Below are 72,089 nucleotides of genomic sequence, written 5' to 3'. Positions count from 1 at the left end.
AAGTGGGTCAAAATTCAACAATTCAGCCACCGTCATCGACTCTACTCCCGGAACGTCTGAATTCACTTTTCTCAAGTGATCGTGCAGTTCCATATCATCGTACTCGGCCGGATTAAAAGTTAGAAGCCAGGTGGAAGGACCAAATTCCCGAATCATCGCTCAAACGTTTCTAAGAACTTTATACCAGTAGTCCTTCGTTACTCGAATATGACCCAAAAAAGTACCTAAATTACTCTCAAGTTCTTTATCGCCAGATTCAACGCGACTGAGCAAGTTTTCAACCCCAATTGCTTTGGATTTTTTAACACGAAGAACGTACTTGAAACTGCTAGAGATCGCATTCATTTCGCACTCTTGATAAGAATGGAACAAATATGCGTTATCTCGTCTAAAAATTGGACTTTAGTTCAAAACACGGGATAAACGATTCTCGGTTTCCGTTATTTTCCCAAATGGTCTATCATCGTGCTTGCCAAAGCGACCCCTAGGGAACAAATGAACGAAACTCATGTATTCCAGCTATTTGTCCCAAGTACTAACCGGCTCGGCCTCGACGCGCTTCATTTGGTAAGCACCCAACAAATCCTTTGGTGGTTGGACGTTCACCGGATGAATTGAGTAATGCTCGTACAGATCATTGGATTCGCCTTCAGAAAGCTTTCGCAACAAAGCCTCGGGTTGCGTTATAATTGCGAAGTAATCTGCTGCATAGGTCAACTGAATTTCACCCTGAACGCTCATATTTGAAGCGTTTTGGTCAACTTGCATGTCATGACTGCAATCCACTGGAAGCGCAGCGGAACCACGTGGCACAGCATCACAGCCGTCGTTGATCAGCGCAAGTGGATCTTCTACGCTCAGTAATTCATTGGGAATCAATGAATTTTCCCCGCCATCGATATGCAGCGTCCCACAAATATAATCCTCGTTCATTGTCGAAATATCAATGTGTTTGTAAAAAGGATTGATTTTTTCAGCACACTGAAAGCTTTTAACACTTTTTCGAGGCAAACAACCTGCTGCCAAACCTTTTTGTTCGCAGTGGGAACGCCATTCACCAAGATATGCAGTTTGTGATTTTTCAATATTTTACCATTATTTCCAATCAGATAATAGGACGTTTCATGAAAATAGGCCTCTTTCATGCTTGTGTGAAGCCTTTTCCCACCCACAACTTCTGCCGAATTGCCAAAATCAATGGATCCAAAATTTTTGATTTTCTCAACAAAATCCTTAAATTCACTAACAACCCCCGTTAGTTGGGCGTGGTAAGCCGAATATAATTGCCTTTTTAAATGCAATATTCTACCAGCTAGCACTTGGCATTTTAGCTTGTGAGAGATAGACTTCCTGCGTCTATTTTTGGTCTCGGTGTCAAAAGACTTTGACGCCGCCAGTCTTTCAGTGAGACGTTTGACTTGAAACCTTTTATAGCTTTCGGCTATAATTTTTTGGTTTTTCGTTTTGAAAATCCCCGCATTGAAGAACTTTTTCGCAAAACAAAATTTATCTACTTTAGTTGGTGAATGTTTGGGTTTTAATTTTTTTGAGCAAAAAGCAACATAAGTGGTGCCACCTGGTGCCATAGCCCTTTTACAACCTTTTGTTGTACCAAGCGCAAGTTTACGCTGAACATAGTTATTTGCATTTCTTCTCTGAAAATTGTCTTGGTTTTTCAGATATAATTTCTTATTCTTAACTCGCTTAGCTTGCTTTTTTTGCAAAGCTTTACTGTTAACTAACAGTTCCAATTTATTTTGGGCTCTTTCTTTTTGCTTTGCTAAGCATCTATTTTTTCTCTTTATTTTCTCCCGACAAAACATTATGAAAATTTGAATCGCACAAAAGAGCAAATCTTTTTCAACCTCTGCAGAGTTCTAATCAGTTCAAGCAGTATTTGACACAGATTGCAATAGGTCACAAGGAAACCTCAATCCCACACTGGAACAGTGAATTTGCAATTTGGATACACGAAAATCCAATTAACGGCAACACAAAGAAACCCAATTAACGGGAACACAAAGAAATCCAATTAATGGGAACACAAAGAAATCCAATTAATGTGAAATTAATGGGAGCACAGAGAATTCAATTAATGTGAGCACAGAGAATTCAATTAATGGGAGCACAGAGAACCTAATTAATGAGAGCACAGAGAACCCACTTGCCAAACACAAAGAATTGGCTGAATAATAGGTACACAGGGAACCTTTTAGGCGCACAGAAAGAACCCAGTGTCAAAAAAAAAAAACTTCTGACAGAATTGCAAATTGTAAAAAGAAAAAAATACAATATAAATTAATGAAGATAATATAATTACAAGGGAAAGTGAAACCTATTAAGAGTTAGAGTAAAAAAGACAATTTCACAATCTGAAATGAGAACAATAATAGGAACATAAAAAAAACCAAAAATACTTAGTTTATAGATCATATAAAACCTTAAAAATTAAGATTCGTGGCAATTAATATTCTTTTACAAGTCTTCGGAATTGTAAGAGAACGGAACGACGTGGAAATTGTAACAATTCCCGCCAAAATAGAAGCCAAGAGAATAAGCTTTTTTAATTTATTGCCCTCTAGAGTCTGGAGTCTGGAACAGTTGCAAGGAGCAATTATACCTGGGCGCGTTTCTGTAAAATCATGCTCTTCACTCCAGTTTAATTGATCTATGGTACTTCTCCTAGCCCGGGGAATATTTTTGGCTGGAAAGTAGTAATTCTTGTTAAAGCCAGGGTTGGCAAAAATTAAGTTTTTTTTAAAAAAAAACAAAAGTTGTGTTTTTTATTGTTTAAAACACGATTTTTTGTTTTAAACTGTTTTTTAAACAAGTAGAAAAAAACAGTAAAAAAACACAAAAAAACTAGTTTTAAACATGTTTAAATCACTCTTCCAGATCTAATAGTCTATATCGTGGCTCTCCATTTAAGCCACTACTCCCGCTGGCGCAAGGCGCTTATTTTCACAACCTACTTGATTAAAAAGGGTCTTGGTTTGGACCCAGACAGAAAAAACAAACGATAAGAGTGACGTTTATCAATTGACTGAAGTCCCGATATTGCAATTTTTCTTTATTTATATTAATTTAATCCTTAATCAATATTTAATTCAATCAACTGATTTAACAGTTGGTCGATTTATTCCCTCCAAATTGATTGAAAAAACTACAAATTTACGCATTTTCAAGAACAAATTAGATTTTCCGAAATTATTTTATGATATTAATTATTTTGAGCGTTCAATATTGAATAAATTTAGAATTTCAAGGTGTAAGAAATTGTCCGTGTGGAATTAGAACCAGGGACCTCTTGAACCCAAAGCAAGTATTATACACCTAGACCAACGGTACACGAAACGTACTGAGAAGTAAAACACGAAAATAAAAATACTCCTAAATTTATTATATGAAGCTCTAAGACGCGACCTTCCGGGATTTAACCTGGTACCACTCGCAACCAGCGCGAGTATCATACCCCTAGACCAACGTACAACGAACATGTACTGCAAAGTCAAACAGGAAAATCAAGAGCTCCTAAAATTTAGAATTTGAAGGTGTAAGAAAGGGTCCTTGTCAGGGTTTGCAAAAACTTAGTTAAAAAAATTTGTGTTTTTATTGTTTATAACACGATTTAAAGTTAGATTTTCGGAAAACATTTTATCATGAAATTAATTATTTAAAAGGGAGTACGTGTTGAGGGTACAATATTGAATATTTTAAAAATTCTACTGACTTTAAAAAAGAGCAAACGATCTTTTCATAAGGAAAATATAATTTTTTTAATAGCGGATACAAATTGAGTGTGATGCGTAAATTTGTACATTTAACCCCTAATGTCTAAATGCCTGATTTCTTTTGTGGCCACTATTCAGTCATTTCCGCTTCCGTACTTCCGAGTTTCTTGGTCAGAACTCATCATACATTTGAAACTTCACCACCCCTTACTTATTTGTAGGCGCTCATGTTTTCCGTTTTCGGATTAGGCGTATTAATTTTAGCACTGTCAAAGGCCTGGCTTTATAGACTACGCGTAATCTTTTTAGAACAGTAAAATGTACCAAAAGTGTAGAGAAACCACACAGGAAAAATGTTATTGCTTTGCTTTAAGTAGATGACAAAATAAGTTATCCTTAATCATATTTTTGAATATCAGTCTTCAATACAGATTGGTAATGGATAAAACAACTGGTAGGGTCTCCAAACAATTAAACACACATTTGAAACAGTCGAATTGGAAGGTTTTGACTGGAGCTTATTATTTCTATTATTTAATCTTTTCGCTCATTTTCAAATAAAAAAGAGTTAAAAATATTCGAAATTTTTCTCCATAAAAAAACCAAAGTTTAAAACAATTTGTTTAAAACTTGCCAACCCTGGTTAAAGCCAGCCGTTTATCAACCTCGTAAGTATGTATAAAACACAATTTTTAATAGTTAAAATTATAATTAACGGGTTTTGAAGCGAAGTCACAAAATTTGAAGTTATAATGTTTAAGTTTATTTTCAAACTTTAAACTAGATAGAAAGTAATTGATTGTAAACTATTCAATGAAATTTCTTGTTTGTCGGTTTGGGCTTAGTAATGTAAGGCAAAAACATAAAAGTCGTGAACGAGGACGCGGTGTCGGACAAGGTGGAGGTAGCGGGCGAGGCGGCGGTCGCGGACGGTGGCAATGGGTGCAAACCTGTTACAGGTGTAAGAAGGCGGAGCACATAATGCGGGACTGCCCGCAAAACCGAGGTACTTATAGCGATTTCCACTGACTGCTCCAAAGAGTGCTCTCAGGGTTAGGATGACGTAACTGCCCTCAGCGAGTTTTGGAGAGAATAGTTTCGTCAGTGGAACACGATCGAGAGGTCCGAGCGCGCTCTGAATAATCAAAATTGGCGCCGGAGACGAAATTGTAATAAAGTGTGTATATCTTGACGCAAATGGGCTGAAACCAATTAATAGATTTAACATTCCAATTAATTTACAAAAAAAAAATCTATTTTGAGTAATGATCGGCAACGTCTCTGATATAATTATTGGTTTTAGGATGAGGCGTAATATCTTTAAAGTAATGATAAAACCTCGTATTCTTCATCTTCAGAACTTTCAGAAGATGATTCCAGAAATAAATAAGCATAAGCGAGAGCCTGTCTTCTATGAGATACCGCGTGGTTCGCCATTTTAATTTTATTACGTCATACTCGAGCACCGTCGCTCCGTCGAATTTTTCAGAGCACCAAAGAGCAATTCTCGGGCAGTTTTTGGGGTCAGTGGAAAACGCGATTCTGGGCGAGTGTTGCACTCGTGTTCCCAGTGGCGGACGAAAACGCGCCGAGAGTGCACTTAGAGTGCTCTAGTGCAGTCAGTGGAAATCGCTATTAGTATTTTAAATTTATTAAAATGTTATAGAGAGCTTTCAGTTGGAGCTGAGTCTCGAGACATAATTTACCCTACCATATTGGTGGGTTTAAAGCAGGAATGAAGCCGAGACCACCCAATATGGCTCGCAGAAGACATGGGTGGGTGTGACGTACTACTATCCCATCTGAAAGCTCCCTACTGAATTTAAAAAAGACGGTGAAGTTCTCAGCTTTCCCTAGGTAGCTCTAATGCAAGCAATCTTAGTTAGAGCCTTTTATCGCCATGGCTTTCATAGCACAATTTTGTTCTAATATTGGCAATGGGGTAGAAAGATATTCAATGGTATAAAAGTATCTAGATAAAAGGGGATATTAGACTGAAATTGTTGGACAGAGAATCTCTGCATGTAAGACCAAAATGAATTATAAAAAAATATATCGCACACAAACCAGCCAAAGGTGTTAAAGGCTCAAGCATATAGGTTTAAAGCTACAAATATATTTCATAAAGACATTTTCTTAACCCTTTAACTCCTATTAACACAAATAAACAATTTATACTAATATGAATGTATCATTAATTGTTGTAAACAAATATTAATAAATTAAACAATTTCTTTATCAACTCGCTTTAATCAATTTCTTCAATCTTCATAACTCAATGAAATTTCGTCGAATTTTAAAGCAAATAAATGGTGTGGTTTCGATTAAACAAACGCCACTTGATGCTCCCAGGGTCGAAAAGGTGTAGCTAACTGGTCTGCTAAGCTCAGTAAAATTAAATTTCCTAAATTATCATGTTTTTCGTAAAAAATCCTAAACTTATAATTTCCTGATTTTAAAAAAATATCTACCTTTCTTTATTTAAAACAAACACCACTACATGCTCCCGTAGTCCAAGAGTGGAGTTGACAGGGTTTATTTGTTTATCAGTGTGTAAAGGGATTTAATTAGCCTCTATGCCTAATTGCTAATTAAGTCATAATTGTCCAATTGCTAATTCCAAATCAATTAGTTGCCAGTTAATTAGCACAGCTCTGGTTTGTTTGGTGACAGGGTTTTGTGATCGTGTGATTTAATCAATCATTTATTCTACCAGCAATTTGACAAACAATTTATCTTCGTAGCAGTTTTCATTGGCACCTGGTGAGAATTAAAAACCGGCTATTGCTTATTGTTTTCTTGGGCAATGTTAAAATAATCATTATATAAATAAACTGGTCATCGTTTAATTTTTTCTTAGGTAACTTAAAAATAAGCACTAAAAAATAAATAATTAAAAATTTAATAGTTACAAACAAAAATGATTGGAAGAGTCTGAATAAAAAATATTAATTGGTTTGTTGACAGGATTTAGTGAGCGTGTGATCTATCGATTTACCAGCAATTTAAACGAAGAAAATGATCAACGTAGTGGTTAACATTGGCCGATGAACCCTTATGCGTAGAGTTTGCATTAATTTACTTTAAACAACAAAAATTTATCTAATTTAACCAAAACATTAATACTAATCAGCGGTTATCGTTGGCCGATGGTGGTCTTCTAACTACAACCAGCTGACACTGACATCTGTCTTGAACTTTTGACCGATGCTTCCTAAAAATCAATGAATTTATAAATTATCGGCTAAAACCTAACTTTAAATTCTTTTGAAATAAATTATAATTAAGTTTTACTTACGAAAAAATAAAATTAGACCTAATTAGCCCCTTCTTTTACATGAAAAGTGAAAATATTTCCCTTAAGGCTTAAGCTCAGCGTGGGAAATAAGGCGGTGGCACAGGGCAAATGACCAGTTTAAAAATTGCCTGGACCAGTTTAAAAATTAAATCGGAGGGGGGTCAGTGGTCCACGGGACCACTAAGAAAATTGAAGGGTAACCAGAGCCCAGACATTAGCTAATATATTTTAATTATCCACTGCTTCAATTTAGCAGACGACGCGCCCTGGTCAGTGCTCATGGACCAGTTTATTTATTCCAGTCCAGAGGGGTCGCTGGCCCAAAGTCCAGTTTAAAAAAATCCTTATTTCCCACCCTGCTTAAGCTCGAGCGATGGGCAGAGCGGACCATGGAGCGGACGACGTATTGTCTATACAAAAAAATGTCTATAGCTGTATATCTCCTACTTAGCGTACTACCTACAGCCGAAAACTACTATTGCTAAGACCGAGGCTTAGCTATAATAAATGAAATTCATTTCATAAATTATTGACTAAATCGTACCCTTAAATTTTTTTGTATTGAATCAATATAAAGTATTACTTACGAAAAATATTAAAATCAGATCTTTTAAAGCTCAACAACTTTCTCAAAGTTTAAAAATAATCTTTAAGGTGACAAAGCGCGGCCATTGCGCAAAACATATGGTTTCTCCCTCTTTTTTTTTTCCCACCTACGAGCACTAGTGCGTAGCCGTTAGGCCTTGAGCACCAGGAAGAATGGAGCGGGAGACCCTACGCGGCCCAGCACAGACGGGGGCCGCTAGGTCGTATGTGGATAAGCAGGGAAGGAAATGAGGTTTACTTGGGAGGTGACGGAAGGTGGAGTTTGGGTTAGTCACCTCCGGCGGACACGGGACAGTCGGCACCTATAGGGTAGGATCGCCGACATGTGTCGTATTCCCTCAAACTTTGCCGCCCAGAAGCTGGGCTTACAGGAGCGCGCCACACTCCCGGCGTTTCTACCTCTATACATAGCTTTCATACCTACGTCATAAATGACGTAGCCTGCACAACGTAAGTCAAAGCATGATTAAACAAGTTGGGAAAACGAAAATAATACCTTGCAACGGCCTACCGTTGCAGACGACCCATTGCAGACGACAGTGGATGGAAGCCTCACATTTTAAACCGCCGGTTTATGCTCAGTCCACTGCCGTCGCTTAACTACCTCAACCCCAAACATCCTGATCTTTGCGGTTGCCACCCTTCCCCCTTTCGCGGATAGGAGTTAGCATCCACATGGAATTATATATAAAGAGAATTTATCTTAGGCATACACATTCGCATTCACACCCGGGTAGAATGTAGTCGTTATTATTTCCCTGAACCTCATGGTTCAGTCTCTTTAGTTATGTTTAATTATTTAGTTTAAGTTTATGTGAATAAAATCAAAAGTTTTGATTAACCGCTTGCGATGCCTTCTAATTTAAAAGTTAAAGGATTGGAAAGCCCTTGTCAACGGGACAAAAGCTTCTTTTCCGTTGCAAATGGTGCCCGTGCCCATGCGATTCCGAACCTTCGGTTATTGCGGTGTTCTTTTCGCCGTCACCGGGTCCAGGCTTCGTTCCCCTCCGCGTTCGACCGGATTTCGCGACCCCTTTCTCGCGTTGGACGCTAAGCCTCGGGCCTCGGCCTTTCTTTTTGACCCTCGTGTTGCCGCGTTGTCTGCCTTGCCGTGCCGTCTCTTTTGCCGTGCCTCGCCGCCGTCTCGTCTTTTTTCCCGGGGTGGTCGGACCCGATCCGGTTTCCGAGATTGCCCGCATTTCACAATCCCGCCGTAAATTATCCGAGACGGAATTCGACAATTCGCGTACTCATGGGATCGCTAAGCCTAATTGCCTCGTGGTGCCTGTTGTTAGTCTTCAGATATGCAACTTTCTTAAATTTAATCGGAACATCAACAATCGGATTTAACCTTATTAAATGTCATTGAACTTTCCCCTCGCCTTAAACCATGAAAATTGTAATTGAAACGCGGAATCATGACCCTTTACCAACATTCGCAGACACAAGATGTCGAACTTAATGAACGTGCCCCACCATAACTTGTTAATAACCCAGTCTCGCGTAATCACGGAGTATTCCACTACCCAGACTATATATTATAACAAAATGGTCCACAACATTAACTTCCGGCGTAATAGTGCTGCGAGTAGTAAAGATATGTACGCAACCGACCAAAATCGCGCGCCTGCGGATATGACAATCCCCGGCTAAGACGTGAAAAACTGAACCAGAGAACCCAAAGGAATTCACCACCGCCGATCAGACGATCCCGGAAAGGACATCACCGCCGCTGATCAAAAGATCCCGGAACGGAAGTCCACACAACTAAGTACCCCCAACTGACATCTAATCCAGAACCTTCACATCCCAAGACCGACGAACACTTCGAATCTCCAACGCCACGGACAACAAACCACCATCTCCAAGGCGGCATCCCTCATCAACACAAGAAGGCGCCAAATGAAGACTAGCTTACACACCCTTAATTTTATAACAATGTATAAAATTTTTCTTTGGGGGGTAGGATGCAACGGTTTAGGCCTACCGTTGCAGACGACCCATTGCAGAAGACAGTGGATGGAAGCCTCACATTTTAAACCGCCGGTTTATGCTCAGTCCACTGCCGTCGCTTAACTACCTCAACCCCAAACATCCTGATCTTTCCGGTTGCCACCCTTCCCCCTTTCGCGGATAGGAGTTAGCATCCACATGGAATTATATATAAAGAGAATTTATCTTGCAGCATACACATTCGCATTCACACCCGGGTAGAATGTAGTCGTTATTATTTCCCTGAACCTCATGGTTCAGTCTCTTTAGTTATGTTTAATTATTTAGTTTAAGTTTATGTGAATAAAATCAAAAGTTTTGATTAACCGCTTGCGATGCCTTCTAATTTAAAAGTTAAAGGATTGGAAAGCCCTTGTCAACGGGACAAAAGCTTCTTTACCGTTACAACCTCTCCGAGTCAAGAGAAGGCCTACTTACAAACTTATTTACCCAGATATGGAAATGTTTCATTTTTTATGAACAAATACTGAAGTTAATTTTATGAAATATTAAAGAGGTATAGAAAGCATAGCGATTATACTGTAAATCAGACGACATTTTACATCCAATAAGGATATACTTGTACACATTAAAATCATCCGATGGGGGAAAAACGGGAAATGAAGAGATAAAACTTTGGAAGGATATTACCTTTACGTGTTTGTAAAGGCCCAATTTTCTACTCCTCAACTGTATACCCTCTATGTTCAAAGCCAGATTCACAACAGGGTTGCCGTGTAAACACTATCCTCTCGTTTCACCTCAACGATTTTCTTAGTTTGTCAACATGACTGTTAACGTTACATAACACCAAAGCTTATATGTGGCTACACGCACTGAAAGTAAATGCGCACCATATAACGCATGAAAACCCGAAGCTATAATCCGATTACGATCAGACCTTTCACTGATCGGGCTGCCTTCAGCAGAGCTCACCAAAAAAAGGTCAGCGGATTTTGGAAAACGTTAACCGGTGAGCTCTGTCGTCATAGCTTTGCTGAACGCTTTTCTCCGGTCATCGGTGTTTTAAAAATTACGCTAGCGCAATAAAGTGTGCAAGGTACCAAGGCTTAACAAAATTGTATGATAACAAATTTATAGAGATAGATAAAAAACTTTTATAATTAAAATTAGAAAGACTAACATGTCTTTTAAAATTCTCGAGTGATCAACTGATTTCACGCCAATTGAATAGGTATAGTCCCATCAGAATCAGCAAGAGCTATTTGTAATAATAGCTCCATGTTTTTACCGCCAAGCTGAGAACTACGCGTTTTACGTCACGTTATCCAAAACCCCGACTATTTTCTTTGGTGACCGCGCTGGCTCAGCGCTGAGCACCGTGACGTCAAAATTCAAAAACAAAATCCCCTTCTGTACGACACTGCTAACAGCGCTGAGCTCTGCTGAACGCGGCCTAGATTTTCACCATGATGCTTTATTCAATTATAAAATCTAAGCCTTATTATTTAAGAGTGTATTTAACTTTCGGCCCACACTGAACCGTTATTGTCTCTGCATTACAGAAACGAAAACGAAGCCTAAAAGTTTACTTTTGGGTTCACTAGGCCTCTTGACAAATGAAAGTTCATTTGACCGACATAGTAGCGTTCATGTTGTTATCAATAACGAAAGGATTATGCTATAAACAGATGTGGTATAGCTTAAGTAATATATAAACATCCATTTCAAATAATAATATTAAAAAATATTCTTGGGATATCAAAATGAAACTGAGCTTTAAAGCTACAAAACAACTAAAGGCATCGAAATTACGAAAAATATTTCCATATATTAATTTTACATTTTGAGAAAACCAAATATTTAGGTTTTGTAGAATTTCTTTCCACAACAACACAAGGCGAACTGCTAACGCGAAGCACTAATGTAACAACGGACGGACACACACAGACAAACACATAGACTGCTGTTTTACCCTTTCCATATTAATTTTGTTTTGAGAGACAAGATTACCTTAAATACTAAAATAAATATAATTATTATTATATATTTTCTTCCTTAGTTATTCACCATATTCATCGTTACATCCTTTTTAAAAAGAACAATTAAAAATTCTTAAGAGACTTGACTAATATTGGCGTTTGAAATGAAGCATACGCCGGTTGCTTCGCCTTACTCAAATAGGTAGTAAATAAGGGTGTCGAACTACAGTTAAAAGCAAGAACAACCGCAAATGCGAAAACCTTTGGTAGCCGATCCTACCTTAGGGAGGCTAGACGTTTCTCGTAACCCTAGCTGAACGCCGCGAATGTCTTAAACCAAACGATGGCGATGGAGTAGAAGCCAGGTGTACAGACTGGTGTCCATGTGGGATGGACAAAAACAAAGACCAGAAGATGGTGGTGTTAGAAGCCAGGTGTACAGACTGATTTCCATGTGGGATGGACAAAAACAAAGACCAGAAGATGGTGGTGTTAGAAGCCAGGTGTGTACAGACTGGTGTCCATGTGGGATGGACAAAAACAAAGACCAGAAGATGGTGGTGATTAGAAGCCCGTAAGTACAGACTTGTGTCCGTGTGGAATGGACAAAGACCAGAAGATGGTGGTGTGAGAACTCAAGTAGAGGAGCCATTTGCGTGACTGTGAATGCAGTTCGGCAATGGCGAACACGTTTGCTCCGATTTGGAAACTGCGAACACGTTTGCTCCGATTTGGAAACTGCGAACGTGGTCACGTGGGTGTAACAACAGACACACACACACCCAGACACATACGTCGAAATTAGAACCTCTCCGTGACATACGTCACTCGGAGAGGTAAAAACATGAAATTTAGCACTTAAACTTAATTTTTCTCAAAAACCTTAAAAATGGTCCTAGAAAAAGGTTGAAATTTTTATATAAAACCGTTCCCAAACGTAACAAACGAATATTTCATTTCAAAAGGGTGGCCACAAAATGGCTAAATTTGAGAAAAACTCCATGTTATTTCTAAGGGAAAATTTAACTTTTTCACCAAAAGGGCTGAATCATTTTAAGCAAATGAAAACCACCCTTAGCAACTTTATTTTTTATAAAATAAACTAATGAGTGGATCTTTTTGAAATTTTAACCACATATTGAGGGCCCGAATTGTAGTTCTGTGGAATTTTTCGAAACAATTAATACAATACAAAAAAAACTACATCCAAACAAAAACCCTCCTTATACATTAAGAGCAGTATGAAGTCTTATCTAAAAAAGCTATCGCTCTCCTAGAATAGCATAATTATACATAATATTATGGACTTTAAATTCAGGTAATAGGAACGGAGCTACCATAGCTTATCCGAACGGAGTGAGACTAACTGTTCGGGGAGATCATTCCAGAGAGAAATCGTTTTGCGGAAGAAGGAATAGCATAAGACGTTGGTACGCGAAGGGGGAAGAAAGAGTTTTCGACTATGACCCCTAGTGCCCCGGGAATGCGATTCAAATTCGAAATACCGGATATTGACAATTCTTCTGCTACCAGATTCCCGGTATTTTCAGCTTCGTCTCTATTTCTTTGTCCTTTATGAAATTTATTCCAAATAACGTTTATTGTTGTAAGTAATTCAATAAATTTCTCCTTTATTCGACATCTTTCGCTCTTTCGCTTTTAAAGCCTTTTCGACTTCTTTTTTTTAATTTAGAGACATGTTATTAATCGCTCAAGCAAGAAAAGTTGACTTCTGTGCGTTTTAGCAGACGACAAGAAATAACGCCGATCAGCTATATATCTAGCAGCGATAGATCGAGGCTGACTCCGACAAACACCCTCCGCTACCAGCGTACGCCCGTAAGAAACCCGCCTAAGCTCATTTGAGAACAGTCATGGAAGACGCCAAGAGCAAACTCCGCCTCCTCTCTCAGCAATCAGCTTGAGCTAAAAGCGGCTTTGCGAACGGGCCTTAACAAAAAATGGTAAACACCTGCGCCGAAATCGGATACATCTGAGGCCAACCATAGTCCCTAAAATTGACCGGCCTGGCAGTAAAACGAGACAGCAAAAACAAGCAATATAACTATGGCACAGATAATTGAGCCATCGATACGAGTGCAGTGGACCACTCTCCAAATAGAAAATCCTAATGGCAGAGAAACAGGACTGATATCGCAGACAAGTGAAGAAGTACAGACAATAAATGGATTACAAACACAGGACAAAACACAAGGTTCACAACCATACCGTTAAAACCATCACACGAACCAAACCTAAGGAAGACCTATCCAACAGTCCCAGGAAACTTACCACGACCTTCACCACATTGATGTCCCAAATGGCATGCAAAGGACCTCCTAAACAACCCGCGTTCACACCACATCTAGCAATAAATACCGCAGCCGACATAATTATAAGGACAAAGAAGCGGACGGATAACTCAGCCGCAGGTACATTTTAAATAATATAGAAAAAAATTTAAATGTACAATATTAATTGTAAATTAGTGGATTCAGAAATAAAATACTGGACTAGAAGTATCGAGGTAACCAAATTCTTCACTTGGCGAAAGTGAATATTCTTGATAAGACACCAACGGTTGGCCCTCTATTAGCCGTTTCTGAATTTCTTCTCCAAAACGTGAGACGCTCGTGGCGGTAGACGGCCGAATTAGATTCAAGCACCCACGTCCGTGTTTCGCGGCTTTAGGATGAGGGGAACGTGGGTTGGAAATGTTTTTGGAAATTTTTTTCTCTCTAGTTTAGGCGCGATGGAAGCGGCGTAAAATGCTCAAATTTGTTCAATAGTGCCAGGATCTACTACCAATGCTAGAGCTCTTAACTAATAGTCTCATCTTACTTCTGGTGGATTGTATATTGCTAAAATATTAATGGTGGAACAGTTTTGGAGATTCATAAAAGCGATTTTAAAATGTATTGTAAAATATTGGAAGAGAAAGATGTTGCGCAATAGCTTTAGTTTTAAAGATTCAGAAAAAGATTTGAAAATGTATTTGTAAAATATTGGAAAAGAAAGATGTTACGTAATACCTTATCGTGAGGTTTAATATATGGCGCTGGTGGATAGTCACGTGGTACTGGCGAGTGAGCCCGAGTAGGAAAGAGCTAGGTTTATTCATTGCACAATGTGCTTGTGACTGGTTAACATTAAGCTAATTTAGACTGTACAAAGAGTTTATTTATCACACACTGTAAAAAATTACTGTTGAAATTACGGCAATTTTACTGGCAGAAAATTACCAGGAAAGTTACCGTTAAATTACAGGTTTTTCTTACCGTTAACATCAACATTAATTGTATCATGAAACTTGAAATTAAAAACCTGATATATGTACAAGTATAGTTTAGTTAGTTTAACAGAAACGATACTGTGGTGTCAACAGTAAGCTGTACCTGATTTCTACTATTATTTTAAAATAAAATGACGGTAAAAAACCCCGACGTTATTTTACACGTAAATCTTGCAATTAAGATCTTGCTCCATGCAGAAGTGAAGTAAAGTTACTTTTACTGGAACGTTACTGTTGTTCCAACGTTAAATTCTGCCTTCCTTCCTACTAGTTTTTCAAATAAAATTACAGTTAACCGTAGTAATTACTGGTAACATCCCATTATTTTAAAATTAAATGACGGCAGCCCATCGTAACTACAGCAAATTTTATGTGTTTTTACGGTTTATTTTCAAGGTTTTCAATCATAATTTTCAAGTCTAAATAGATGGTAACAATATCCCTCAAATTAAGTTGGGAAACCAAAATAAACCTCTCCGAGTCGAGAGCTAACATTTCCTAAAAAGAATTATACTTTTCAAACAAAGCACAATCCGCCAATGAGATAACAGGAAATAAAAAGTACAAATTTGCCTAGTTCATTTGTAAAGGTTAAAGTGTCGATTTCTTTACTATATATCCTCCTTAATTCTATTTAAGGACCTAATATATATCATTTAGATGTGTATTTAACTTTCGGCTCACTCTGAACCGTTAAGACCTCCGCAAGGAGAACATGAATCAAGGCTTATTTTGCTTTAGCCCAAGGAATTCTTAACTCATGGATCCACTCAGAGCAACTGTTACTAAAGTATTAAGCGTTATCATCCATTGAAACTATGAAAGATAAATTTTACTTTTACGCTATATATAAATGTAGTAAAGCTGAATTAAATAGTAAACACAAAATTTGAAATATTATTATGAAGAGATGTTCTTGGAATATTGAAATGAATCAGAGCTTTATAGCTACACAACTACTAAAAGAATCGTAATACCGAAATATATTTAATTGATTTTCATTTAATATTCTGCAAAAAGAAAATGTTTATGGTTTTGTAAAAGATCTTTTCATCCAACTCGCTTTATATTAACTTTGATACGCGTATAGTGTTTCGATTCAGATGCAATCTTCATTACTCGTTCTATATAAACTTTCAATCGTGTCGTTCTGAAGAAAGAAGTTTATCTTAAATAATTAAATTTATATATCTTATATTAATTATTTTAGTCGTCTGTATTTTAGATTAATTATAGTTAAGTCGATGCAAGAAACTTCATTATTAAAATTATTTTAAACATAGCTATTGTTAACGTTTGACTTCCAGCGAACACCTTTTTCCGAATTTTCGTGAATTTAGGGTATATAAGGTGATCGATTCACAGTGAGGTATAAGAAAATTAGCATATGCGTGAACCTGCGGTGGAAGCCCTGCCATTGGGAGGCTAGACGTTTCTCGTAACCCTAGCCGCTCGCCGCGTACATCTTAAACCTAAAGATGTAGATGCAGTAGAAGCTTATGTTGCAGATTGGTGTCTATGTTGTATAGACGAAAGACTAGTGCATGGTGTTGTTGTTAGAATCCTTTAAATACCGATTGTTATTGGGTGAAAGAGTTCGCGGTTAGCCAGCTGATGAAGTTATAACGGCTAGTTAATGATTGACGTTAAGTAAGATAAATATAGCAATGAAGTATAGTTTTCCGAATTTCTGTATACTGCGAATGCGGTCCGGAAATTGCGAACACGTTTGCTCCTATTTGCCAACTGCTAACGCTTTGACAGACAGACGGACACACAGATGCGTTCAGTATAATACCTCTCCGTGACGTCATCGTCACTCGGAGAGGTAAAAATAAATTTCTAGATAAAATGTTTTAGGAAATTGTAATTGTTGTTGAAAAATCTGAGATAAGTAATTTTTAATTCAATTAATTTATAGGAAATAAATCCAATACCATTAAAATAAATTTCCCTAGATATGGGAAATTTCCCTCAATCTGGCATCCTTGAATTACGTGGAAGAATGCTGGTTAATCCGATTTGTCACGCTAAGTTGTTGTCCAATGTCGTAAATTGTAATAATAAATAAATAATAGTAAATAATATCCTAACAGAGAAAAAAGGTGAAATTATTTGAATTTATTTCATTTGGGGTAGTACAAAACGCAATGCAAAGAATACCATTGTTGATATGTTATTCCTAACCTAACAGCATCCTCACAGTTGATCACCGAGTATTTATTGTTGATGTTACGATATTTCTAAACGACTATGTTTCTACTATTACTTAGTGTTGATTTCACAGTATTTTTCATCGACAGTATTTTTACCATTACTTTATTGTTGATGGTACGGTATATTAAGATAACAGTAACTTTCTTGTTATTTATTGAACATTTACTGCTAAATGTACAGTTGATAAAATTATTACATTTTTACTGTTGCTTATAGTAAATATCCTGTTAATTCAACGGTAATATCTAGTATTGGATATTACTTGTTGAAATTTTACGGTAATTCAACAGGAAGAAACGGTTATTTTTAACAGTGCAACAGTTTCTAAATTCATGATTGTCTAAGGTTCCTTAAGGTGAGATTTAACTGTTCCCATCAAGTGGTTTCTCTATTGATGAATTTACTCTGTTTAATTATTGTTGAGCACATATAGTTGTCAGCGAATGGGTTTAAGCACCCCTTACATGTGCCTTCTAGCTACCTTCAACCAAGAATTAGGCTATGTGCATTTAAAGATGTTTACACAATGAAGAAATGATATTAACTTCTCGTTCTACTTAAATGTTTGGGGCTGATTCCGCCATTTGGTTTCTTGTTAGGAATGTCGATACCTTTGCCTAAGTACACTGTTAGAAAAAGGCGTTCAAAATAGATAGTCGCGTTCTAGATTGAACAAAACTCAAAATTTGTTCAGTGCACTGAATGGTTTGTTCAATGACTATGAGTTTGTTCAATTTAGAACCAAAACCAGAAAATGGCGTCAAAGACGATAATCGTGCTAATTACTCGTTCAATTTAGAACGAAAACAATAAATGACGTCAAGGACTAGAATCGTTCTAAATTGTTCGTTCAATATAGAACCAAAACAATAATAAATGATGTCATGGACTAGAATCGTTCTAAATTGTTCGTTCAATATAGAACCAGAACAATAAATGACGTCAAGGACTAGAATCGTTCTATATTGTTCGTTCAATATAGAACTAAAACAATAAATGACGTCATGGACTAGAATCGTTCTAAATTGTTCGTTCAATATAGAACCAAAACAATAAATGACGTCAAGGACTAGAATCGTTCTAAATTTTTCGTTCAATTTAGAACTAAAACAATAAATGACGTCATGGACTAGAATCGTTCTAAATTGTTCGTTCAATATAGAACTAAAACAATAAATGACGTCATGGACTAGAGTCGTTCAAAGTGTGTCGTTCGATTTCGATTACAAAATTTCGCTTTAAACTAATATTGTTGAACATGAAACGGTATTGCATTTTGTTCTGTGATCAAAGATTCCACCGAAGATTATACGTTTGTTTAATTTGGAACCAAGTAACCAAGACAGGAAAGTGACGTCACAGAGTATATACGACCAAAAAAAACTATTTTGAATTTTATATCGGTATGTTTAAAAGCGTCGTTTTGGGGTTCTATGGTGCGTTCAAATACCTTATTTCGTTCAATTTTTAGTCATTTAGGTTAGTATTATGACGTCATGTACGCCCCAAAGGCAGGATAACTTTTGCTATGTGTAAATTGCACATTTCCTTTATACTTACTCTTATACGCGTGTTAGTAAGTATCAAAATCATGACACGTCGTTTAGTTTATTTAAAAGTTTGGGAAGAAAAATAAACCTCTAAGAGTCGAAACGCAATAAAGAAGGTTTTCTTAAATAATAAAATAAATATAATAAATATAATTGATTTTAATTATTTTAATCGTCATTAATTTACCTTATTTCAAGATAAACCGTTTTAAGAAACATTATTTCTAAAACAGTTTTTAACATAGCTATTGTTGACGTTTGAATTCAAGCCTATGCCCCCAACAATGTTTGCAAATTTTGGATATATAAGGCGATTGATTCACAACTAATGATCAGGAAACCCGCAATAGCATAAACCTTTTGTGGAAGCCTTGATATTGGGAGGCTAGACGTTTCTCGTTGCCCTACACAAACGCCGCGTACTTCTTAATCATAACGGTGAGAATAGAAGCCAAAAATTCCCTTCTGCGTAAGCATTTGCTCCTATTTGCCAACTGCGAACGCGGTGACAGACACACACACGTCCAGTATAATACCTCTCCGTGACGTCATCGTCAGTCGATGAGGTAAAATATGTTTAGCTATGACTAGGTCAGGTTTTTAATTCAAAAGGCGTAATCTGACATGCGAGCCCTAAAACTGAACTACTCAAACTCATAAACCTTACGTCCGAGAAGACCTCTTATCAGTAGGCTCATGTATTTTAATACGTTAATCTTGCTTGACCTATTATTTCATTTTTTACATGTCTAATTATCTATTTGTTTTTTAACACGAGTTCTTTCAAAAACGAAACCCTGAAAGTCATCGAACAAACACGAATTCTTTTATGAACGAATGCCCGCGCGCCATAGATCAAACACGAGTTCTTTATTGAACAACTTAACGTGCGGCTTAGAACTGAGAACATTTTCAGTTTTGAACATTCTTTTTGCGTTCAGTTATGAACAGTCGTTTTGCGTTCAGTTATGAACAGTCGTTTTGCGTTCAGTTTTGAACACTCGTTTTGGGTTCAGTTTTGAACACTCTTTTTGAGTTCAGTTTTGAACACTCTTTTTGCGTTCATTTTTGAACACTCTTTTTGCGTTCAGTTTTGAACACTCTTTTTGCGTTCAGTTTTGAACACTCTTTTGCGTTCAGTTTTGAACACTCTTTTTGCGTTCAGTTTTGAACACTCTTTTTGCGTTCAGTTTTGAACACTCTTTTTGCGTTCAGTTTTGAACACTCGTTTAGTGTTCTGTATAGAACAAAACGCTGTGCTCGTACGGGGACACTCCAATGAACGCCACTTTGTTCAATATAGAGCATGTTTTTCTAACAGTGTATCTCTCCGCCTTCATAATTATACTACCCAAGAGACGATATTTTTCATCAAATGTTTTGTTTAGAAGGCATTCAGCCAATGCGCAAAAACCTGATATGAAATGCTATAAATTTTTGTGCAATAATCCCTTGTGCATGGGTAAAAGCTAAAAATATCTGGTCCTCTACTATAATGGTGAACTCTCTCAATTATTAGGCACGTACTAGGGATAAGGAAGATATTTTCCAGTCTGCGACCTTCCTGGAAAATCGCGGCCAAAAAAGAAATATAAACCTTCTTTATGGCAAACTGTCCGCGTTTCACCCGAATTCAGAAAGCTTTAGTATTATAAAGGCAGACTAGAATATAGTCTGGCTTTTATGACTTTTGGGGTTAATGAAATCATTTAAAAATTGTGGCTCAAAAAGTTATAAAATATATTTCGACGGACTGATGGGTGACGCCGGGTGCCCTTGTTGCTACTTTTGAAATAAAAGTGTTCCTAAAGAACAGGCTTAGTTTATATAAGCAAATTTTGAAGTTGGAATTTGAAGTGCATCTCTCTTATCGATTTGAAGCTTTTAGCAGTTACATATATCGGTAGGGTGAAAGAGTGTGAGATTATTTGCAGCCTGTACTTCCATTTGCACACACCATAAGTAACATAACAGCAAGAAGTAAGCTCCCCTAAACTTCTTCGATTCACTCATCAATACATCTTTTCAACCAAAATTTACAAAGAAAAAAGTAGATAGAAAGTGTTGCTTTGGGGTCATGGCGTCAGCCAGTGCCAGATGGCACATGATCTGGCACCAGTAAATATGGCGTCAATGGACGCCCACGGAATTTTTCTTCTTATGGCGCCAGTGAATCAAATATTTTTTCTCACAATCCTGCTATGACGTCAGTGAATCAATCATGGCGTCAATGTTAGGCTTAAGCGTCATATTCGACAACGTGGTAAATAACCTTTGTCATACACGTGGTTTAACTATAAGAACGTGATTGGTCTAAAAAGAGCGCCATGTTTACATGGTCAGAAAGTCACGTGACATTAAAGTATAAAAGACGAGGACGGTTTAAAGATAAGGCATTCTACAACCCTCCTTGAAGTACCGATCCAGGTCCGAAAAATGTAAGTATAAATTTCTTTAAATATAAGTTTACGATAGTTAATTCCTCCCGCATTTATCGATATGGATTTAAGTATGCAACACCCCTTTACCGGACTAGTGGCTGGAGTCACCGGCTGTGGGAAAAGTGTTTTCGTAGGAGAATTAATTAAGCATAAGGATATATGTATTTCGCCCACCCCCGAAAGAATAATTTGGTGTTACACGGAGTATCAGTCGAAACTATACGGTGCTATACTATCCCATACTCCGAGTGTAGAATTTCACGAGGGTTTATTAGATGTTAACACCCTAGATGCTAGTGTGAGGAACTTCGTTATATTAGACGACTTACTATGTGAAATAGCGAATAATAAGGACGTGACGAATCTTTTCATTAGGGGCTCGCACCATAGGAATACCTCAGTTTTAATTTTAATGCAGAATATTTATTATCCTGGGAAGGAAATCCGTACCTTAAACTTAAATGCCCATTACTTGGTTATATTTAAAACACCACGTGATAAGTCTGCCATTATCCATCTTGCGAAACAAATTTCGCCGGGAAATAGTAAATACGTGGTAGACTCCTTTAGACAGGCGACTTTGGAACCTTACGGATATCTATTTGTAGACCTTAAGGCTAACACCCTAGATAACCACCGTCTAAGAACAGGTATACTTCCAGGTCAACAAGCAGCACTGTTCATACCGAAATGACGGCCATCCTTGAAGCGAATTTTTTCCGGATTAAGGGGCAATGGATAATCAAGGAGCTGACGATGTACGTGAAGGAGACCGACGTCCACGAAGTCTGGATCTTCCAATCCCCATGCAAGTTCTCAGAGTTATCCGTCAGGGATAAAAGGCAATGCAGGTGGCTCTCAAGGAACACTTGCGATCTAGCATTCGAGGAGGGAGACTACCCATACGAGACGACACAGGAGGCCGCCGACTATATTCGAGCTAGAGCATCGTCATACGTGACGAAAGGAGCGGAGAAGGCCGAAACCCTATCAAGGTTCTTAGGGTGCGAAGTTATCAACGCCGAAGACTACGGTTGCCCGAGATTATCAAGTATCGAGTGCGATACCCCCAGAGCCTGCACTTTTCATAGGGACAGCAACAACTGTACTTTGGTGAAGGCGTCCAAACTAGCGGAATGGCTCCGTCAAAACGAGTCGACGATAATTTAAATTTTTTAAAATATATTGCAAATTGTAACTCATGTCAAAGAAATGCCGCAATTAAATTTGCCAATAAAGAAGCGATTAAATCTATTGTCGAGTGTTGTATAAATATCCTACGGGGCAATGTCCCTCTTTCAGTGGAGGAGAAGGAGCGGTTGAAGAAACATCGACACGTTATAAGAAAGGTTACGTCCAACATCCTCCCTTCAAAGAAAAGGAAACTATTAATTCAAAACGGAGGTTTCATCCCTTTACTTCTCGGACCGTTACTATCTATCATTAGTTCAGTAGCAGGTTCGGCTATAAGTCGAGCTATAAAGTAAAAATGGCGCGAAAAATGTTATTAATTTCCGAAGAAACGTATAATAGGTTAAATTCAAATAGCGGTTTAAAAGTCGACACTTCAATGGAGTTGGATAAGGAGGATAAGTTGAAATCCATCATAAACGATACTAAATTAAACGATACTGATAAACTATTAAGATATAACCACGTACTTTCGAGGGAAATTAGTAAAACTGTGAAAAAGGCGAAAGTAAAACCAGCAAAAAACCGGAATTGGGGTCCTGAAATCGTCTCTTCGGTTCCTTCCTATAGCGCAGCTGATTGTTTGAACTTGTACAAATGGATTGACCGTATATCAAAAATAAGATGGACACACGCCGGAGAGTTAATATATGAGAACCGTAAAATCATCGGTTCAAATATAATTGATTTATTAGCTTATACCGCGAAGAGTTCTAAAAAACAGTCGTCCGTCATTGGTGCCCCACAGTTTTACCAACTTTTGTATACGGTTAATGTACCAAGAACATTAATTAAAATTAGAAAAACAGACCCACCCCCGCCTGAAAAAAGTGAAGCGAAGAAAGAAAAAGTGGAGAAAGAAGAAGTGAATGAGGAGGATTATTATTTGCCCGCTCAGACTGGTGAAGGTTTCGGAAATTGGATAAACTTGTAGCACTTGTTTTTAATAAAATACGATTCATTTACATTCCACGTTTCATTCATTTTAAGTATTCCCATATGGAAGGTTGTGATAATCAGGTGGGTACTTTTGTGGTGTTAGCCAACCTAGTAGACACATTTTTTAAATCTCCTAAAATTTTAACTGTGGTTTTAGTAATTGCCATATTCCTAATTATAGAGGTTAGCGATTTTCTCTTCAGGCATTATCATAGTGTAGCCAACTGCACCCTTAATGGATAGACTAAAAGAGATTTATTCCAATGTTTCTGACCCGGGTTCATATGGAAGTGTTCTCGGGCTATACCGAGCGGCTAAAGAGGCTGGGTTAAAGGTTACGGTAAAAGACGTGGAGACATTTTTAAAAACACAAGATACGTATACATTACACAGGAATGCCAGAAAAAACTTTAAGAGAAATAGGACAATAGTTTATGGGATCGATGAGCAGTGGCAGATTGATTTAGCTGATTTGAAGAACCTAACTCGTCACAATAAAGGGTTCAGATACCTCCTGTGCTGCATTGACGTTTTCAGTAAATACGCCTTTGTGGTGGCTACCAAGGACAAGAAAGGACCAACCATCCTCGGGGCTTTTAAGGCTATTCTCGAGTCCGGTCGCTCACCGAAGCGAGTGCAAAGTGACCACGGTAATGAGTTCATATGCAGGGATGTTCAGAGAGAGTTGAAAAGAAGGGGGATTGAGTTCTTTGCCCCGGATTCCGAACAGAAGGCTACGATAGTTGAAAGGTTCAACAGAACTCTAAAAAGTCGCATGTACCGGTATTTCACGGAAAACAACACCTATAAGTACATTGACGCTCTTAAAGACATGGTTCAAGCTTATAATAACAATTATCACCGATCCATAAAGTGTAAACCTGTTGAAGTCACACCCGAAACATCGAGACGGGTATGGGAAAACCTTTACGGCGATATAGACTTCTCCCCACCATTAAACTATCCTTTCGATATTGGTGACGTAGTCCGGATAAGCAAACATAAGAATATTTTCGAGAAGGGTTACTTGCCCACGTGGTCGGAAGAACTTTTCAAAGTGGTGGAGAGATTACCTCGTAGTCCACCGGTGTATAGGATCCAGGATTTGAATTCGGAACCGATTACTGGTATTTTTTACAAGGAACAATTACAGAAAGTGGGTAAAGACCTAAATTCTAGCGTGTTTAAAATAGAAAAGATATTGAGGAAACGTCGCAGACCCGACGGGACGCTAGAGAAGCTAGTACGTTGGAAAGGATACTCTCCGTCTTTTGACAGTTGGGTTCAGGAAATAGATATAGTATGAGCTTTTACATCACTTTACCTTCCGACTCGTCGATGAGGTATTTCCCCGACAATACGAGAAGTAAATTCAGGACGTACCTCCCCGAACCCGTAAAATTACAGGGATTTTACGAAGTAGGCTTAGCGGAAATTAGCTACCCGCACACTTGGGATAATTTGAGTAGGACATGCTCGCTTATACTCGTGAGTAATGGTAGAGTAGTATATTCTACAATCATAGAGTTACCCGCCGGATATTATGGTAATATCCAGGACCTTATCGAGCAACTTAACTACGTCGAGGATGACGTGGCGGGCGTTATTACGCGTGAACCTTCAATTCCCGCCCAGCTCAAGTATTCCTTTAGTTACATAAAGCGCATACGAAGAGTACAAATTTCTCTCAAAGAGGATTATTTGTTAACTATACCGGGGGAGTTAGCTGTTATTCTCGGATTTTCGAAAGATTCCACGGAATCAACGACTTTTTCCCAGTCTACCATAGCCACGTACCCCTTTGACCTCGACGCGGGACTTCATTCACTCTTTGTTTATAGCGACGTGGTCGAGTCTAGACTCGTGGGAGATGTGCACATACCTCTACTGAGAATCGTTAGCGTGCAGGGTAATGACGGAGAAACGGTAGACAAAGATTTCCCTAGACCGCACTACCTCCCCCTCGCCTGCAATACTTTCCAGTCAATTGAAATTAACATAATGAGTGAGCTTGGTACCCCCATAGATTTCGTGAGAGGAAGAGTTCACGTTACTCTACACTTTAGACCCCGTAGAATGTGGTCACCATTATAAATTAGAAGGTAAAACAGGTCCTCGTGTCATTTACACTTGAAGTTTTAGATGAAGAACGTCGTCAAATCGAATATGTCCTTTAACCAATCGGACTACGATCAACACTTTCTAAACCAGATCGGACATGGTGGAAAATTTGATTATTATAAACACTTTCATTCTCAAATTGGCAATTCTTTAGCGGTATACAGGGGACTTCCGGTGCAACACGGGTACGGATTGGGAAACTTCATTTCATCGGCCTTCCGTCGGGCAATACCTCTACTCAAACGGGGTGCCAGTTACCTCGGTAAAAAGTTTTTGAACACAGGTGCGAAGGTCGTGACGGACGTAGCTAGCGGGATTCCCTTAAAAGCATCTGTAAAATCTCATGGAAAAGCCGCGGCTAAAGACGACGCCCTTAGTGCGGCGGAAGAAATCCGAAAAATGACGGGGAATGGTAATAAAAGGAGACGTAGGTCTAGATCACTCGTCAGTTCAGTCGTGACAAGAAAGAGGAAAGCAACATCCTTTAATCATCCAGATATTTTTACCTAAAAAATATAATGACACATGTCCATCCCGGTTCGCATGGGTCAATCAGTAGCGAAGTCGAACTTTTCGACGTACCTCTTACCAATACCAGTATTCTGAGTGGAGAATGGGTCGAATACAGCCCCATCTCTAACATTAACGAAAATTCGACAATCACGTTTACCGTAGCTGGTAGTTCCGACGCGTATTTGGACTTGTCCAAGACTTTATTACATATTCAAGTTAGGATTGTCAACCCGGCCGATGGGACCACAATTCCGGCCGCTGCTGATAAAGTTGGACCGGTAAATAATTTCCTGCATAGTCTTTTCAGCGAAGTACACCTTTCGGCTCAAGAGAGATCGGTCACACCATCGCCGCAAAACTACCCTTACAAGGCCATGTTTCAAACGGCGGTGACATTCGGAGGACCCGCCAAAACTAGTTTTCTTACTAGTTCCATGTTTTACAAAGACACGGCCGGAAAATTTGACGTTTTGGACGATAACGAAGGGTTTAAAACACGAGCGGCCTTTGCTAGAAAAGCAACAATAGATATGGTAGGAACTGTACACTTGGACCTTTGTCAACAACCTCGATACTTCCCAAATTTAACGGATCTCAAATTCAAGTTTGTTAAAAGTCCAAACGAATTTTGCGTGCATGCAGACGGTGCAGTTAAATGGAAAGTGGTTTACGAGTTAGCATCCCTGTACGTTCGTAAAGTGAAATTACCATCGGAAGTGTTAATCGCCCACGCTAAATGTTTGGAACTGGCAACCATGAAATACCCGATTATTCGCACGGAATGTAACTCATTCTCATTTAACAGTGGTACAAAAATATGTGTTAGAGATAATTAATTCATGGGTCAACTACCCAAAAAAGTTCTTTTCGCTCTTGTAGATCAAAATGCATATTTGGGTGATTACGGAAAGTCACCCTTCAATTTTCAACCTTATGATTTAAATCATATCGCCTTGTACCTTGACGGAGCTAGCGTTCCACATAAACCTCTTACCCCAAACTTTTCTGGTGGTCAATATATGAGATCTTATACTAATCTTTTTACTCAAACCTCTCAATGGTTATTGGACGAGGGAAACTACATTTCACGGGAGGAATTCCCCAATGGGAATTGCATATTTGCTTTTGATTTAAGTGCCGACCTCAGTAGTTCAACTTCTCAATTTCAATTGATAAGGAATGGTAACTTGCGATTGGAATTAAAATTCGCCAAGGACTTGCCCAAGACTATCACAGTTTTATATTACTCTGAGTTTCAGAATTTGGTTGAGATTGATAAGAATAGAACTGTCATATACGATTACAACTAAAAGATTATGAACACTACGCAATTAACTAAAATTATGCAAAGGGATAAATTCACCAAAGATCTGTTTCGAGGTGTTTTTGCAGCTGACCTGCTACCCGAAAAAGTAAAGTTTTCCCCTTCACTGTATATTGTAAATACTGGCTCTTCAGAAACTGAAGGTAAGCATTGGACTGTTATTTACTTTTCTAGTAACAAAAATACCGAGTTCTTCGATAGTTTCGGAAACCCGCCGGACATGTTTCAATTCAACGATTTTGTAGAAAGAAACAGCGTTACCGTAACTTTTAATTCTAAACAACTTCAAGGAAATTCCAGTCAGACATGTGGCGGATTTTGCGTATATTTTTCTCTGCATAGATGTAGAGGTATTAAAATGTATGATATTTGCTTAAAATTTGTAAAAGATAAGAATTTGAACGATAAAATGATATCGGAATTTATGTATAAGAGATTTTTAATAAAGTTTTTTTGATTGAATTTATGTGTTTTTCTTTAAATCGCGCGCGAACTTATTCCTACACGCGGGAAATTTAAACACGCGCACGCGGCTGGCCCACGCGGTCGACCCATCCCATTAACCTGAAAAAATGTTTGCCTAAGTTGTATGAAATAAGAGGGAGAAAATTTGCATTTAAAAAATATTATTTTGAATGAGAAACCGTAGAATCACGGAGTAAAACTCATTCGAGAAAAAACAACTTAAAACTATACAATTAAACATTGAAAATATATATACATTAAATTAAACTTATAAACTATACATTATGAAATTTTAAAGGAAAAGGGTTGGGCGTGGACCGATTCGGCCACTTCGCACCAAAAGGGTATGGGAGGGGAAATTGGGCGTGGACCGATTCGGCCACTTCGCACCAAAAGGGTATGGGAGGAGGGCGTGGACCGGTTCGGCCACTTCGCCCCCAGGAGGGAATGGGAGGGGATAGGGTTACAGAAAGTTATACATTTGGAAATATTCCTTAATTTTAAAATGACCATGAGCGTATGTAGACACCCCATCGATGATGAATCTCTTATCATCGCAGGGGTTAAGAGCGAGTTTCTTCTGAGTGATGGAAAATAGTTCGTGTTTAACACTGACTATCCTCTTCATCTCCTCAGTGGTGAGTTTACGTTGAAGCAGGCATTCCTTGTATTGGGCGTGACGTATCTTCTTTTTGACTACGCGACGACAGATTCCCTTCGCCGTCTTCTTTTCACCTTTTGCCGACAGGATGCTGTACATTTTCGGTCGCAAGCCGCAGAACTCTTGAATCTGGATGCTGTTGAGTTCGTCCTTGAACTTTCCGAGGGCCTTCTTGTTCTCCTCGCTGAAGAGCGGATGTTCCTTGGGGTAGGCGGAAAAGTCGAACATCTCCTTCATCTGGGCAAAGTCCCGAGGCAAATCGTCGGTGAAAATCTGATAGGTCAGGCTGTCTGCAATTATACGTAAAACATTTAATTAGTTAAAATTGAAAGTAGAAAAAGGATTTAAATCTAGTAAACGATTTTAAAAAATCACACCTGTGTCGGTAAAAAGAAGTTTGAGGTCGTCGCCATATTTTGCCTTCATAGTGTTGTAATGGAAGTCGTACATGACCAACTTTGAGAGGTCCAAGATGGCGAAACCGGTGTAAATGGGTCGGTCCAACTTGAGGGATTTCTTCAGACGATGGATCCCAACCAGCTCGTTCCTGAAGATGGTGAACCTCTGGAATGTCGGCGAACTGGCCTTCTTGATTGCCATCTCCCGGGTCTGGACAAGGTCAAAGTTGATCCTGTTGCGGAGGTTTTCCATCGTCTTCCCGAAAACACTGTTAATAGATAAAAATTTTGATTAATTTACGTGTGAAATAATAACTTAGCGTAGCGTAGATGCGTACCTATTGTTGGCCAACTTGAAAAAATCCTTCTCAAAGTCGTTCACTGCCTGCTTCCTCTTCTCCGTGTTGAACTCGATAAATGGTTTTAACCACGCACCCTGCTCGAATGTGAGTATTCGATGGATTTTCCCCAATTTCATCCCCTTAGCGATGTAAAACTTGAGATTCCGGTAGTGGAGAACATATTTCTCCCTATTGTAGAGCGAGGGAACTAACTTTGGAAGGCTATCCTGTACGTTAATTTTCAGTTTGTTCAACTGTTCAATCGAATACGGTGAAAGCTCATCCGCGTTAATAACTCTACGTTCGGGTGCTAAGGGTAGACAGTTATGTTCTTCGTGCAAACTTTCCGGGTACTCAAGATCCACCTCCAGGATAAATCCCTGAGGATCATCGTCTGGGTGATTCAAGATAATTTCACGAGTGAAATCTTGACATGGTAGAATCCATCGAAATCCTCTCATCGGCAGGTGGTGACACATTACGGTGCCGTAAAGGTTATTACAGTCTAGGTAGGTAATGTAAGAGCTACGTTCTGCTGGGTTGAATGTTTCGGGGAGATCCTTATTATTGGCTATGGCTAGTCTATGTGTAATTAAAGAAACGCCCCCTCTTATACCCTTCTCAATAAAGAGATGCATATCTGGATCCTGGAGTAGTTCCAATTTCACTTGGGTCATGTGAAGTGCGCTTTGCCAAGCGAAACCAGGACCTGTATATGCATGCGCGCAATCTAACTTGTAATATTCTAGACACATAGCCCTGAAACTTTCAAAAACATCCGCTACGAGCAGAACGTCGGTCTTAACGTATAAATCATGGTACTCACCGAGGTTAGTGAGTTGGAATTTTTCCCAAACCTTTTGAGCTTGAGAATAATCTTCCTCACTAACCTCTTCGTCAGTTAAGGAATTGAAGAAGGCATCCTTGGGTGGCAACTCGGTCTCGTCGAATTTAGTCTCGCAGTCGAAGTAGTCATAGGGGTAAACCTGCTTCCTCAGCAGATGCGGAACTTCGTCAGCGCTGAAGGCAGAGTTTAAACACTTGAACTTATCGGCTCCTCCCCGAGCCAAATTCGATACGAGTGTCTCTAGCGATGCCGGCATGAACCTAATTGAGTCTAAGAATCGTAAATTACCCAGAGAAAACGAAATGTACGTTTCGGAATTCGTGGGGATACACGTAATCTTGTGATCTTTGACCAATCCAATTTTGTCCATGATAAGATGAGCATCGTAACGAGATAAGTTATGCATGAAGACCGGAACGAAATTCCGGGTCCTCAGTTTCAGGTTGCACGAATTATGGGCAGCTCCCCTGTTGGTTCCGTTAGTGTGGTCGTGGTCACGAACTTTACAGTCATTTACAGTGAAAGGCTTGTTACATAAGTAACAAGATTGGGCCGAGGCGAATTGCGCCTTTTCTAAGTGTGATAGATTCATGGGGGCGTTATCTTTAATCTTACGCTGAATGATTGCGTCTTCACGCAAAAGGTTTTCTAAAAACTTCCGTGGCATCTATCCCTCGATAAGTAACTGGTTTAGAGACTGTACCGTCGTGACTAACGATGACATAACTAAACCCACAGGAGATATGCTGCGAAGTTTTCGTTGTTGAAGAGAGGTCGACATCGGGATCGCATCGGTGAACTTTACGGAGAATAGACTCGAAATCGGCATAGATGACGTATTTAACCTGTGAGAAATAGAAATAAAACTATATTAGATAAAATGTAAACAAAACATTCTCTCTCTCCCATGTATCTTATCGTCTGCTTTATTTATCTTACTATAGGCGCCGTCTGTCGTTAGCCTCAGTAAACTATTTTGGCGTGCTATTCAAAATACCCTGATAAATAACAAAAGATTTAGTTTACCTTCTGTTGCCACGCGACGTTTTTGAATTCCAGAATAGGTTCCTTTACCGGCATCTCGATCTTCTGGGGTCCGTGTATACTACACTCCTTGATGTGTTCTCTGTAGTTTTCCTCTGAGTTTACACCGGAGAATCGATGCAGGCAATAACGACAATAATGTTCCATGTTTGTGTGTGCGGTGAATGACTTTGCTAGAAGTCGACTCATGCTTCGGATTAAGCAGAAATGCTTCTTCTCACCCTCGGTTAATAGCAATAAATCTACTTGACGCGGTTCCTCAACTCTGTTGGAACTCACGTAAAGGGGGAAGACCTCTTTCTCGTATCCGAAAACATTAATCGAAAGGTTATTCACCCGTTCAAAATTCTCAAATTTACCGGTATTTACTTCCACGGGGAACGTAATACCGGCCATGTCCAATTCATTACTATACTCTAGGTACTTTTCTACACGATTGGGGTTGTTCCCATGGATAACAGGGTGTAAATGCGCCAAAATTGACCATAAGAAACACTTATTGTCTGTATTTCGCACATTTAATAGGGCCCTCTTAGCTATAAGATTTTTTGGGGTTTCAAAATACGTACCCCCGTGAAGCGGGAGGTACGTTATGATATTAATTTGCAGGAAGAGAATTTTATCTAGAACCCACCCGCTACCTTGCGCTTCGTACTCCTCCATTAAACGTTTCAGAGTCGTAATACTAAAATCTATCTGTCCGGGGATAACGTCGGGGTTCAAAATAGCAAGGTTTCGGGTTCTGTGATAAATTAAATTTTCTACTTCCTCGTCAGTGTCGGCTAACTGACGGGTGTAGCGAGCCCTGACAGTTAAATACCACTTAATCCCCCTATCCCTAGCCAGTTTATTGCGCAAGTAATTTTCAATCGCTACCCTATGTCTACCCACGTACAGCTCTACGTCTGTCTCGGTCGCTACGGGTGTGAAACGTGCACAAAAAATAGCCCTACCGAGTACCTCCAGTTCCTCTAGCTCGTCGTGAAGAGGAACTTCCGGTGACGCAACGATGGGTTCCTCCTCCTGCTCTTGACCACCACCACCCTCCTGCTGATCCATAAAGTGATGGATGTCGCGGTTCTCTTGGCTGGAAAGGGCTGGGAAGTCATCCTCCTGGTCCATGAACTCGTTCAGGGCACGATTTCCATCGTCGGACAGTTCATCCAGATTTTCGCAAACGGTGGGTGGAGGAGTTCCCAGTAGAGATCCATTGATGACACCTTCTTCTCGGTTCATGAACGCGTCCAGGGCACGATTCTCATCGTCGGACAGTTCATCTAGGGAAGGAATAGGGATGGACGTGGACCGTTTCGGCCGCTTCGTCTCGGGAGTGGATGGGTCGGACGTGGACCGTTTCGGCCTCTGCGTCCCAGGAGTGGATGGGTCGGACGTGGACCGTTTCGGCCTCTGCGTCCCAGGAGGGGTAAAGGTGGAGGTTGAGGGGCCCGAGAATGGGATAACAGGAGGAACAAAGGTAGAGGTTGATGGACCCAAGAATGGGACAAAGGTAGAAGTTGATGGACCTGCATTGGTCATGAGGGGACGTGGAACCTTAGGGGTAGAGTGTCGGGTAGCCACGTGTAACGTTAAATTCGCAAGTCTGGTATAAACGGCCGGACATTGCGAGCATGGATATTTAACATCCCCGTGTATTTCCCTTTTATGTCTCAAAAGTTCCCTGTTCCCTTGGTAGGAACGCTCACAAATATTACACTTAAACATTCTCAAAGAATGAATGAGATAAAGACAATCTCAGAAAAATCGCAAGTACTTGTAAAAAATACGCAAGTACTTGTAAAAAAAAAATCGCAAGTACTTGTAAAAATCACAAGTAATTTCGGTACTAGCCCGTAAATTTTTTCTTACCCTCTGCAAAATAACTTCCAACGGCAAATGTTACCAAGTATTGAAAAATACTATAAAGCAACTAGGGAGCAGGCTGGAACTCGTCTGAAGTCAGGAACAAAAGTGACTGAATTTGGACACGTGCCGGGCTTTTATACTCTTGCCTCTTGGCGTCGTGCATTTAATCTTTGCCCGAACTATCATATGGGTTTTTCCATTGGCGTCAAGTCGAAAATTCGCGCCATGTTTCGAAATTAACGCCAAGTTTCAATCTAGTTTGTTTATTTACAAGTTTCGTAGCATAAACAAACATTGCGGCGTCGTCCGTTTAATCTCTGCCCGAACTATCATATGGGTTTTTCCATTGACGCCATATTTCGAAATTCGCGCCAAGTTTCAATCTAGTTTTTTTACTTATAAGTTTCCTAGCATAAACAAACATTGCAACCCGAACTATCATCCCATGTTGACACTAACCGCTTTCATACAAGCGCTTATCATGATTTCTAATTATTGACATAGGCCGTTTATTTACCATCTGAGTTTCTCTATTCACGGTCACCGACCTCATTATTTACATTTCCTAACCTTGAAATAGGCCTATCAATAAAGAGTTTAAGTTGAAATAATTTCTAAAGTTTATATTTAGAAGTATTAAATTCGGATATTAAGTTGAAATAAATCCTAAAATTTGGAATATGCTTATATATTTAGTTATATAGTATTATATTTGAATATAAATAACTCCCAAGATTTGAAATAGGCTTATATTTGGGTAAATGAAAAAGTATTAAATTTGAATACGCGTGTATGACAAGGGTTATTTACCACGTTGTCGAATATGACGCTTATGCCTAACATTGACGCCATGATTGATTCACTGACGCCATAGGAGGACACGTCATATACGCCGCAACAATATTGGGGGAAAAATGTTTGATTCACTGGCGCCATAAGAAGAAAAATTCCGTGGGCGTCCATTGACGCCATATTTATTGGTGCCAGATCATGTGCCATCTGGCACTGGCTGACGCCATGACCCCAAAGCAACACTTTCTATCTACTGAAAAATCTTTCGAACTTTTAACATACAAAATTGAAGTGTGGTTAATCTGGATCTCGGGTGCTGTTTGGCAATGGTCCCCTCCCGATAAATGGCAAAACAACCGTCTTTTTCGCCACGGCCGCCTTCTATTCTCTAGACACCCTTGATTGTTTTACGAGCATTTGCTTTTTCCCCATATCCAATAATTTTAACGTTAAGAATAGAAATGGGATATCAATGGTAATGGTTTCCGCGTTTTAGAATGGAACGCTACAAACGTAATAAAACTGTCTTTCCCAACAAAACATTATTCCCAGCAATTCATTCGTATTATTAGTGTGGTTAAACCCATAGTTTTAAATTGCAATGAATAAAATGGTTTTAGGACATGCTCAAAACTTCCCGAATACCATTTTCACCCAAAATCTTTATTGATAATGTGAAAACGAATTTTGCTTATGAAACTGAGCATTACTGAAACGCAAAAGCCATATTTTTTGTCATTATGCCACTTATGACACATTTGCAGCTTAGCAAAACTTGAACGAAATAGAGGAGACATTTTGTAGGCTAAAACCAAGGGGCAAAAACAAAAAATAAACTCAAATTCGGCCTACAATTAAGGCCTATTTCGATGATTCTTCTTTTTGATTTATTAGATGATTCAACACAAATAAGCTTCGTAGACTAGTTAAGAGGTGTTTATAGAATTAAAATTGAATGCGCTGACTCACGTACCAAAGACATGGTGATAAAAACGTTGATCGGGGATCCACTTTTCTACTCATATAGTTAAGTCAAAAAGCATCGTCTGAAAGTAGCTGTAGTTAAAAAAGTAAACATTTTTCTAGCGCCTCGTAACTTTGACATAATCACTGAAATAACGTACTGTACACTTCTTTATTTATTCATACCAATGTTTTTCAAGTAGAAAAGTCGTTTTATTAAATTAGCTTTAGCTGTTAGTTTCCAGGAACAATCCATTTACATACACTCGTATTTCAATGTTTACTCGCTTAGACATTTATTTCATCAGATACTGAATATTTTACTATATCGAAAAGGTTTCAGATGTCGTCTTAGCACATTAAAAGGACAAAAAAGGGAGACAGCTGATAAAAAATTTTCGGTAGGCAACTTACCGTTCTTCTCGAAGTCACAATGATGTGTAGCGTCGTATGTACTGAAATGTTCATTTTATAAATCGTATTTTGAAGAGAAATTTTAGTAAAGAGCTTTTGGTAGACGATATTTCCTAGAAAACCTCGAGATTCGGTAAAAGCGTGACTAATGCTCCCACGAAATTTTCGGAATTGGTTTCTCATTTCATTTACTCGAGAAATAGCATAAATTTCGAATAAATCGGGGCGTTTGAATCGACCCTACCGAAAGTTTGAAGATGATGGAAATACTTCGGACTCAAAGTTATAGGAATGGAGATTTTCTCTTCATATAACACTCTCCTACAAAATATAACTACAATTGATTGGTTTGTTTTGCTGAAAACAGCCAGCAACGTCCTTCAAAATCCGTTAGAATCTTCAAATAACCGAGTCTGAGGCATTTGGTTTTTGTGTTTTGCTGTTTTCATATAACAAAAAAAATTTCATTTCATACAAACTGCAGTAATGTAATCCAAGGAAATATTTATCAACGAGATCTAAACTTTGTGTTTCGGTCGTGTTTAATAACGGGTTTATCAAAGTGCCAAGCAAGTATTAGATAAATAAGTAATGTGTGCCAATTTGGTAGCTATGCTTTGTATATGCTACAGCTTTTATTTCCCACAAACGTTATAAGTCGAAATGTGAATTTTGAGATTAAGAACATACGAGTGGTATTTGGCGAGCCACTTGCATGAGCAACAGGCTCGGAAATGGACGACGATTACAGCGCAACTGATCTGAATATTTCTTACACAACGACTCCCAGATCCAACTTCTATAAATGGAAGTAAGATAATTTCATTTCATATATATAATATTGCTACATTTGCTTAGTGTTCGTTATACATGAGACATTGTTTCTTAAAAAAAGCTTCGAACCCATTGGCCATTATCACACCTCGTATTTCATTAGTTACCATAGAGAAAAGATAAGTTATGGTATCTTTCACGTCTTCGCCAAAATTATTATAACAAACCTGAGTACTCAGGGTAGGGAGACCTGGCTTATTTCGGCACTACGCATGGATGTCGATTTTGAAAACCTGTAGCGATTTTTGTTAGTCTCCTTAAAACTAAAAGAAATAGACGTTGTGTTAACTAACAGCTAGAAGTTAAATTCCCGGAAACTCGCGTCAATTTCACTATTGGGTTGAGCTAAGACCATTAACAACCCCCGGGACTCGCAAAGCAAGCTTTTTACTTTTCGTGGTTTTCTGTTACGCGCGATCCTTTTAGGGGGTACCGAATTTCTGGTTTACAGGTTCCTCTTTGCTATTTAACAATGGCGGATCACGACGATGAAGATGAGAATAAAACTACCAAATTGCAGATATGAAGCTAATTTAGCGATATATTATTTTGGTATTTTATCATAATTGTACATTAAACCGTTGCGGCCTCAGCCTCCGAATTTGGAAGAAGACGATCTTATTTCTTTTTTTTAGCGATATGGGGAACCGGAAGTTCTGTACACCCTATAAGTTTCTATCCGTTGCCGCTTGGTGGCACCCTTATCAAAAAAACAGCCGTAACTCCTAGAGGCGGGAATTTCAAAACGAGGATCTTATTGCGTTGCGAGTCCCGGGGGGTTGTAAATGGTGTACCTGTCCAGCAGGTCATCTCCTCTCAGTACGCAAGTAAAAGCTTAGTTATCGAGCATGGATCCAAGCACCCGAAAACTTGGCGACCCATATATCATGTTTGACAGCTAAAGCCCGAATTTAAAATAAACGTGTGAGATCTGGAGCTATTTCAAAACTTATATGTCCTCAAAATAATTATATACTCGACAATTTTTATATATTTTTACAAAAGAACGTTACAAATCTCTAACCTTTGAATTACCCGCGAAATTTTAAACCCAGCAAAACTTCGAGATTGAGGAATTAGGATATAAAATTAGAGAATCGTTTCAACTTCTAAATTTAAAATATAAAATAAAGTTTTTATTTAATTGCGTAGGACTGTTACAACATGAAATATTTTATCACATGGGAATTTATAATTGTAAATAAAATAGTGCCACATTTTAAAAATGGGAATATAATAGTGTTACATTTTAAAAATGGGAACATAATAGTGTTACATTTGAAATATATAAATAAATTATTGTCATATTTTGAAAAATAGGATAAATTAGTTTTAATGTGCACTATATTATTCCTAGTTTTAAAATGTTATAAAACAACCTGAATCAGTGTTTTTGAAAAAAGTAAAAAAAACCATGTTCTGTTGTAACATTCCTATTTTGAAATGTGATAAAAAAACTTACTAGAAAAATAAAACAAAAACAAAACAAATAAAAATATGTGTCATTCATAAAATCGTCATTTTACATTTAAATTTAGTAAAATAAGTTCAAACAATTTCACAATAAACTAATCATTCTTGATTTTCTATTATGTAAGTTCATCTCTCAAAAGAGTGGGGTGGCGTAGCGGTTAGCGCTTTCGCCTCGCAGCAAGAGGAACCCTAGTTCGATCCCGGACTGAAGGGAAAAGGGTATATGTGAAATTGTGAACTAAACCAGGGGAATGATTTTGGCGCGAAATAAATTTTAAGTGGGGCAAGCGAGCGGAAGCAGTTGTTAGCCAATGAGGGAAGGTTTGAGAGAGAAGAGTGTGAATTTAGACAAATTATCCCTTACCTACTGTTGGTTTGTGAGAGAGCTGTAATATGATCCACTTATGGTCATTACATATATTTAATAGCTGTGTTACAAATCATGGAAACTCTCCAAAGTTAATATAAGACAAGTAACAATATGGTTGAAATAAAACCGAGATAAGATGTCGATTCAGGATAAACGGCAAATCAGTTATCTCGCGTGACTCTGTTAATTGCGGTGGAGAATGTTGGTTTTTTTTCATAATATCAGAAATCAACAACGAAAACTACTGTGCAACACACTTAAATTTATGCATGGAGCTGTTGAGATAATCGAACGCCTATCATAATTCCTAGCAATTATACAGATTCCACGGCTAATTATGCATTTTGTTCATATGTCAAGGAACCCTACAGAACCCTATTATTTTCATTTTTCACAATCCAAACCAAAAATGTGTTTCGGAATTTCGAGGTCTTTATTAGTTTTGTATCTATAAAGCTCTGTTTCATTTCGATATTCCAAGAGCATCTTTTGACATAAATATTTGAAATGGGTCTTTATATATTAATTAAACTATTAATATATAACCTAAACGTTGATTTAGATGTTGTTAGGTATAAAGAAGAGTTTTACTTAATGTCATTCCTTCGATTGATGTTTGTTTGTTGATCATAGTGAACTCAAAAGTAAACACTACAGGTCCGATATGAGATGAATTAAAATTAGAATTTATCATGTTCTCTGTGAAGAGGCACTAACGGTTTAGAGTGAACCCAAAGTTAAAAAACATTTTAATGAATTATTTTAGGTTGTTTAATAGAACCACATGTCATGACAACAAGATCACGGAGCGTCTGATTGTAATTTCTTTAACAATTCCTAGTTAAAATTCTTCTAGTGCGGTTAGAGATAGATCACCGTAGTATTCACAGAAGTAGGGTGAGGACTAGAAGTTAAACGGCTGTAGCAATGGCAATAGTACTCCTGTGCGAGTCCCGTTTTTTAGGGATCTAGTCGGGTATCGATTCCTAAAAAAGCTCTTATAGAATCTTGAGTCAAGTCTTCTAAATGCTACCGAGTCCTTGAGTCCTAAAGTCAGCTTCAGAACTAGGTTTCAAGGCCAGTGTCAAATCCTGGTAAATTGTTTCAAGTCCTAGTCGAGTTCTAATAAATTATTTGTATTTATACTATTAATATATTAATTTTACATAGTTCTATTGCAAAAAAAGGAATAATTTAAAATCTACTAAAAAAGTATATAACTTATAAAATAGTGAACATTAGGAAAACGTAGGACTGTACACAAGCTCGAGCCAGCTCGTGCTTGTGACGAGCGAGCCGAGTTCGAGCCGACACTTTGGCGGCTCGACTAATTAACGAGCGAGCTTTTATAAGGTCGAGCCGAGCCGATAGGCATCGAGCCACTAAAACTCGCGAGCCGGATAGCGAGCTTAGTCACTGAAATGGTGCTTTCCTTTTACTCCTCTCCATCAATAGCGTTCCGTTGTATTTTTACATGAAATAAAGCATGAGAAAATTTGCTGTCTCTCGCCTCTAACCGTGAACATATAACGATTTCTTTACTTTTTACCGAGCGTTCTCAGGTCTTAAGTTGGTAGTAGCAATTTTTGTTAAACATATTTGTTAACCGAGCCAGCTCGGCTCGTCTCGATCATTTTGAAGCCGAGCTTTTAAAAAGCTCGCTCAGCTCGGCTAGTGGACAGTCCTACGAAAACAACAGGCAAAACAGTAATTTTAACTTTCGGTTTGCTTAACAGCATTTCTGTGAACAAATATTTGTCCAATTACCTGTCTAATCTAAATTATAAATTGATAAAACCTCACTAGATGCCGCGCTCTGCTAAAATTTCCGGGTCACCGAATTCAAGGTAAATATTTTTGGACTTGCTAAGTCATAAGCCTCGAGTCCTTCTTGAGTCCAATAATATTAAGGATTTTTGAGGACTTGAAATAATTCTTAATTCCTAAAATTTTGATTCTCAAGTTTCGATCCAGTACTTGCCTTTAATCTAGTACTCGCACAGGCCTAGGCAATAGATCCTGGCACTAGTGAACTAGTTTTGGAGTGTTTGGAGACCTAGAGAATATTGATAGAGTTCCAAAATTTGTTACTTAGCCTAAAACGTTTATCGCCACCTCCTCTGTGCTGACGACCAGCCTCCATATTCCGCTTGGAGTGACCCATATTTTTGGAGATAAAAATTCATGTCGAGCGAGGAATTGGGTTTCCCAAAACTTCTAGTACTCATCCAACTTCTGGTATTCAAGCTGGCAAACTAACACTATTGTTGAGGTAAAACGAAAGGATAGTGTTTAGACGCCAACCTTGTTATGAATGAATGAATAATTATAGCTTCTGCAGTTTGCTTATCAATAAACAGCAATAATTACATATCTAGTTACAAAGGTTTATAGGTAGTCCTCCACTGGCCTCGGAGAGATAATATTTTGGTTTTCCAACTTGTTACCTCTCTGATCAAGTGAAGTATGTTACATTTTCCACATCTAATACCTTTTCTTTAGTTTCCTGGACCTCAGGGAATTAAGACTTGGATATTTGGCAGTGAGTGTCGTCTTGAAATGAATTATACAGCAAATCTGCATATAAGTATATTACGATAGTTAACGGAATTTCATGAAAAACGGAGTATTTAAAACCGCTCGCGAAGGTGCCATAAAAAACTGAAGGGTGAAAATTCATTTTTGTTCTATTAAAGTGACATCTATCGGAAAATATTTGGTTTACCCTAAAAAGTCGGAAATTGATTTCTTGCATCGTTGTAAAACTTATTCCCATTGAACAGAGCGATAATCACTGGAACTTTGAATTTGGTTGCATCTTGATACTCGCGGTTTTTAAAAATTAATTAAATGCAGTTCAACTACTTCAACTAAAATGGATGGAATAAAATTAAATTAGGTTACATTTTCGGAGAAAAGTTAAAAATTTAGAACTACTGGACCGTCCTTTAACTATACGTTAAACCAGGAGTTCATAATAACCCCCCTTCGGGGGGAAGTACGAAACCGGTTAAAAAGCCCGTAACCTCAAAGTTTCGCCGTAACGCTCAGCGGATTTATACACCGCTTAACTCCCAAAGAAATAGTACTCCAATTTTTAGCACCCACGCGCATTAACTTCCACACTTCTGCTTAAGCACTATTTTTATCTAGTGATTTTGGGAGCCAAAATGGCTCGCAACTGTCTGCGCGGTGGAAATTAAGCATTGGCTAAGAAGCTGGCTTTTTGATGGTTTCTAGTTTTCTACAAAAAAATTAAACGATGATCATTAATGTTTTGTTGTGAAATGTGCGAGTGAGAATTCCGTGGTTTGGACAAATTCATTCCCAGTATCTTTAGTATAAGAATTCCATCGAGTTTCTACGTCCACCATAGTCGCCATTTTTCTTAACGACGGAGATCCCAGCCAACGAAAGTTTTGAAACGAAAACCAAGGAGCATAGATACCACTACAATCTACTGTAAAGTTGTATGTCAATCAACAGGCTAGTCCTTTCTATGCGCAACGACAAAATCTTGTTGTTATCGATTTTTACCATTAGCTCTATGGTTAGTTCCGTAGTTTTCCCCAAAGGGGGTTATTATGAACTCCTGGTTACACTTACAAGACTAGGGTATCGGATGCTAGAAATGTGTGAAATCACATTCTCCTTTTATTTAACCGTGTTAAATTTATATTTTAACATCGTTTAAGTTATTAACGCTTTCGTAATATACGTCATTTATAATACAATGTTGTAAAAAGCTATTTATTAACTAATGCCAATATATTAGGAGCAAGAAATAGTGGAATACGCTATGATCCTGTTAAGAGAAACTAAAAAATATTTGGCCATGATGTATAATACCAGGTTAGTTTAATTTTTAAGTTGTAGTATTTAGTGCAAGCAAAAATATCATATTCTAATTATATATTTTTTGTACAGCATTCATCTTGAACCCGTTAACTACGAGTTTTTCCAGAACATGAACCCTAAAACTCCAAACTCACATGTAAGTTTTTCTAGTATATTATAATTCGTGACAGAGAACTTTATTTCCTATGACCAGTTTTCAAACTTCTCAAAGGGAGTATCTGTTTGTGTTCATTGCTTCTCCGAGTCCTAAAGCGTTGGTGATATGCAGGGATAATTTGTACTGGATTTACATGCGCAAGTCGAGAGAGTAGTAGTAAATACCTCTAAATGCTATGGGATCAGTTCAATTCTGTTCCATCAATATCGCAGTTCAGGTTTAATTAAGTTCTTTAAACAACACAAAAGCCGGGAGTGTGGCGCACTCCTGTAAACCAAGCTTCTGGGCGGCATAGTTTGAGGGAATACGACACATGTAGGCGATCCTACCCTATAGGTGCCGACTTTCCCGTGTCCGCCGAAGGTGACTTACCCAAATTGCACCTTCCGTCACCTCCCAAGTAAACTTCATTTCCTTCCCTGTTTACACATATACGACCTAGCGGCCCCCGTCAGTGTTGGGCCGCGTAGGGTCTCGCTCTCCACCTATTCTTCCTCGAGTACAAAGCCTCACGGCTATACGCTCTAAGTGTGGGTAGTAGGAAAAAAAAACAACACAAAGGTTGGTCTTGCTTGTTTTGTAGTTTACTCTTTATCAAATAGTAAAATACGACTGAAACTAAGCAGTAAAATTTTGTTTGAACATGAACGGCATTTCTAGAGTTAAACCAAGAAACAATTAATATAATGTGTTAAAAACATGTTATGTCCGGGTATAAATGTGTTTGGATCATGTGGTTTCTTCTATTAATGACACTCGCTAAGCAACCAGCCGGGAAGAATTTCCGGTCTATGTAGACAGTAAAAATTAAATAGTGTTTGCACCTTTTGATATTTTTTCATATTTAGGAAGAACGTTTTTTTAAACTATGAAAATCTCTAAAACGATTTCTAATTTGAAATTAATCATAAACCTAAACTTTTACTGGTCTAGGATATGACGTTTTGGCAGGCTTAATGACTAGGGGTTTGCGGACCCAACGTTTAGAATAATTCAACCAAACGACTTGCATAACGGTCACTTAGTGTTACCATTGGTTTATAACGTATATTCCATAAGTATGACACTACCTGTACTTTTTTGTGTTAGAGACTTACTGAGAGCTAGTTCGAAAGCGGCGCGAGAACCGACTATACTTGGTTTTGCAGTCTATCTTCCTAACCGACATCACTTCATTACAAGCTCACAGTTAGCAGTGACAAACTTATGGGAGATATCTTATGATCTTATGGTGTAACTGTTATCTTTCAAATTCAGTAACGAATTGTGAGTGTGCATAAAGAATAAACATAAGAGCGAACGAACAGACTTCTATATACAGGGTGGCTTCGGTATTTGTGGCCAATAGCTTCTATGGGATAGTATTATTCCACTGAAAATAGTATGTTTCCTACCATATTGTGTTGCAGGATTGATAACGTGAATAATAGATATGTAATGCAATAGACTGCTATAATCGAAATAATGTTTAACGTATTGCCTACAGCTTAAAGGGAGGGTGAAGTAGAAAATCAAGTGATTTTTTATCGATTTTTCTACTAAATATAAGACCAGTCTGCATAGTCAAACATCCAGGAATTACTTCCGAATGATTTTAAAATTCAAATTAGGTTCCGATTTTAAGGATAATTTTAAAGAAGGTCCTCCGGCCAATCGCGTAACGTCCTGCCCTTTTATTAACAAAATTCTCGTGGCATGTTACGTGTTGAATGAAATTTATCACGATAAAATTCGCGCGCGACGTGATAATCATGGCGCGAGACATGGAGCGTGCCACGAGAAATTTGTTAATAAAAAGGCAAGGCGTTACGCGATTGGCCGGAGGACCTTCTTTAAAACTATCCTTCAAATCTAAACCTAATTTGAATTTTAAAATCATTCGGAAGTATTTCCTGAATGTTTGACTATGCAGACTGGTTTTATAGTTAGTAGAAAAATCGATAAAAAATCACTTGATTTTCTACTTCACCCTCCCTTTAAACTGTAGGCAATACGTTAAACATTATTTCGATTACAGCAGTCTATTGCATTACATATCTATTATTCACGTTATCAATCCTGCAACACAATATGGTAGGAAACATACTATTTTCAGTGGAATAATACTATCCCATAGAAGCTATTGGCCACAAATACCGAAGCCACCCTGTATAAGATGTTGAGGCTATTCATCCATTATAAATTATCCCTCCATTACATCAAAAGCGATAGGATAAGTATGGAGAGTCTGCTCGCCGGATAAAATTTCCACATAGAAAAAATTGCTTATTTTGATGTTTAGGTCTTGAATAAATCAGTTATAGAATACTATCTCTTAGAATTTAAAAAATATTTGAATTTCAGAAAGTGGACTTTTTTATAACGCCATTTGAATTGTCACTATTGCCTAAATTGTACCCTTGGTGTCCCAGTCACGTATATGGCAGTAGCGACACCTACTTCTTTTCCAGAACACCTGAGAAGATTGTGAAAACTACATCTGAAGTCATCACTTTTCAAGCATCGGTAAAACACTTTATGCAGCATCTACCCTTAAATAAAGTCGTTCAAAACATTTATAACACTTCATCTAAGGCAAATAGAAGTACCAGCAAGTGAGGCTGTAAGGAAAGGGTGTGCTACGTATGACTCTCGTTGTCCCTCAGCTAAAGGAAAAAAATATTTCTGGCCCTTGTGGTATACTAGGTGAAAACTTGCGGATGAATACCGAGTAGACATGCCAACGGGAATACCTTTCCAAGGTTGGGACTACAAAAACTATCAATACATACAATCAGAAATATTCTATCAACCAATATGCCTGAACATTCCATCAGTTTTCATCGAAGAGAGTAAAATTATAACGTACATATTAAAGTAGAGGTCTGTTTGGTCGACCAAAAAAGACTAGGAAGAAAGACCTGGAGTACGTCTTAAAGGGTGCACCATGTAACAGGATTTCCCGAAATAACAACCGCGATTCTGAAAAAAGAGCGGTTTTAAGCAAAAATACTAAATTGGAAATAGCGGCTGATGTTTGGGGAAACAGTTGTTGAAAAATTATTATTCTTACAGTTTACCTTCTCTATTTTGTATAAAAAAAACCATAACCGATCAAGTACAACCCAGCCTAACCTTTACTGTCAAGTACAAACAAACCTAAGCTTACCTATCAAGTACAACCCAGCCTAACCTTTACTGTCAAGTACAAACGAACCTAAGCTTACCTATCAAGTACAAACGAACCTAAGCTTACCTATCAAGTACAAACGAACCTAAGCTTACCTATCAAGTACAAACGAACCTAAGCTTACCTTTCAAGTACATCTAAAACTTACCTAATTAACCTTACCAGACTTAATATTCCTTTAGCTCAAATAAAGGCCCGTTCACATTACCCAACTTTAGTCAGCTGACAAACCCGATCTGACCAGTCAGGCCAGATTGTCAGGCAATATGAACGTTTCACCCAACCGTACTATTGTCAGGTTCAAGCTCGGATTTTAATCGGGTAGGTAGGCGATTGGAGTCGGGCCGACTAAAGTCAGAGAGGGAGCCAACCAATCACAATAAGCCTTGGCTATTACGTCATGGGACACGTGCTGGTTTTCTTTCAGCTCGAGAGAGAGAACCGAGAGTATCGGCCATTTTTTAATTTTATAATTAAAATGATTTCGGGCCTTGGCCATTTTTTAACATGGGATAAAGTTTTGATGGTTGTTCCTCATTGAATATTATCAGAAGTAATATAGTAGGGAAGTTTTCTATATTACTTCTGATATTATTGACCTTTATTATGTTCTGAACTGCAGAAATTTAGTGGGAAAAGCTTTTGATGCTCGTAAAGTAGTCGAATTTTTTCGAGAATATGAGTTTGTACATTTATAATCCAAAACAAATCACTCCTATTATTATGTACCGCTTTGTACACCCTCTTGTGTTTCAAAGGTAGTCGGCCCGACTGGTTGGGTGGTGTGAACGAGTGACCTGACTAGACTAAATTGGGTGACAAGTCGGCCTGACAAGTCTATGATTTGTCAGCTGACTAAAGTTGGGTAATGTGAACGAGCCTTTAACACAAATTACACCATCATAAACGACTATTTCTTTTTAGCCACATCGTAGTATACGATAGGCTCTTAGTTTGACCCGAGCCGTAGTAGTTGTAGTAGTTGTCGGGGTTGTCGCTTTCGTTACCGTTAGATTTTAGCTTAAAAGGAATTCGATAGTACCCCACTCATAGGGGGAGCTGAGCTCGGTTAGAGATTTTATTTTAATTAAAATTCTTTTTGGGATTCGAACACGGGTCGCTCACGCAGTAGTAACACACCACTGTACCACGATGGCTAGACAAAAGCGGCTAGTTTTATTCCTCTAATTTATCTCTAAAGGCTCGGGAATGAAGGAGGGCTCTATTTATAAGTGGGGTCGGATACTTCTAAAATTGTGTGTTTTGGTCTTCATATTTCTTTTCTTTTTATTTATGTACTCATTAAGGCCCAGCCCTTGGGCCATCTTGTTAAATCCCGGTTTAGGGAACCACGGTAATGAGAACCACTATTATGGGGTGCGCTCATATGATTATTCCCCATCTTAAGTACTATGCTGCCCACCAGGGAAAGCCTTCATTCCCCTAAGTTCCCCACTTTCTTTATTTCAATTTCTCTTTCGCAAACTACATTTTTAATGTCGATAATTAGCGCATGTCGATAAGGTAATGGATTAAATAGCGCTATTTTTTCTGAACTTCTTAAGGTTTCAATAGGGTTGTAAGTCGGAAAATTTTCCGGAAAATGACCGAGCTATATTTTTCCGGAAAATTTTCCGTATTTTTCCGCTACCGGTTTCTCAATTATAATGTTAAAACTTTAAAATTTTTCAATTGCCTTTCTTTTCAAAACATTCATTATTTTGTTTTCGGTGAATTCGGAGGGGGAAAAATTGTTTGTTAACCCTGTTTAAAGTCACAAATTATGGAAAAATCAACCACTAATATTTGGCGGTACTTTAATAAATCTACTAAAGATGGCAAAATAACTGGAGAATGTATATATTGTAAACAATGTTATGCAAATAACGCAACGTGGATGAAACGCCACTTTTCATCTGGTATGCGCAAAAAGTGTTCCCTATCTGTATTGAAAAGTTTTAAAATTAACTGCACGAAAAATGAGTCATCTCATGATATGCAACTACATTTGGTAAGTCAGCGAGGTGTAATTAGTCAAATTCGTAATTCAATTATATAAAAAGGCTGCAGTTTCTATTTTAAAATGTATCTATTATATTAATTTCGAACTCAGGACAACAAAACTGAAGAAGCTATCGAAATATCTTCAAAAGTTTGATAAATTGACTCAAAGCTCACTTAATGGCTAGTTTTATATTTTTCCGATTAGCGGAAAATTTTCCTCATCGCGGAAAAGTTTCCGGAAAATTTTCCGCGTTTTATTTTTCCGGAAAATTTACAACACTAGGTTTCAATAATGATTCCATCTGTTTTGATTGTAACATCGTTAATCTGGATGATACCGAGCTACATCTATGAACCGAAGATGACTCATACCAATAACAGGAAGGCATTCAAATCCTTCTCATACTCGATTTGCGACACTAGTTGGAGATTTTTGTGCTTCTTTTTCTCCGAACGTTAGTATTTGTTTCATGAGAGCCATAAGCGTTAAGGTACGTCCGCACTAGGCGTAAATTTTCGCTCGCCACGCTACGTACGCTACGCTCGCCACGCACGCCGAGAAAAACCACTGTCCGCACTTGGCAAATTTTCGCGCCAACCGCGCTGGGCGAAGGAAGCGTAGAGAGAAAAAATGTTCGCCAAGTTGAACTTTTTACGTCGTCTCGCCGGCGTTGGTGGCGTACATCCAATCAGCGAGCGTCTCTGGCTCACGTGCGAATGTCGTCTGCTTGAAAAAATATATACGGTGCTTATTTGAATAGTCTATCGTCGTGAATGACTTAAATATGGCCATGTCCTTAATTACCCTCGATATTAATGACAAATAGTCAAATTGGGTTGGTGTATATCGACAGTATTCCACAAAAAGATAATCTCTGTATCTTAGGAAATTAGGTTTTTAAAATCGCCATCTATTCCCTATCCTTAAAAACTTCTCTAATCCGTATTCTTCGTTTATTTACGTTTTGTTTACGTTTCTGAATTAAAAGCAGTGAAACTATTTAATTAACTGCGTGATCTAATCGTTCTACTTTGCTACAAACAGGCGCTTTTTTAATATAGAAGGCAGACAACATTCTCACGTGAGCCAGAGACTCTCGCCGATTGGATGTACGCCACCAACGCCGGCGAGACCGACGTAAAAAGTTCAACTTGGCGAACATTTTTTCTCTCTTCGCCTCCTTCGCCCAGCGCGGTTGGCGCGAAAATTTGCCAAGTGCGGACAGTGGTTTTTCTCGGCGTGCGTGGCGAGCGTAGCGTACGTAGCGTGGCGAGCGAAAATTTACGCCTAGTGCGGACGTACCTTTAAAGCAAACAATTTTGAAGTTTAAAATTTTTTTTGGTTTTGCGATAATTAAAACCGTTTCTGAGAGAATAATAATAATAATAATGATAATAATAATAATAATCTAGGCTTTGTCTACGAAGGGATTTCCACACTACGCCTGTGGCTTATTTACATGTGGGTCCCTTTACAATGCATAGAGGGGTGGTGGCTAGCCCCTATGCCAAAGCTAACCTATAGCGCCCTATACTAACTATTACCGTTAACCTCTGCAAGTTTTGATGGAAAGGAGAAACCGGGTTAGACCGCGGAGGAAAACTCCTTTTAACAAGTGGGGAGAGAACTTGCAAACTTTACGCAGAAGGATTTGTTCCAAGATTTTCACCCGGTGCCACAGTCCGGGATCGAACCGGGGATCCTCTGGCTGCGAGGCGAAAGCGCTAACCGCTACGCCACCCCACCTAATATCCTATAAGCTATTTTGGGCGTAAAAGTTCTTTTCTTGTAAGACGCCCACGGATACTATAAACTCTCTAGGAAAATTGGACTCTGTCAATGTAAAGTCAACAGCACGAGCTAGGGAATATTATGTTAATACATTAAAATAATTCGTTACTTTCAAATTGTAAACGAAACAATAAACGAAATGCGTTTTCTTAACGAAAAAGCTGTTTAAAATTTTCAGTGAGTGGTTATGTGAAAAATAGAAACTATTAACTTAATTTTAATGCTCGTCTTTCGTTGTAACTCCTACAAAATTATTTTATGAAAGAAGCAATTTAAAATGGTCTTAACTATTTCATAAGTTTACTATAATTTTTACCGACCCTCGTTCAATATTTTCAGCTATGCTTGGAAATCCGATTTTGACATCGAGGCGAATAATTCTTGGTTTCGGGTCTACATTCATACTTTTCTTCGTTATTGTGCTGGGAAGTATAATGAAATCTGAATTTTCGTCAATCGAATACATTAAAGTGGATACTTTAGACGACTTGATCGAACAAAATGATCTTCATAGGCTTTTCGTTGAGAACTCACAGGAGATTCGCTATTTGAAAACCCAGGTAATAATACATATCCGAGGTACCAAATCTTTCATTTCTTAACAAACTCAAGTTTTGAAATTTCGATCGTAGATCCTAACCAAAGAAGCGCAAGAAATATAAGCTCCCAAGATTTTACCCTAATCCTAACCATAAGTAAAATAAAGAACAATGAAAATGAAACTCGTTAAGAGAGGTTAATCCAAAGCCAATAGGTATAAACGTAAAACAGTAACATCCTTTTAGAGTGGTTCACCCATTGTACATGTTATTTTCACGCCACTACCCTTGTTTACAAATTTGAGCGCTGCGGAAATACTTATAATTTTTATGTCACTTATGACCGAACGAAAAAGCAAAATATCAAATATACTATTATATATTGTTATGCAGTTAATAGATTCAGACAAAAGAAGTGCCATTAAGCACGTTTATTATTTAATATTTGTATTTATCAATATTTTTTAATTATTTTAAAACTATAATTCATATTTGTTAATAGGAACCATTTGATTCCCGTATAACGGGTCTGATTGATCGAAGTGAAAAAAAGGGGGGCTTTATTGGTGTCCCTGATTTTCTCGGACAAGACCTTTACTTGAACACCATACTTGAAGAGAAAGGAGTCTTGGCTTCAATCTACCAGTTAATCATGCTTTCATTGGGATACATGGTCAAGGGTAAGGTTTGGAGAAATTCGAAAGTTAGAGGAATTTCAGTCTAATTTATTTTTTGAAAGAAATATTGAGTAATGAATATTTTAAATAAGAACCATATGTATGTTTAAAAATTTAAAAAGGATAATAGAAAATATTCTACGATGACAACGACAGATGATCATAAACTACTAGGACCACCATAAGTAAGATAAGGGACTAAGAGTAAAGTGCTCTAGCATAGACTAGACTAGTAGCGGTAGAGAGGGGCGTAGACTGTGTATCCATCCCTTCATCTGGGCGCGCTCTTATAAGAGGAGATACTGCACGCGTCCAGTAGGGGGGTGACACTGAGCAAAGAGATAGAAGGGTATGACGTTTGCATACGAAGTACTGCCATTACTCAATTGGTAATAGATCCTGGCACTAGGAAACAAATTTGAGGATTTTATGCCACTTACATTGCGCCTACACTAGAGAGAAAAAAATTGGTCGAGTTGCAAAAATATTTCCTACCCCCTTCCCCTGAACCTAAAGCCGCGGAACACGGACGCCGGTGCTTGAATCGAGTTCGGCCGTCTACCGCCGCGAGCGTCTCACGTTTTGGGGGAAAATTCAGACACTGCTACCAGAGGGCCAACCTGTGGTGTGTTATTAAGAATATTCACTTTCGCCTAGTGAAGAATTTGTTTACCGAGATACTTCTAGTTCCTTATTCTACTTCTGGTACCACCTAACTGTTTAGAGTTTTATGGTCCTCTCTTGTAATTTTTGGACACAGGTCTAACACGTAGGGTATTATAAGAGAATTTAATTGTTCGTATATTCGTAAATATTACAGATGATAATTTGACTTCAAATTTGAAATATAAATAAATCTTTTATCTTTTACATATAAATTTTAAAAAGGTACTTTAGCACTTTCTTTTAGTTAAGTAGTCTTATTCTTGTGTCCAATAACGAAAAAGCTCTTCGATCCTCATTACCGACGTTGACTTAGTGAGTTTAAATTAACATGGTGTAAAATTATTTATAAAGATGGAGAGATAGATCAAAAGAATTTTGGGAAGATCTACATGAGTGAAACCGCTTTAAACACAAATTCGTATGTGTTCGTTATGACCTATCCCTTCGCTGACGATCACGACTACAAACTTCGTGAAACGTTTAACATTATGTGAGTTGCAATATTTTTGTGACCTACTGGAAAGTAATAATAACTTGTTTTCCCACTTCATTATTAATTTTCAATATCAGAAGTCTGAAATCGTAACTCAATAGTCAAAACTCTAAGATAATGACAATATCGTTAGCTCTAGAGTGATTCGGTATTTCAAGATAAAGGGCTACGTTCAACAACCCTCAACGGTAAAATACAGTTTCGTTCATTTTGGCAACACTACGTCATGAAGTTCTGCAATGCATTTTTGGTGCGTTCTTGAGTTTCGATTCAAATGGCGTCTGCTGCATCATTTTCAAACAGCTCGCAGAGAACCAATGTTTAACGAATTTCTTTAAAATTAAATTCGCTTTCGAAAGAATTTGGCGAAACATTTTTGAGAGCCAATTAGTTTGATTTCTTTAATAAAAGCTCTTTCAAAATTTGGTAAACTTTGGAAATACTTCATGAATTATCCTCCACAAAATTTTAGTCTCCATTGCAAATGACGTAATAAAACAGATGTGAAACAAAATAATGTAATCACAAAACCGTTTATGGCGTTGACGATCCGATTAGCACAGTGACGTCAAAATCGGAAATGTAAATTATTTTTTTATAAAAAATACTTACACCGTTACGCAGAGTGCTGCGTCCGTTGTGAGTTGTTGAACGCAATAAAATAGTAACCCGGTATTATATCGTTTTAAATTTAAGATTTGTTAATTTTATGAATATAATTTAGAAATAATGCATGCCACATGATAATAACACAACTTCGATCATACAACTTGATGTGGTAAGGCTAAAGGCATTGGGTCAAATCAGAGAGAATTTATAATAGGGAGTAGAAACTGAGGAGTATTATCTAGCCCAGAAATCACGTGATCAACAAAACTGGCCAGTATAATTGTTTGTGACCCCTCCCTCTAGGGCGGTTCTAGAATGATGCGGGAGGGTCTCTAGGGGAGATGGACACTACCTTTTTAGGGAAAGGGAAACATCTGATCTAAAATAACTTCAAATGGCGCCAGTCGCACTCGAAATCGCAAACACTTATTAGGAAATTGCACAACCAACTGTGATTGAGGGCAAACTTAACAAGTTGGGAAAACCAAAATATTACCTCTCCGAGTCAGGACGACTACTTACAAACTTATTTACCCAGATATGGAAATGTTTCTTAAGTTAAAATTTATGAAATATTAAAGCAGTATACAAAGCATAGCAAATATACTGTAAATCAGACGACATTTTACATCCAATAATGATATTCTTGTACACATTAAAATCATCCGATGGGGGAAAAACGGGAAATGAAGAGATAAAACTTTGGAGGGATATTACCTTTACGTGTTTGTAAAGGCCCAATTTTCTACTCCTCAACTGTATGCCCTCTATGTTCAAAGTCATATTCACAACAGGGTTGGCATGTAAACACTATCCTCTCGTTTCACCTCAACGATTTTCTTAGTTTAACAACATAACTTAACGTTACATAACACCAAAGCTTATTTGTGGCTACACACACTGAAAGTAAATGCGTACCATAAAAAGCATGAAAACACGAAGCTATTATCCGATTACGATCAGACCTTTCACTGGTCTGGGCTGCGTTCAGCAGAGCTCACCAAAAAAGACAGCGGATATTGGAAATGTTTACCGGTGAGCTCTGTCGTCATAGCTTTTCTCCGGTCATCGGCGTTTTATAAATGACGCTAGCGCAATAAAGCGTGCAAGGTACCAAGGCTTAACAAAAATTGTAGGATAACATATTTATAGAGATAGATAACAACTTTTATAATTAAAATTAGAAAATAACATATCTCTTACAATTCTCGCGTGATCAACTGGTTTCACGCCAATTAAATAGCTATAGTCCCATAAAGCTATTTGTATTAATTCCTCCATGGTTTTTTCGCCAAGCTGAGAACTACGCGTTTTACGTCACGTTATCCAAAAAGCCGACTATTTTCTTTGAAGACCGCGCTAGCTCAGCGCTAAGCACCGTGACGTCAAAATTCAAAAACAAAATCCCGTTATGTAAGACACTGCTAGCAGCGCTGGGCTCTGCTGAACGCGGCCCAGATTTCCACCATGATTATAAAATCTAAGCCTAATTATTTAAAAGTGTATTTAACTTTCGGCTCACTCTGAACCGTTAATGTCTCTGCATACAGAAACGAAAACCAAACCCAAACGTTTACTTTTTGGTTCACTAGGCCTATTGACAAATAAAAGTTCATTTGACCAACATAGCAGCGTTGAGCTTGTATTCACTGTGACTTTAGAAAGGATTATGCTATAAACAGATGTAGTATAGCTTAAGTAATATATAAACATCCATTTTAAATAATAATATTAAAAAAAATCTTTGGAATATCAAAATGAAACGGAGCTTTAAAGCTACAAAAGTACTAAATGCATCATAATTACGAAAAATATTTCCACATATTCATTTTATATTATGGAAAACGGGAATATTAAGGTTCTGAAGGATTTCTTTACACATCAAAACAAAACGAACTTCTAATGCAGCGCACTAGTGTTACAACGGACGGACACATATAGACAAACACATAGACTGCTGTTTTACCCTTTCCGTATTAATTTTGACTTGAGAGACATGATTATCTTAAATATTAAAATAAATATAATTAATATTAAATATTTTCTTCGATAGTTGTTCGCCTTATTGAGCGTTACATCGTTTTGAAAAAGAACAATTAAACATTCTTGAGAGACTTGACTAATATTGGCGTTTGAAATGAAGCATATGCCGGTTGCTTCGCCTTCATCAAATAGGTAGTATATAAGGGTGTCGAATCGCAGCTATGGATAAGAACAGCGCAATTGCGTGAACCTTTGGTGGAAGCCCCACCATTGGGAGGCCGGACGTTTCTCGTAACCCTGGCCGATCGCCGCGTATGTCTTAACCTTAAGGAGTAGAAGCCAGGTGTACAGACTGGTGTCCATGTGGGATGGACAAAAACAAAGACCAGAAGATGGTGGTGTTAGAAGCCAGGTGTACAGACTGGTGTCCATGTGGGATGGACAAAAACAAGGACCAGAAGAAGGTGGTGTTAGATGCCAGGTGTACAAACTGGTGTCCATGTGGGATGGACAGAAACAAAGACCAGAAGATGGTGGTGTTAGATGCCAGGTGTACAAACTGGTGTCCATGTGCGATGGACAGAAACAAAGACCAGAAAATGATGGTGATAGAAGCCAGTAAGTACAGACTGGTGTCTATGTGGAATGGACAAAGACCACAAAATGGTGGTGTTTGAAGCCAATAAGTACAGATTGGTATTCATGTAGAATAGACAATTGACTAGTCAGATGAAGTAATAGTGGCCAGTTGATTTGTGGACAGATTCAAGTTTTGAAATTTCCGGGAACTGTGAATACGGTTCGGAAATAGCGAACACATTTGCTTCAATTCGGAAACTGCGAACACGGTCCCCTGGGGTGTAAGTCAATAACAACAGACAGACACACACACACACAAACACCCCCACACACAGACACGTCGAAATTAGAACCTCTCCGTGACATACGTCACTCGGAGAGGTAAAAATTCTAGGACCGTCACGTAACCGGAAATATACCTGGCCAGTTTTAGCGCCGCATCCTACTTGTTTGAGCAACATAGTATTTAGCACTGTTAAGGACAAGAGCTTCTACTCCCTATTATAAATTCTCTCTGGTCGAATGTTTCATCTCAAATGATAATAAAAACATTAGGAGCCTAGGGCAAGGCCGAATTTATTCTCTGTAGAGTGAGCGGATTTGAACACCTCTAACTCTGTACTACCCATATTCAATTTCACCCCTATTTTATGTTTCGGTTATACGAAGACATTTTTGTGGCAATGAATGTTAGATATGACCCGATTCGTACATGTCTCTATATGCTGCTCTCCTGGGCTGAGTTAATTACATTTATTCTTCAAAGAGATTATTGATAAAGCTGCGTTCTGGCATGGAATTTTTTCTATTTATAATCTGTTGCGGATCTTCGCGATCTTTACGTTGCAGCTTTTTGAATTAGAGTTTATGACAAAAAGGTTTTATCGTCCCTTGGAGTTTCATTATTACCTTGTGAAAATTCATAAAACAAAATCTCCTCCACGGAGTTGCAAGTGTTCCACCTTGTGAAAACACCAGTTATTATAGTTTAAATAAATTTTTAACGTTTTATTAGGAGCGCTCATAACTTTGAAACTGTCCCACTCGGCTCCATGGATTTCGAATTCAATTACAAACTGCGACAGTTTTTCTGGAAAATGCCACCAGACGAAGTGAAAGGATTTAGCCTGAAAACCTTGGAGGCTGTATTCAAGATTCTGGTTTACGGAAATGCTTTGGCGTTTCTCGTATTGGTAGCGGAACTTTCATTTCAAGTTGCCACAGCCTCAAAAAAACGGAAGCAATCATATCCACTATTTTAGAAAATAGTACGCAAGTTATGGCGTGTATCGTTTACTGGTCGCGATTTACTCTATTGAATAATAAAATCCGACAGCAATCGTTCACAGATTGCTCTGGAAAAAATAATACGCATCATTTTCGGAGCTGCTTAAACGTTTGTTCTTTTTCACCTAAGCGTCTTTACAGATTTAGCGAGCGATCTGTCGCTCTATACAGACCAGTTGTGAGCGAACTCGGGCCGAATGGACAGAAACTCGTTGATAGCTCACAAAAGATCACGATTAACCTACAGATCTTGTCGAGCAGTAATAACTATGTAATTTTCCGCTTCGCAATATTTCCGATTTTAAAACGTAAACATTTTAACTTATCAAGCTCAATTTTTTAGATATCCGAGTATTTGAACCCCCTAATAGCAAATGTAAGTCTAAAATAGTACCTAGTATCAAAAACAGATGTATGTTCTAAGAACGTCGGATCATAGAATTAGCCTCTGGGACCATCCTCGCATACTTTATTGAGAAACTTCGTCTGCTTATATTTTGACTCCACCTTCAAATTTTGTATATAGCGACAACTTCCGACAAGTCGTCATTCTTGTCTCTATTTTCGCGGTAAGATATTTTTTTTCCGAAAGTGTGCCAGTTGTAAAAAGGTTAAGTGGACAACAATGCGAAATAACTCCCGATTTAGTGGAATTAAGTTTCAAAGATAAGAATATATATAAGTGATGTCTCTTAAAAATACTGGTTTTTATTTCTTTGTACTATAATTATTATTGTATGACAATTACAAGTTATTATTATTATTTACTTGCCTTATGCAGTATCTATATTTAAAGCCCAAAATATAAGAGAATAATGCCGATAGATGGCGAGCGCGAGTTTTGAAATTAAAAGCCACTCCTATCGAAACATTCAAAGTAGTCGAGGATGGGTAGATAATTTGCTACGTGCAATGTTCTTGCATAAATCCGTTTTTGCTAGTATAAAACTAGTACCCCATAAAAAAATTCTTGAACACGCCAATTTTTCTAGAACTACCATTCAGAGCAAAATACATGTTGAAACAATGTTGAGAAAATCAAATTATGGTGAAAAAAACTATGATAAGAATTTTTTCAAATATTTCACGGTTTATAATCATGTCTTCAAACGTGAAAATTTGATTATCTATACTTCAAGCAATTAATGTTCTACACTTATCTATTTCACTGTCTCGTCTTTGTTTGCAAATACCGTTTTTATTAATATCTGTTACTTCAGTCTTAATATTTATTAAAATTGCTAAGAAACCTTAGGAGAGTAAGTCTTTGGGCGTTACGCCTCCATCAGTTAAAGCGTTTGAACTAACCATCTACTATTAATCTGTAAAACCTGGCTGCTTGACTTGACTATCAACGCCCAGTCAAACTCACATGGCTTTCTCGTAGTTTTCAAATGCAAATTAGAAATATTTCAACTACTCGTTCAATTACCTTAACAGCGCCTGTAAATCCACTACCCTTTAAACCTGCATTACACCTACGAGGTAGGAGGTTGTTTGCCAAGCTTTCCACCCTGTATATTACAATTCTCATAATTAGTACACATGTAAATGGTATTTTCAATTGATCTGTAGCTTAAATTTGTTTGTTCGTCTATATTGTTAATAATAGGGTTGTAAGTCGGAAAATTTTCCGCTCGGAAAATTTTCCGGAAAATGACCGAGCTATATTTTTCCGGAAAATTTTCCGTATTTTTCCGCTACCGGTTTTTCAATTAAAAAGCTAAAACTTTAAAATTTTTCAATTGCCTTTCTTTTCAAAACATTCATTATTTTGTTTTAGGTGAATTTGGAGGGGTAAAAAATTGTCCAAGGGCACAAGAGTCTAGTGACCCCTATTCTTTATAGGAAAAGTTCAGTCATTTGCTATCGCTTGCATGCATAGGGTTACTGTTTGCTCTTATGACGGTATAAGGCGTTAGAGAGTCGAGACCTAACCGTTAAGAGACCCAAGTGAAACTAAAATTATCAGGCATAAAGGATAGTGATCGTCTGCGTCATTGTAAGGGAAACGAGGTGTTATGTTGTTAATGTTATTAAGTTTGTTAACCCTGTTTAAAGTCACAAATTATGGGAAAATCAACCACTAATATTTGGTGGTACTTTAATAATTCTACTAAAGATGGCAAAATAACCGGAGAATGTTTTAAATCTTTAAAAGTTAGATAAATTGACTCAAAGCTCACATAATTGCTAGTTTTATATTTTTCCGATTAGCGGAAAATTTTCCTCTTCGCGTAAAATTTTCCGCGTTTTATTTTTCCGGAAAATTTACAACCCTAGTTAATAATTTTATGGGACACGATACGTAATTTCTTAATTAATAGAATAAAATAGCATAATTAAGGTAATAAAAATAAATCTGATAATACACGTTTTCATAAAGAATGTTTGTATCCATGTTATAAGTATTGTTTTTTCGAAACTGGATTTTACCTGGAGACGCATCAACCTTAACAAATTTCATTAAGTGTCATACTTATTGTTTTATGTTACTAATGACATTATTGAGTATATTTCATTGTTTTGAAATAATAATTTATATATTTTATTATTGCAGTGACCGAGCTAAACATTTTAACGGAGATTGATAAATAATGTAAAATATATGTATGTATTTTCAAGGTTTAGATAATTCATACTGAACTTCGCAGATCCGGTCACTTTTGAAAAATAAAAACTAAGCATACTTAAAATTGATTGTTCCCAATGAAAATGAGATAAGGACTAAATCTAAAGTTCAAATTTTATTAAAAACCGTTTTCAAAACTAAAAAACATTTTTTTTTCAAATTCCACAATTTGGCCTTTTTTACTTACTTTTGACTTGATCTTTACTATGTATGGTAGATGGCGCCTACTAGTCTACTCAGTTAGATAGGAATTCAAAGAATCTATATTTCAATCAAAATTGGAGGCGAACCCTGGAAGGGAAGAAATAAATGTTGGCAGAAAATTGAATAGAGAAGAGACTGGCACTCAGCCCATTTAAAAGCGAAGAACAAGGGATCAGATATTTTTATTTGAAAATATGGCTTTTTACAATTTGATCAAAAAATTATAAATCTCTAAAAAATTAAAAAGTTGGAAACGAAAATTAACCTCAACCAACGCAATTATGAGATTTTTATAAAATAATAAAAAAAATATATATGATATTAATTATTTTAATCGCCATTAATTTACCTTAATTTTAGTTAAATCGTTTTGAGAAACTTTATTCCTAAAATGATTTTAAACATAGCTATTGTTTGAATCATGTGTATGCCTCTTTAACAATTTTTTGAAGTTAGGGTATATAAGGCGATTGATTCACCTGCAATCGCGTGAACCTTTGGTTGGAGCCCCGCCATTGCGAGGCTGGACGTTTGTCGTAACCCTATCCGATCACCGCGTACTTATTAATCAAACGATGGGAGTAGATGCCAAAATGGGTTTCTGTTAACGCGTTTGCACCGATTTGCAAACTGGGAACGCGGTGACAGAACACACGCAGATACTTTCAGTGTAATACCTCTCCTTGATTTCATCGTCACTCGGAGAGGCTAAAATAAAAAGGATGTAGTTTCACATAGAAATGGCCGCTCTAGTTCATGTTCAGAAAACAGTCATCGGTGGAGGGTTGTGTCCATGCTGTTTGCCAAAGTCTAATGGCGCCACACACAATGATTTTCATTATTTGAAACGAGCAAATATGACTAAGTCATGTAAAACCTAAAGTCTGTCAAACGAAAGATGAGCACTGAGAAATTTGTCCAAATTGGTGTCGCCACCATCGACCCCATAGTACTTTATCAACTTGTTTTGTTTTGTCAATAGTCGTCTGTAATATAGTCTGCTATAAACAGATAGGCTTAATCTCAATAGAACCAATACATTTTGCAATATATATTTAATATGTTAATGCTTCATGGTTTTTTACGATCATTGACTATTAAAGAATATAAAGCAAAATTAACGATAAGACACCAGTGTTATCCTTATTGAACTAGCATTGCAATATATTTTAATGACATTAGCAGAAGTCCATTAAATTAGCCTAGGAAGTGAACAATTACAATGGCTGGTATAGCGTACGTCTCTGCTGGGATAAAAACTCCTTCTAACTCCATGGATAGGGGGTTAAATTTTTCCCCCTTTCCTAACACAGAAATCTCGAGCTCCTCTCTAGGAAGTCTTTCTTGACGTGAGCGGGGCGTGACTTCTTCAGCCCATGAACGCTGGATCTGTAAAGGGTACATTGTTTACATTATAAAAAAGTAAAAAAAGGAACGGCCACGGTTGTTAAAGGGAGGGTGAAGTAGAAAATCAAGTGGTTTTTTTATCGATTCTTTTACTAATTATAAAAAGGCAGGGGGTTACGCGATTGATCGGACGTCCTTATTTAGAATTATCTTTAAAATCTGAACCTAATTTGAATTTTAAAATCATTCGGAGACTGTATTTCCTGAATGTTTGACTATGCAGACTGGTCTTGTAAATAGTAGAGGAATCGATAAAAATCACTTGATTTTCTACTTCACCCTCCCTTTAAATAGTTTTTTTCAATAGGTTTATGAAGAGTCATAAAAAAAACTGAATGACCTTCACTGTTCCAAAATTCACAACCCCATCCCTTCTCCTATGCTAAAGCGGGCTCGGTTTTACAGTGGAAGGGGGCGTTTTCGGCCAATAGTTTTTCTCTCTCGATAGGGCAAATTTTGGCGTACGAGTCGCACCTAAACCGGCGATCTGAGAAAAATTACCGCGAGGTGGCGAATGTGTCGCCCTTCTTCAGTATTGCTACACAAGAGAGGGGAGTCCCAAACCCAGCTTTTGGTTACTTCCTAGGCTAATTTAATGGACTTCTGACATTAGTTAAAGTGATTGTCCATAAGTCTAAGTAGTTCAGCATCAAAGCGTCTTCAGTCCACGTCTTCATCGGAATCTTCGCTATCTTCTTGGATATTAATTATAAGAGGTTCAATCGTGGTTTTGGAATATATTTAGACGTGTAAAACACGTGGAGTTTTGGTTGAACACATCACGTTAATTTGATGGCGATGTAAAGCGTGTACAACTCGTGGAGTATAGGTTGAAAATATCACGTTAATAGTGCTGATGTTTTAGGACGTGTAAAACACGTGGAGTATATGTGGATAATATCACGTTAATTGTGGTGTTGATTTAGGGAGTGTGAAACACGTGGGGAATAGGTTGAAACTATCACGTTAATTTTGGAGTATATTTAGACGTGTAAAACACGTGGAGTTTTGGTTGAACACATCACGTTAATTTGGTGGCGATGTTAAGCGTGTATAACACGTGGAGTTTAGGTTGAAAATATCACGCTAATTTTGGTGATGATTTAGGGCGTGTAAAACACGTGGGGATTAGGTTGAAACTATCACGTTAGTTGTGGTGTATATTTAGACGTGTAAACCACGTGGAGTTTTGGTTGAACACATCACGTTAATTAGGTGGCGATTTAAAGCGTGTACAACACGTGGAGTAAAGGTTGAAAATATCACGCAATTGTTGGTGATGATTTAAGGCTCGTTTTCATAGAAGCTAGAAAATTCGAAAACGCTTACACTTCGCGAGCTTGAATACGCGCGGTAACGTATTTTTTCGAACGTTTCAGCTTTCGCTAGAAATTTTCACGCAACTCGCGCCTATGAAAACGAGCCCTAAGAGCGTGTAAAAGACGTGGGGAATAGTGAATATCGTTTAATGATACGCACTTTGAAACGTTAGAGACCTACGATTAAGCTTAGGAACTAAGGCATCACACAACAAATTAAATGGCTGTTTGGTAAACCCATCAGCGTTAATGTTCGATGTGCCTACCGTCGTGGTGTAGGCACTCTTCAAGACGATTGTCCATGCCTTGTATTACGTTTTCTAGCATTTGAGGAGTGATTCGTTCAATTGCGCTTCGAATTCTGGCCTTCAAGTCGTTTACTTTTAAAGGTTCTGTTGCATACACCTCCCCCTTAACATATCCCCATAAGAAGAAATCAAGTGCGGTTGGGTCAGGGGATCTTGCTGGCCACGGAATTGGTCCACCTCTACCGATCCAACGATTTGGAAAGTGCTTAGTTAGCCATTGGTGAACATTGACCGCCCAATGTGGTGGCGCACCATCATGCTGGAACCACAGGTCCCGCATCACTGCTAATGGTAATGCGTCTATCGCATCCTAAACTCGTGGCGCAGGAAGTGCAAATACCTGTCACCAGTAATGTTGTCCTCGACGAAGAAAGGTCCGATGATTCTGTTCCCCAGAATGCCACACCAAACATTTATCTTCCATCGAATTTGATGGTAATGTTGCCGTAACCAGTATGGATTTTGTTGAGTACAGTAATGTAAGTTATGTCGGTTTACCGTACCATTCCTGTGAAATGTCGCCTCATCAGAAAAAAGACTCTTTCTTAAGAACAATGGATCGGCTTCAATTAGCTCGCGCATGGTAAGAAAGAAGTCTTGACGTCTTAGGTAGTCGTCGTCCGTTAAGGCTTGATGGAGTTGGATATGATAGGGCCGGTAGTGATGCCGATGTAAAATGGCAAGAACGGTTGAATAGCTTAGACCAACCTCTTCTCCGACCGCTCTACTACTATAGAGGATTGGCTTCAAAACGTGCTAGAATGTCGACTTCCCTATCATGATTACCAATTATACGGTCTCATCTACGTTGACGGTCTTGCACGACGAAACTCCCGAAATCTCGTAGGTTGTCTCTAATGTTCGTGAAGGTTATTCGAACCGGCCTTCGTCGGTGTGGGAAGTGTTCGGCATAAAGCAATGCCGCTTGTTGAACGTTACCGCGACATTCACCCAAAATAAACATCATGTCCAATTTTTCTCGGTTGGAGTAGGCTGCCATTCGTCTACGACACAGGACTTACAACGTTTATACGAACTAAGCTGCTAGTAACGACGCGTACGTTTGATTGAATAATGTGCCGAATTCTCAGTGCCGCGGATAATTCTGACCTTCTTAACCTCGTATGTATTCCTTATCTAAGTAGGCCAAAGCATAAGGTGAACCCTTATGCTTTGGCCTACCGACATAACTTACATTACTCGACCCAACGAAATCCATCCTGGTTGCGGCAAAATTACCATCAAATTCGATGGAAGATAAATGTTTGGTGTGGCATTCAGGGGAACAGAATCATCGGACCTTTCTTCTTCGAGGACAACATTACTGGTGACAGGTATTTGCACTTCCTGCGCCACGAGTTCAGTGATGCGATAGACGCATTACCATTAGCAGTGATGCGGGACCTGTGGTTCCAGCAGGATGGTGCGCCACCACATTGGGCGGTCAATGTTCGCCAATGGCTAACTGAGCACTTTTCAAACCCTTGGATCGGTAGAGGTGGACCAATTCCGTGGCCAGCAAGATCCCCTGACCTAACCCTAGTTGATTTCTTCTTATGGGGATATGTTAAGGGGGAGGTGTATGCAAAAGAACCTTTAAATGTAGACGACTTGAAGGCCAGAATTCGAAGCGCAATTGAACGAATCACTACTTAAATGCTAGAAAACGTAATACAAGGCATGGACAATCGTCTTGAAGAGTGCCTACACCACGACGGAAGGCACATCGAACATTTACGCTCATGGGTTTACCAAACAGCCCTTTAATTTGTAGTGTGATGCCTTAGTTCGTAAGCTTAATCGTAGGTCTTTAACGTTTCAAAGAGTGTATCATTAAACGATATTCACTATGATACTTGTTGCACGTTCTCATTTGCATACAATGACACATGTCACACCCTGTATACGAGCTCGAAAATGTACTGCAGTGAAGTAGTCCGTCAGGGGTTTTGGGGGTTTTCCACAAAGGTAGGTGTTACTCTGATCTTTTTCACACTGTATAATTGTATTAATATATTTTTTAGAATGGCAAGCACAGGTGATATGTAAGGGTACAAATAAATAAGTGATTATTGTATGGATTTCACCGTTGGTATTCACCGTTGTTAAAAGGTATGGGAATTTACAATTTCATATCATATTTTAGCACGAAAGTGGTATTATATTACACTTTCAAGTCTCTACTTTCAAAATATAAAGTTTTTAATATAATTGAACCAAAGTTTTTATTTTTAAAATCCATTGGAAAATCACGAAAACTCATTTTCGATATATAAATCATTTTCTCTTGTCAGCTTGTTCGTCTGGTTTATGACATCACTATGACGTTGAGGAAAAAAGCGCGGGAATCCTATACGCGTCTCGAGCTCTGTCCAAGCTTTGATAGCGAAGAGAGTGGCACCATCTCGCGTGTGTGACGTCAAAAACAAGAAAACGTTGTAGCCTTTCTTAAAAAGTCGATTTTAAATAATTTCATATGAAGCATTTTCAAATGCATATTGCCAAATAACTAGAAATCGGAGAATTAAAAGCTTGATATTTTTGAATTCAGAGTAATTAATTCTATCTTTTGCTATATAAATCAGAGGTTTGTAGACATAAAAATATAACAAAGCTTCTCATACCCTTTAAGACCGACCGCCATTCACAGCAAATTGTTGAAGCCCACATTTTCTTTCTCCAATATGGCAATGATACCTACCATCTAGTACCGTTTTCTATTGACATTTTCCCTGGAGTAATAATATAGGATTAAAAATGAACGTTGCCTAATAAGTGCATTAAAATTAAAATACAGCTACGTCTCCTTCAGCATAGTGCTCCTAAAAAATAGGTAGGGTGTTCGGCCGTTCGTTTTTTTAAATCTTTCATTTTAAATCGAGGTCTAAAAAAACACTAGACCTCCTTATCTATCGCAATGTTTTAACCATTTGTTTTCGGTCGGCTTACTGGAGGTTAATTTCCAGTTTTGCGTTTAAAATTTAACCTGGGGCCGCATTCTGCAGAAAAAGTATGCTCCTCCCCTAGACTTAAGCTCGCTGATTAGTCGGTCAGGATCGAACTTAGGGCTGTTGGTTGGATATCTAGCTGATGACGCCATTTTGACCTAGGGGTGTTGATTCGTAAAAATAAATAGGGCAGGCTGCGCAGGCTCTCCTCAACATAGTCAAAATAAACACGAAATTAAAAATTTTGAATTTGATGACCGTCGAAACGTATAGGTTCTTGAATCGGTTACATTACCGACTTTAAGCTTACTTTGATGGTGCTGAACGCACTATGAAGCAGACGACACCCAGTACGATTGTTCATTTCTAATTCTACAATGGCGGGTCGTGTTTATGTAGCTGCTGCTGCCTATTTTGATGAACAAGATAATAGAATAGAATAGAAAAGTTTGTTTATTGTGCAACTGCATAGAAAGAATCTTGGCAGATTCACAAGAATATACACATAATGGTGATACTTATCGTAGAAATAGAGGCGATCCATATCTTTTGCCAGATGCGGAGTATTTAAGTCAATATAGACTCAGTAAAGACAAAGTTCGTGCCTTGTGTGACCGATTAAGACCCAACTTGGAAATAAACCCAATCAGGAATATTTTTTGACGGTGGAGCATCAAGTCCATGTGGCTCTTCTATTTTATGGTTCCTGTAGTTTTCAGCATTCGCTCGCCAGTAGCTACGAGCACGGCATGAGCCAGCCCTCAGTGAGCCGAGCCATAAAGAATGTTACTGAGGCAATCATTGTTTCCATGAAGGAGCTGGTAAACTTTCCTACTGGTGATGCTGAAGTGGCTGCGGTAAAGGCTGGTATTTTGTGATACGATAAACCTCCCTAGCACGGTTTCAACTTCACTTTTTTTTATTAAAATCAGAAGTATAGCCGTTTAAAGTATTCGTCGATCATAGCTTCTCCCCCAGCATAAAGCTCTGAATATATCGGATATGTCTCCTTTATTAGACATATATTTGAAAACTACGTTGATATTCATGTTAAACAACCGCGAAATGGTCAGAGGCAATCAAAATATTTTTTCGGAAATGCGATTTGGTTTAGTTTTGGTGAGATTTGCTTACGTAGTTTCAGGCATTTTAAATGGAGTTTTGGTGTTACATTCATCATGCCAAGTTAAGTTTGCAAGAAAGTTTTTATGGAACCAAAAATTTTAACTTCAATTCAGAGTTCCATTTTTCTTGAACATGGAGACAATATTGAAAATTAAGTATCTCCAATGGTTTTTACAGGCATCATTTAGAGCCAGGTGCTTTTTCCCAGATGTTCTAGGTGCAAATTGATTGCACTCGTGTGCTAATCAAAGCACCAGTTGTTGAACCAAATGCCCACATGGATAAGAAAAGAAATTACTCCCTTAATGTCCAATTGGTAAATGGTGTCCTGCTTGAATGATAATGTGCATACTGACAGTCCTTTTTCTGTACCAGATTTGCGATAATGAAATGCGTATCACCGATGTTGTGGCAAAACATGCTTGTGGGACGCATGACTTATTTATTTGACGTTTTAGCGACCTATTTGGGCGTTTTAAGGTTGGAACAATGCCACAAGGGTATCTTTTGGGCCATAAAGGTTACCCGTTACAGCCATTCCTAATGACACCCATACTCCACCCTGAAATACCAAATGAATAACGCTATAATCATCGTCATATGTCAGGTAATTGCATTTTGAATTTTTGATTGATAAATAACATAGAACATTCTGGCCAATTACGCAAGTGATAGCTATTGACTGACATTAACTATTTAAGTGATAGTGTCACTTGTGATATTTTCTAAAATATTTTAAACTATTGGTCACGTTGACACCTGACATAATCAAAGCTAGTGTTGCTGTATTAACTTAGTCAATTAATTGTTATTAACATTTAGGTCGGAATGTTATGGAACGCGTCAATGGCATTTTGAAGATGCGTTTCCGATGCCTAGACATGTCAGGAGGTGCCCTTTGCTATAACCCTAGAAAGGTCACTGACATAATTTTTGCTTGCTGCATCTTACACAACTTCTGTTTGGATGAGCCAATGCCTAGGGAACAAGGTAAATTATAGTTATATATGTTGAATGTTAAATTATTCATGTGCATGGATATATGTACATCATTATGGTTAGGATGATGGGGAATTATGCGTAATCTGAGAGAAATCGGCACGCTTAATGTGTCACAGCTCAGGTTGGATGGGTCGCAAAATGGGGAAGAAAGAGTAGGATTCAATGGAAATTGCTTCATCTGTAGCTCTTAGTGTTGAGTCCGGCGATTCCTCCCCCTTTTTGGCGTCCTATCCGACCTGAGCTTTGATACATTAAGCGTGCCGTTTTTCTCTCAGATTACGCATCATCCTGTAATCTGTTAACCCCATGGTCAGTAAAGGGTGTGTACTAATCTAAATTAGTTTCAACAGCTTTCTTGACTCCATTTGATTAGAACCAGTTTTAATCTAAGGTTTTTGTTTTTAGCTGCACCAGTTGCACTAAATCCGCAACCAAATACCGACGACACCGATCACGAACTTGAAGCAGAACAAGCCCATGACCTCAACGAGCTGCTTCAAGCTGGACGAACGATTCGGCAAACATTGATAGCGCTGTAAACGCTGACGTTGGGTGGAAGCACAGCATTTAGCATCATGAAAGTGGGCTGGCGTTGCAATTATCACTTTCGCCTCACACCAAGTGGGGAATTTTGAACATGAACTGTGGAACCGGTCTACTGCTGCTTTTTTATTAAATAAATAAGTTCAGCTAGCTAATTGGACCAAGTCATCTTGCGACTTATTGCCACTTATCTAACGCCTTTACAATGCATAGAGGGGTGGTGGCTAGCCCCTATGCCACAGCTAACCGACAGCGCCCTATACCAACTATTACCGTTTACCTCTGCAAGTTTTGATGGAAAGGAGAAACCGGGTTAGACCGCGGAGGAAAACTCTTATAACAAGCGGGGAGAGAACTTGCAAACTCTACGCAGAAGGATTTCTTCCCAGGTTTTTCACCCGGTGCCACAGTCCGGGATCGAACCCGGGATCCTCTTGCTGCAAGGCGAAAGCGCTAACCGCTACGCCTAAGTTCTCTCCCCATACACTTGTTAAAGGAGTTCTCCTTCGTGGTCTCACCCCGTTTCGCCTTTCCATCAAAACGTGCTGCGGTTAACAGTAATAGTTAGTATAGGACGCTGTCAGTTAGCTGAGTCGGTAGATAAAGCTTGTACTACGCAACGAAATGCGTCGACAATAACCCTTAACAATTTGACCTTGACATTTCACGACGCTTTAAACCGAAATATTTTGTGTTGGTCACACAGACCCATTCTTCGTGGAAGGTTGAATAGTGTGCTCAGTTGAAAGCTACACTTAACGTTTGATCTCACAACTAATCATATTTGGGGTCATTAGTTGAGAACTTTGGAGTCTCATTATTTCCGTATCGCGCGTCACTAATTAGATAATGAGACGTGGCTCACTGGGTATCTTCCCATTGCGCAGAATTCCATTAGACCGTATCCCGCCAATGTTTTTAATAAATTTAGCCCAACGGCGGTTTGGTATTTACAATTCAAACGACCCTATTTGTCGAACTAAGCGACCCCAAAAATGCTATGTAGTTTAATTTTTATTAATGTCGTTTTTTAATGAAACGTTTATTTATTTATTTATTTATTTATTTGATACAACATCCGCAAAGACAGCTTGGTGTCTTAGGAGCAGACGGCGGTTATAGCGAGAGGGCCGCGACAAGAAAGTATATAAGGACTAGGATATATATATATATATAAAGTATATAATGTATATAATGACTAGGACACAGAGGTCTAAAAAACCAATGAAAATACTTGAGTAAAAATAATTGAAAAAATAACTAAATACGGGGATGCATTAGGGTTTAAATCATATCGTTAAAATGTTCAGAGAGTTTAATTCGAAACAGAGATTTGTTGGTAATGGCAATAATGCTAGGGGGCAAGGAGTTCCAGTCATTAATTACAGTATTAGTAACATGGGTCTGCCGAAAGGTAGTTAGGGCTCGTGGTTTGACCAGTTTTTGAGAGTGACCACGGGTATTCGCTTTACATTTTTACTGCCTTGGAAACGCCAATATTTGGTCTATTATAGTTGATATATATTTTTTGTTCGGTGTGCTTAGTTCCCAGTTTGTTGAAATGGAACGTATAGCAAATAAAGGTGCATTTGTTTACGTGTATAACGGAAATTTATTTCGGCTTAACAAAAGCCTAGGCCAGTCACGATTTTTTGTATGTAGAACTGGTGGTTGTAAAGTTAGAATGATTACTTTGGGTGAAGATATAACTCAGTCAGCTCCAGAGTTTCATCCAACTCATGCTCTGGATACTAAGGGTATTTTACAGCTAAGAGCTAGAGAATCGATGATGAGAGCCATGCAACAAGATGGTACTAGAAAACGACCTCGGGAGGTTTACAACACCGTGTGTTCTGAAGCTAAAAAACAGGCGCTGGAGGATGGATTGAGTGCAATGGAGGTTCATTCTATTCTTCCTGCGTTTAAATCCGTACGGTCAGCCTTTACAGGGAACAGAATAAGCGCTTACCAAATAATCCAGCCCACCGCCGAGATATAATACTTACTGAAGATTGGACGCGTCTTGCCGTTGGGGAACAGAGTGAGAACTTTTTACTTGTTGACGATGGAATAGATGACCGAATAATCGCTTTTGCCACTGATACGTTTATGAAAATCTTATGCCAGTCGTCATGTGTTTTTATGGACGGGACCCATTATGCCTGCCCAAGTCAGTTCGCCCAATTATATGTCCTTCACGGTTATTTTAACGGTATAATGTTGCCACTTGTATATGCGTTACTTCCTGGACATTCGGCTGTGGTCTACAAGCGGTTTTTAAGCCTGGTCAAAGAAGCAGCTTCAGTTCGAGGATTTTCGTTTTCGCCCCCCAGTTTCTAAATTGATTTCGAGGCATCCATGATATCTTCTCTCAAGGTCTTTTTTCCGGATGCGATCATTCGAGGATGCCTATTCCATTATAACCAGGCTATTTGGCGTGCCGCAAGTACAAAGGGGCTATCGGTGGTATATAAACCGGACGATGTCGTTCGAAAAATGATTCGTCGATTGATGGCTTTGGCTTTGGTTCCCGTTGAAGAACACACTGCACTTTGGATTGAAATAAAAAAGGATTGTCGTCATGAAAACCCTAATGTTGTTTTGTTTTTAAACTACTTTGTTGAGACTTGGATGGACAACTGCTTACACCCACCAGAAATATGGAACCACTTCGGTAATTTTCAAATGCGAACGAATAACCACCTGGAAGTTAAATTTGAAATTCAACGCAAAGCCAATATTCTTTCTTTTTATCGAAGAAGTCCGAAAAATGCAAATTGAGTACACGAACGGCAAATTAGATAAAGACGCGGGAAAATATGTGCACGAAGTTAGTTTAGCGTATAAAAATATCAACAAAAGATACAGCAACGCGGTTAATAATTATCATGAGAATGTTAAAAACCCATTGAAAAATAAAATAGAAATAGCCGTTAGGTTACTTGATTGTGTAGCTGGAAATTTCCACACTAAATTCTTATGTAAAAAGTAACATAATTAACATATGTAATTGTGCCATATAAAATTGAATATAATAGCATACAGAAAAAGTGAAAATTGGACTTGACTATTTGGGCATGGGTTAAACGTTAGGTTAGGTTAGTAATATTTTATAAATCACTTAACAATGTTACGCCTTTTCCAAAATATTGATGTTTATCTTCATTGACATCTCGAATAATATGCCTTTTCCAAAAAATTACGGTTAGGTTAGTAATATTTTATAAATCACTTAACAATGTTACGCCTTTTCCAAAATATTGATGTTTATCTTCATTGACTTTTCGAATAATATCTTTTTCCAAAAAATTACGGTTAGGTTAGGTTAGGTTTGTTCAGGAGGACGTCTCGTCCTCTTAGGAGCGGTTATACACTTCAAGTACAGTAAAACGGCTGGCTTAAAGTATTTTCGTGATAAATATAACATATAATAATAAATCAATATTAGCAATTGGTTTTATTATGTCATATTTTGCTGATTTATTACTATTTTGTTCTTATAAGCCTTAGTTTTAAAATAATAATTTAGAAAATTTTTGGATCTTGTGTTCATTTTACGTAGGCCTTAAATTGTTTTAATTTTATTTAAATTTCATCGGGAAAACCCGAAGTGCGGGTTTTTCGGTGCAATGGGATTGTCCGATTTGACAGAATCGTAAATCCGCCAAAGTGTGGGTTTTTCGGTCGAATGGTATTGGTTTCGGTTGATTGGAATTCGGCGCAATGGTAGTGAAGCGGCTCACAGTGCAGTAGAACCATTTTTGGTTGAAGATAATGATTTAGAGAACATTCAAAGAACTCGTTTGCGTCAACTGTTCAACAGCCATAATAATGGTTCATTGTAGACGGACGTGCCGATCTGGCGAGACCACTTTTTATGCATCACAAACACATCTCGGCTAAGTTTGTACTGCACTGGAAACCACACTTTGGCCTTTCCCAAAAATTATATATATAGAACGTTCAGTTTTGACAAGACAACTTACTTGAACTCTCTCTACAGAATGACTGAGAAATCTACAACTCTTGCAACAAACTAAAGCAACCTGCCGTCTTAGTAGTGATGACAGTGGCTTGCCAATAAACCTCATCAACGGGAACTATTGTACAGTGAAGGTCTGTCTATTCTCATTTGACACTTTACACTACGAGCCCTCAGTGTTCTATGTTGAATCACTACATGAACCCAACACCACTTACCTCAGAGACGACTTAACTTCTAGCCATGTCCTATATCACGTTCAATGGTAGCGTCTACAGCGTTGAAGCCAACGCCATACCAACTCTCACTGTACAGGTTTGCCAAAGAAATTGTCTGTTTCCCTACAGCGATTATGGCGAATCACAGCAGACGTTACAGTTAATTGTGGTAATACACTCATTTAGTTGAAGAACGAGTCAACACAATGCATCTGTCTTCAATAACGTAAGCACATTATCAGGTCTGTTTCAATTATGAACTAAAGAAAAAATTATGATCATATTTTGTAGACTATCACATTACAATGGATGATTCATCTCACAGAAATGGTAAACTTATCACTCGCAGCAGCTTAGTTTCCATCCCGGTTTGAGCCGAGCAAACAATACATCATACCCTTTTGAAGTTTGAGACTATATGTTGAGGCCAATGTAACCGAAAGGCGTCTTATGCGTCTCTTTAACTAATGTGACGTCATCATCCAAATAAACTCAATTCCCAGGCATTGGTCCAGCCTATCACTCTGTCCATACGTCTATGGTTCCACTCTCCTGACTAGAGTTCAGTTCAAGCTCTTGATGGCGCCAAAAATGTGTCATTACAACCAGAGATGCTTCCCATATCGCTCAAGCTTTCGCTGTAGAGCCTGGTAACGCTGAAAAGGAAATGTATTAATTAATGGACATAAATATCAAATCAAATCAAGCTTTATTGCGTGTCCATAACGCCCGGACGCTTTTTACAATGGGTCACGCGGTTTAAATTAAAATATACAGGTAAATGTACAATTAAAAACACACAATTATTGTGCCTTAATAAATTTTGTTTCTCAATTCTTCGAACTCTTGAATTTCGTTATTTCGTTGTAGTGTAGAGATTATAATACATAAAGGATAAAAATTGGAATTAAGTTATATAATTATCCGTTTTTTTTAAATAATTTTTTATATAAAATAGTGTGTGA

The 72,089-nt window shown here is 38.1% G+C and overlaps 3 protein-coding genes across 3 annotated transcripts; 2 read left to right on the top strand and 1 right to left on the bottom strand.

Annotated features, from left to right (window-relative positions):
* The first annotated feature begins 23,435 nt into the window (after positions 1-23,435).
* Positions 23,436-24,506, top strand: LOC149646259 (uncharacterized). Its single transcript, XM_089850315.1, has one exon. It carries the CDS (start codon positions 23,436-23,438, stop codon positions 24,504-24,506), a length of 1,071 nt encoding a protein of 356 aa, XP_089706441.1.
* Positions 24,507-25,839: 1,333 nt separating this feature from the next.
* LOC149646258 (uncharacterized protein F54H12.2-like) lies at positions 25,840-27,144 on the top strand. The gene is made up of 2 exons (XM_089850314.1): positions 25,840-26,617; positions 26,714-27,144. The coding sequence occupies exons 1-2, from the start codon at positions 25,840-25,842 to the stop codon at positions 27,142-27,144; spliced, it is 1,209 nt and encodes a 402-aa protein (XP_089706440.1).
* Positions 27,145-27,915: 771 nt separating this feature from the next.
* LOC149646257 (uncharacterized) lies at positions 27,916-35,129 on the bottom strand. The gene is made up of 6 exons (XM_089850313.1): positions 34,947-35,129; positions 30,897-32,627; positions 30,587-30,715; positions 29,021-30,537; positions 28,662-28,951; positions 27,916-28,574 (listed from the first exon to the last, which is right to left on the bottom strand). Exons 1-6 carry the CDS (start codon positions 35,127-35,129, stop codon positions 28,087-28,089), a joined length of 4,338 nt encoding a protein of 1,445 aa, XP_089706439.1. The 3' UTR covers positions 27,916-28,086.
* Positions 35,130-72,089: the final 36,960 nt, after the last annotated feature.

This window comes from Phalangium opilio, unplaced genomic scaffold (assembly GCF_054372755.1).
Source record: "Phalangium opilio isolate 3A_F unplaced genomic scaffold, DU_Popi_V2 ptg000089l_1, whole genome shotgun sequence".
Lineage (NCBI taxonomy): Eukaryota > Metazoa > Arthropoda > Arachnida > Opiliones > Phalangiidae > Phalangium > Phalangium opilio.
Note: the sequence above shows the minus strand (reverse complement) of the source record. Positions and strands in the feature narration are given on the sequence as shown.

Excerpts from the sequence above, each read along its gene's own strand:
- LOC149646259 (XM_089850315.1), top strand. The coding sequence starts at position 23,436 with ATGGATAGACTAAAAGAGATTTATTCCAATGTTTCTGACCCGGGTTCA.
- LOC149646258 (XM_089850314.1), top strand. The coding sequence starts at position 25,840 with ATGACACATGTCCATCCCGGTTCGCATGGGTCAATCAGTAGCGAAGTC. Across the intron at positions 26,618-26,713 it reads CCCGATTATTCGCACGGAAT|ATCAAAATGCATATTTGGGT; the intron begins GTAACTCATTCT and ends TCGCTCTTGTAG.
- LOC149646257 (XM_089850313.1), bottom strand. The coding sequence starts at position 35,129 with ATGAGAAACCAATTCCGAAAATTTCGTGGGAGCATTAGTCACGCTTTT. Across the intron at positions 28,952-29,020 it reads TTCAAGTTGGCCAACAATAG|TGTTTTCGGGAAGACGATGG; the intron begins GTACGCATCTAC and ends ATCTATTAACAG. Across the intron at positions 28,575-28,661 it reads ACTTCTTTTTACCGACACAG|ACAGCCTGACCTATCAGATT; the intron begins GTGTGATTTTTT and ends GTATAATTGCAG.